At 48.8% G+C, this 69,567-nt stretch overlaps 4 protein-coding genes and 1 long non-coding RNA gene across 19 annotated transcripts; 1 reads left to right on the top strand and 4 right to left on the bottom strand.

Annotated features, from left to right (window-relative positions):
- The first annotated feature begins 7,666 nt into the window (after positions 1-7,666).
- LOC123069530 (uncharacterized) lies at positions 7,667-12,901 on the top strand. 4 transcript variants are annotated; one of them, XR_006432617.1, is made up of 11 exons: positions 7,667-7,912; positions 8,015-8,818; positions 8,921-9,076; positions 9,164-9,355; positions 9,442-9,739; positions 11,434-11,581; positions 11,681-11,876; positions 11,965-12,063; positions 12,148-12,404; positions 12,474-12,549; positions 12,649-12,901. XR_006432617.1 is itself a non-coding variant. In XM_044492404.1 (11 exons), exons 2-11 carry the CDS (start codon positions 8,030-8,032, stop codon positions 12,684-12,686), a joined length of 2,109 nt encoding a protein of 702 aa, XP_044348339.1. In that variant the 5' UTR covers positions 7,667-7,912; positions 8,015-8,029; the 3' UTR covers positions 12,687-12,901. The 4 variants fall into 4 exon arrangements, 3 of the variants coding, with proteins under 3 accessions (XP_044348339.1, XP_044348341.1, XP_044348340.1); XM_044492404.1 differs by having other exon boundaries at positions 12,148-12,264; XM_044492406.1 differs by lacking the exons at positions 12,474-12,549; positions 12,649-12,901 and having other exon boundaries at positions 12,012-12,063; positions 12,148-12,338.
- LOC123069532 (uncharacterized) lies at positions 12,781-13,617 on the bottom strand. 2 transcript variants are annotated; one of them, XM_044492408.1, is made up of 2 exons: positions 13,341-13,617; positions 12,781-13,183 (listed from the first exon to the last, which is right to left on the bottom strand). In XM_044492408.1, the coding sequence occupies exons 1-2, from the start codon at positions 13,560-13,562 to the stop codon at positions 12,968-12,970; spliced, it is 438 nt and encodes a 145-aa protein (XP_044348343.1). In that variant the 5' UTR covers positions 13,563-13,617; the 3' UTR covers positions 12,781-12,967. The 2 variants fall into 2 exon arrangements, with proteins under 2 accessions (XP_044348343.1, XP_044348342.1); XM_044492407.1 differs by having other exon boundaries at positions 12,781-13,246.
- A 22,672-nt stretch (positions 13,618-36,289) lies between these two features.
- LOC123069533 (uncharacterized) lies at positions 36,290-44,995 on the bottom strand. 8 transcript variants are annotated; one of them, XM_044492412.1, is made up of 12 exons: positions 44,929-44,995; positions 44,050-44,821; positions 43,658-43,950; positions 42,826-42,917; positions 38,311-38,454; positions 37,971-38,214; positions 37,595-37,687; positions 37,421-37,510; positions 37,251-37,334; positions 37,019-37,162; positions 36,803-36,928; positions 36,290-36,723 (listed from the first exon to the last, which is right to left on the bottom strand). In XM_044492412.1, exons 5-10 carry the CDS (start codon positions 38,380-38,382, stop codon positions 37,140-37,142), a joined length of 606 nt encoding a protein of 201 aa, XP_044348347.1. In that variant the 5' UTR covers positions 38,383-38,454; positions 42,826-42,917; positions 43,658-43,950; positions 44,050-44,821; positions 44,929-44,995; the 3' UTR covers positions 36,290-36,723; positions 36,803-36,928; positions 37,019-37,139. The 8 variants fall into 8 exon arrangements, with proteins under 8 accessions (XP_044348347.1, XP_044348350.1, XP_044348352.1 ...); XM_044492415.1 differs by lacking the exon at positions 43,658-43,950 and having other exon boundaries at positions 44,652-44,821; XM_044492417.1 differs by lacking the exon at positions 42,826-42,917 and having other exon boundaries at positions 37,019-37,159.
- Positions 44,996-45,474: 479 nt separating this feature from the next.
- Positions 45,475-46,258, bottom strand: LOC123065291 (uncharacterized). The gene is made up of 2 exons (XR_006430948.1): positions 45,749-46,258; positions 45,475-45,664 (listed from the first exon to the last, which is right to left on the bottom strand). It is a non-coding gene; the product is annotated as an uncharacterized lncRNA (long non-coding RNA).
- Positions 46,259-47,103: 845 nt separating this feature from the next.
- On the bottom strand, positions 47,104-51,837 carry LOC123069534 (protein FAR1-RELATED SEQUENCE 5). 4 transcript variants are annotated; one of them, XM_044492422.1, is made up of 7 exons: positions 51,534-51,837; positions 51,276-51,443; positions 49,827-50,091; positions 49,025-49,714; positions 48,469-48,926; positions 48,084-48,371; positions 47,104-47,994 (listed from the first exon to the last, which is right to left on the bottom strand). In XM_044492422.1, the coding sequence occupies exons 1-4, from the start codon at positions 51,560-51,562 to the stop codon at positions 49,133-49,135; spliced, it is 1,044 nt and encodes a 347-aa protein (XP_044348357.1). In that variant the 5' UTR covers positions 51,563-51,837; the 3' UTR covers positions 47,104-47,994; positions 48,084-48,371; positions 48,469-48,926; positions 49,025-49,132. The 4 variants fall into 4 exon arrangements, with proteins under 4 accessions (XP_044348357.1, XP_044348353.1, XP_044348356.1 ...); XM_044492418.1 differs by having other exon boundaries at positions 51,311-51,443; positions 51,534-51,836; XM_044492421.1 differs by having other exon boundaries at positions 49,827-50,103; positions 51,311-51,443; positions 51,534-51,836.
- Positions 51,838-69,567: the final 17,730 nt, after the last annotated feature.

Genomic DNA, 69,567 nt, shown 5'->3' on the forward strand with positions numbered 1-69,567 from the left:
CAATAAGCTTCTTGATCCCAAGGTCTGCCGCGATCCTGAGTCCAGCAAGCAAACCTTCATATTCTGCAGTATTGTTTGTCGCTTGCTCCTTGGGAAAGTGCATCTGGACCACGTACTTGAGGTGCTCTCCGGTGGGTGCGACAAGTAACACGCCCGCACCGGCGCCTTGCAGCGAGAAGGCACCATCAAAGTACATGATCCATTCTTTGCTTGCTTCCTTGACGGGGATGCTCGTCTCTGGAGTTTCTTCATCAGGTGTTGGCGTCCATTCTGCTATGAATTCTGCCAATGCTCGGCTCTGGATAGTTGAGGTACTTTCGAACTTGAGGCCAAAGCTTGACAGTTCCAGTGCCCACTCGACAATCCTGCCTGTTGCTTCTGGATTCTGCAGTATCCTCTTCAACGGAAAGCGAGTGACAACTGTGAGCTCATGTGCTTGAAAGTAATGGCGCAGCTTTCTCGAGGCCATGAGAAGGCCGAAAAGCAATTTCTGCACACCAGAGTACCTTGATCTAGCCCCCTGCAGAAGGGAACTGAAAAAGTAAACTGGGCGCTACACCATTCTCTTCTGCTTCTCTTCTTGTGGCTGCACAGATCCGTCCTTGTCGGGACCAGAGCTTGTCGGGGAAGCCCCCTGCTTGTCGCTGGATGTGCTTGCCGCGGCCGCTGGCTCATCATCTGCCTCCCTCTCCGCTACTAACGCAGCGCTAACCACTTGATTGGTTGCCGCTAGATATAGCAGCAACTTCTCTTGCGGCTTAGGTGCGACAAGTATTGGAGTGGAGGATAGATATCTCTTCAAGTTCTGCAGCGCAGCCTCCGCTTCTGGAGTCCATTTCATTGGACCTGCCTTTTTCAATATTTTGAAAAATGGCAGGGCGCGCTCAGCAGACTTAGAGATGAACCTGCTGAGAGCAGCTACGCAGCCGGCAAGCCTTCGTACATCCTTGACGCGCTTCGGTGCTTCGATCTGCTCAATGGCCTTGATCTTGTCGGGGTTGGCTTCGATCCCCCGCTGAGACACAAAGAACCCGAGAAGCTTGCCGGAGGGGACTCCGAACACGCACTTCTCGGGGTTGAGCTTGAGGTTGATCTTGCGCAGATTTGCAAAGGTCTCGTCCAAATCTTGGATCAGAGTTGCTCTGTCTTTGCTCTTGACCACTATGTCATCCATGTAAGCTTCTACATTTCTGTGCAACTGTGGCTCAAAAGCTTCGTGAACTACCCTTGCAAATGTTGAACCAGCATTCTTTAGTCCGAAAGGCATCCGTACAAAGCAGTATGTGCCACATGGAGTAATGAATGCGGTTTTCTCCTCATCCTCTTCTGCCATGAAGATTTGATGATATCTTGAGTATGCATCAAGAAATGAAAGCAAATCACATCCTGCCGTGGAGTCGACAATCTGGTCAATGCGCGGCAAGGGAAATGGATCTTTGGGACAAGCTTTATTAACATCAGTGAAGTCAATACAAAGCCTCCATTTTCCGTTCGCCTTGCGCACGACTACAGGATTGGCCAACCACGTAGGATGGATCACCCCTCTGACAAGGCCTGCTGCTTCCAACTTCTTGATCTCTTTTGCAATGAATTCTTGGTGCTCCACTGCTTGTTTTCTGACTTTCTGCTTGACGGGCCGCACGTGAGGACAGACGGCAAGGTGGTGCTCAATTACTTTCCTGGGAACACCGGGGATGTCAGATGGTTGCCATGCAAACACATCGACATTCGCCCGCAGGAAAGCAACGAGCGCGCTTTCCTATTTAGGATCAAGCGTGGCACTGATGGTGAACGTACCACCAGTGCCGTCCTCCTTGGCGGCCACTTTCTTGGTCTCTGGCGGAGCTGCCTTCGCCTTCTTACACTTGCCGGTGGAGCTCGATGGTGCGTCCTCGACGGTAGCGCAGCACTCCGAAGAGGTGCGCTTGCCGGAGTGGGCATCAGAGCTCTTGCCGGACTTGGTCTTCTTCTTCCCCCCGGGAGCTTCAGCGGCAAGTGGCTTGTGATTTGCTGCGGCTGCTGCTTCCCGGTAGATCTTGTCGGTATAGATAAGAGCATCTTTTTTCTCACCAGGGACAGAGATGACACTTATCAGACCTGGCATCTTGAGCATGTTGTAGGCATAGTGAGAGGCTGCCATGAATTTGGCGAGCGCTGGACGGCCGAGTATCCCATTGTAGGGTAATGGGAAATCAGCAACGTCAAAAGTGACCTTCTCTGTTCTGAAGTTCAGCTCGCTGCCAAATGTTACTGGCAACGTGATCTTCCCCTTCGGCTTGCTCCTTCCCGGATTGATTCCTTGGAAGGTACCAGTCTCTTCGAGCTCGCTGTCGGGGATCTGGAGCTTCTTGAGTACTGCTGAGGAGATCAGGTTCAAGCCGGCCCCGCTGTCAACTAGCATCTTTGTGACCTTGAGGTTGCGGATAGTTGGTGAAACCAACATCGGCAAGCACCCGACCGCAGTTACGCGATCAGGGTGATCCTCAATGTCAAAGATGATAGGCGTGCTGGACCACTTCAGAGGTTTGCGCGACTCAACTGGTGGTTCTGCTGCATTAACTTCCCGCACCCACTGTTTCAGTTGGCGGTGCGAAGTATGCAGAGAAGCACCACCGTCGACGCACAGAACCTCTGTTGCTTTCTGAAACTCCTGCTCGTCGGCCTCATCATCCTCCATGTCTTCGTCGTCGTCTTCATCTTCATCCTTGTCGCGGCCGCGGGGAGGCCTGTCTCCTTGCCGCTGCTTGGCCTTGCCGCGGTGTCCCCCCCTGCCGGGACGCTTCTTGCCGGACCCGCCAGCACCTTCCTGGGCCTTCTCCTTGTCGTGGTGCTCATACTCAGCTTTCTGCTGCTCGACAAGCTGCTCAACCTTCATGCAACTTTGGAGATCGTGGCCCTTGGTGCGGTGGATCTTGCAATATTGCTTGTCGGAGCTGCCCTGCTTGTCGGCGGCCGTCACAGGTTCTGCTTCCTTGGCGCCACCTCCGTTGCCGGATTGCTCAACAGCTACTACATCTTTACCTTTCCTTCTTCTGTTGTTCCGCCGCCGGTTTTTCTTTGCCGGGGCAGCATCCTCACTGTCAGACCCCCCTGTTCCTGTGTTTTCTCCGGGGAGTTTCCTCCCTTCCTCAGCACGTGCACATCTATCGGCCAGGGCGTAGAGCTCACTGACGTCTCTTATTTTGCACATCGCCATCTCCTCCCGCATCCTGCGGTTACACATGTTCTGATGGAACGCGCTGATGACCGCGGCGGGATGGACATCTGGGATGTTGCACTGCACTTGGCTGAACCTTTGAATGTACTTGCGCAGGGGCTCTCCTTCCTTCTGGGCGAGCAGATGAAGATCGCTCTCCTGGCCATGGGGCTTGTAGCCGCCTGTGAAGGCGCCGACAAACTGATGACACAGGTCCGCCCATGAGGAGATGGAGTCGTCCGGCAAGTGCATGAGCCAGGATCTGACATTGGGCTTGAGTACCAGCGGGAAGTAGTTGGCAAGGATCTTCTCATCGCGCCCCCCGGCAGCTTGCACCGCGATGGTGTAGATGCTGAGGAACTCTAACGGATGCAACCTGCCATCATACTTCTCTGGTACGTCTGGCTTGAAGTTCTTGGTACTGGGCCACTTGACTTGCCGCAGCTCACGAGTAAACGCAGGGCAACCTACCGCGTACGGCAAGTCGCCTGGTTCCCCTGGCGCATGCATGTCGACAACGGGCCCAGCGCGCTGGTCTGACTGACACCACGCTTCTCTTCGGCGCTCGATGCGAGTACGAGTGTCTTCTTGTTGCCGTTCCTGAAGAACTTGGCGTTGATCGCGACGAGCTCGTGGATCTGATGACGCCGTGGAGTCGGTGTCGAGGTTGACCCTGCGAGTCGGCGATCTCGGCCTTCGGGGCGGGGAGTGCACGGTGGTTGCACCCCCACCAGTCTTGTCGCCATCGGCTTGCACCTGGGCGTCTTGCCGCGGCTTTGATGTGCTCGGTTGCCGGGGAGTGTCGCCGTTGGCGAAGCCGATGAGGCTCTGAATGGTGGCCCTCCAACCGTCGATCTTGTCTGCCGTCGGAGGGTAATCCAGGAGCAGTTGGGCTCGAGCCAACGCTTCTTCTAGAGTCTTTGGTGGCGGTGGCGAACGGTGCGAGGAGCGGGATATGCTCGGACTTCTAACTATGTTAGAAGGAGCAGGATCCCGTCCGGGCGACCGTGTTTTGCTCGTGCCAGCAGGTTGGCGTGCATGCTGGTCTTGAGCATCTCGAGATCCGCCAGCTCGATTTTGATCCAACGAGCATATGGTACCGCGAGTACCATGACGCTGTTGGCCCCGCAGCTCCTGAGACGGGCACGGTGCGTGTACGGACGCCGAGGTTTGCGCGGCCTTGTCCTTGGACCTGGCGGCAGCATGAGCTCCCTCGTCGGCGCCCGTTCCTCCGCCGGCGTCTACCCCACACACCCGTTTGCTCCGGTGGCGGTGGGATCGACGTGGACGGAGCAGCCACCTCCGAAGCCTTCTTCTTCGGTGGCATGTTGAAGATGATGATGAAGAAAACGAAGATCTGGCTCGCGTGAACGCCGGATCGGGTTCACACAACCTCGACGCCCCCTACCTGGCGCGCCAAAGATGTCGTGGGAAATGAGCACCTATGGGGCAGGGCCCCTTCTCGGTCCGGCAAGGGAGCAGAGGGCACATGAAGAGCGGATCGAGGCGGAGCACGCGAGCGATTTTTACCCAGCTTCGGAGCTCTCCGGAGAGATAATACTCCTACTGCTGCTTTGTGGTTTTATTCTGTTCTTGCTCGAGAGCGTGAGGGTGTTGTGGTTTCGAATGAGTCGAACCCCTTCTACGTTGCGCATGGGCCTCCTTTTATAGGCTAAAGGGGTCACCGACAGGTGGCAACGCAGACAGGGGTACAAATGTAAAAAGAGGGGTTGGTACAACTGCCGCTACAGTGCACCCTACCTAACTCTGATGGCAGGGGACAAGAGCATTTAATGCCCGTCCGCGTCGCCTAAATAGTGCAGAAAAGCGACCGTTAGAGGCGCCACCGCTTGCCATGATGGCCTTCTCATCATCTCCACTCGCCACCTCGCACCGCTTGGCTGCACAGCTTCCCGCCACGTGCGCCTGGAACGGTCCTGTGGCGACACGTCGACGGATGCGCTGGAGCGTGGGCACAGAGTGGTGGCTTCGCCGCGGCAAACGCCTTGCCGCGGTCGTTGTCTTGTCGCGCCTGGAAGCTTGTTGCTCGCCGGGACGCGCGGCGCGTCGCGGCAAGTTCCTTGAAATGCCTTGGTTGGCCTTCCCGACAAGCTCCTCTTGCCGGGGCCTCATCCTTCCCGGCAAGCTCCTCTTGCCGGGGCCTCATCTTCTCAGTTAAAACACTTTGTTCTTGAATGGCTCCAATAGGAAATACGGAGGATCTTGGTGGGCACCCGGCAAGCCTTGCCGCGGGGCGCTGCGACTGCCCGTGCACAAGTTCGGGATACTAAGGTACCCCTTACTTTAGTACACTGACACCCAAATTTTCAATTTGGAATGTTATACATTAGATCATCATTGCATATCATATTTTATTGCATTTTGGCTTGATCCTAAAAATTCTACGCAACTCAAGGACACAAATTAAAATAATACAAGCTTTATATTACAAGCCAGGGGCCTCGAGGGCTCGAATACATAAGCTCGAATACAAACGAGTCAGTGGAAGCAACAATATTTGAGTACAGACATGAGTTAAACAAGTCTGTCTTGAGAAGGCCTTAACACAAAAGTAACAACGATCGAAAAGGCAAGGCCTCCTGCCTGGGAGCCTCCTAACTACTACTGGTCGTCGGTGTCCGTCACGTAGTAGTAGGCAACCTCGGGATAGTAGTAGTCGCCGGCGGTGGCAGCGGTCTCAGGGGCTCCGTCATCTGGTTGCATCAAACGGATAAGGGGAAGAAAAAGAAAGCAAAGCAAACGTGAGTACTCATCTGAAGTACTCAGCAAGCAAGGATCTACACTACATATGCAACATTATCAAAGGAAGGTTGTATATGTGGACTGGGCTGCAGAAATGCCAGAATAAAGGGGAGAGCCTAGTCCTATTGAAGACTAGCATCTTCAGCATCTTTAGTGGTCTTGCAGCATTAGAAGAGTGCAGACTAGCATAAAGTAAAATAGTAGTAGTGTCATCAACCTCGCCAAGAGATCCTTCCTCGACTCCCTGCGAGAAGGCAATCCCAGAGCCATACTATCCATTTCTCATCTCAAGTATCCAGTTCTAGTTGTATCGATCAGGATACAACTCCGAGTGTCTGTTACCGTAGGACGGGCTATCGATAAATGTTTGCTTCCCTGCAGGGGTGCACCAACTTACCCACCACGCTCGATTAACTCCGGCGGGACACACTTTTCTAGGTCATGCCCGACCTCAGCCAAACGATACGCCGCAACCCGACCTAGGCCTAATAGAGAGGTTAGCACGCCGGACTAAACCTATGCCCCCAGGGGTCTTGGGCCATCGCCCCGGGAACTCCTGCATGTTGCGTGGGCGGCCGGTGAGCAGACCTAGCCACCTCCTAAAAAAGGCAGGTGCTTACGCAGCCCAACCCGGTGCACGCCGCTTAGTCGCTGACGTCTATTAAGCTTCGGCTGATGCATATGACGCAGAACGCCCATACTATGCCCACGTGATGGTTAGTGCTATCAGGCCAGAGGCCCCTCAGATCAAATATCCAAATCGTAGCTGATTTAGGAGCGCACGATAACGAGCAGAGACTCACGATCGATGTGACCCCGTCGCCCCGTCTTGTGGACTTGCAGCAAGGGCTAAGAATGCCCGGCTACGCCACGTAATTATCTCGCGGGCACCTTCCAGGTCAACCCGACTCCACATCACTCGCATCACATGCTCGCACGGGTACCCCTCAGGGCCAACCCGTTTTCATCCACTTTAATCAGTAACAATAGTAATGTAAAGGCAATCCGTGCGAAAAATGCCAATGGCGGCCGAGCACCAGGCCGGCCGGTATCTCATCCGTCCTGGCGCCATGTGGATCCCCGCTGCCTCTATATTATGTGTGTATCCGCTTTTTTTTGGGCCGTATTCATCGACACCGGACCCACGCACATGGAAAGGAAGCTAGGCCTATCGCACGCCTCTGACATGGGCCGCACAGCATCTCCGCACTTGTACACTGGTGGGCTGTATTTTATCTGCATGTACCAGCGCGAAGACTGTCACGTACTAGCACAATCATGTGCTGTAGTGTGCGGAGAGCCACGTCCACCAGTGCATCTAGCAGCCGACGTGGCCCAGCATTGACCATGGAAGAACTAATTGCACATATCTATTCAGTTTACCGTTTAATTGAGGTTTATTTTTTCTTGGAACAATCAAGAGGTTAACTGCAATACTATCATGCACAATCTGTTCCAAATCCTGTCCGCTCATGACCACATTTGTGGAACACAAAATCAGCCTCAAATCATGCAACGAAACACGCCATTCAATTGGTAGTGTGATTACGCAGATCCATAATTTTTTATTAATAAACACATTTATGTTGGGAGACCAGTGAACACTTTGGCATAATCTCGTTTTGCCGTTGGGTATCAACTAACAGCTAATTCAGTGTCAATGGTTCACGCGGTAGGCCAGGTTCTGTGCCGCGTGGAACAGTTTTGCGCTGCACAGGTCTGTTCACTCGTCCGTGATACATCACGTCACGCAATTTACTACGCATTCACATCATTCCTCCTCACCCCTCATCTACCTCCACCCACCTCGCTCTGCTTCTTCGCTGCGGAAGGGAAATCCACCAGAGGGACCAAGGTGAGCAACAGCGCCCTCGTCGTCGAACTACTGGGCGGCGGCAAGGATCACTCTCCTCTGCCGGGCCGGCAAGTGCCGGGGGCAGGCAAAGCGGATAGGTACCCCATTCCATCCCACTCACGATCTGCTGCAAACGCTAGGTCGCCATTGATCTTACTTTTTTTGCTTCAATTGATTAGAGTTCTCAAAACATTTTTTAGGGGTAGAGAGGGAAGATGACTGATTTTTTTAGCGGGATCCAAGCTGGTATGGTTGTCAATCGATTAGAGAACAATGAACAGTCGCCCGAAGATTGGAACAGTGATGGGGATGGTTCAGGGGGCACAACTGGTTTGCTTGAATCACCATGTTTCACGTCCAGGCTTTCTGTGCTCAAAGTGGGTTCAGTCATAAGCAAGTTTTCTGAATTCAAGTGCCAATTAGTCAGGGAAACTGGATTCGATGGAATGCTTGAGATAAAATCATGGCAGAAGATCAACCTGAAATACAACGCTTATATAATGGATAGAGTCGATGTAGATTCACGTATAATAAATCTTGAGCGCCAAGGTGTTATTGAACTATGTGACAAGGACATGAATTATGTGTTTGGCATCCCATGTGGCGATTCAACCATAGAAGGCGAGGGAGTTGAGCCGTCAGTAGCTTGCATTGAGTATACCCGTGCGGCAGCATCATTTAGTGATAGAGGCACCCACAGCCTGAAAGCAGCAGAGGCATACTTAAGCAGATGCATAGCAGAATCATCTACTCAATTAGAGCAGGACTGCTTCAAAATTGCTTTTGTTATTTTTGTTGTTGGTCATGTGTTGGCACCTACTGCGAAGCACGATTATATATTAATTGATTTCTGGGCTGCACTGAATGATATCAGCAAGATAAAGGATTGGAATTGGGGAGGATACGCGTTGAAAAATCTTTTTCAAGCTGTCAAAAAGTTCAAGGCAGATGTTTTGAGGAGAAACCCAACCGTGCATATAGTTGGATGTCATCTGTTTCTGCAGGTGTGTGTTCGTTTTTGTCTTGATGAAAATCATTAGAAGTTTTCTAATCAGTCAGTCGCACATGCTCACATATGATTCTAATGCTGTTGTTTTCATTTGCAGCTTTTTGTGCTTGATAGCCTCGAGCTGGGTGTTCTAAACAGGGCAAGAGGTGTAACCCCGCGTATAGGCTTGTACGACTATGAGTCGATCAAGAATATGGTTGAGAAAATTACAGTGAATTCTGCCCCGGGCGAAGTTTCCTTTCACGGCGCACCGGTAAGCAAAACATGCCAAATCGAAGACATTTTTTTATCTCAGTCAGTACTACATCAAAACACGCTTCTTACTTTTGGAAAACAACAGGTGCGGAGCGAGCTCTCCGTGAGAAACCTAAGTGTGTGTCGTCCGAAGGAAGTTTGTGCAACAAATACACCAAAGCCCACGACAGCGCCCAAAAAGGCAAATGCAACGTGCACACCAATTCCACGGAATAGCTATGCCAAAACCGATGCGCAAGAGTTTTCAAATTATATACGAACACGCTACCCAAGCATAGTATGTCTCCTAAAGCCATTGTCCATGTTCATTAGATACATACAATTTGACTACCACCTAACCTTTTTTTATATGTATTTATCTAGTCAACGGAGAAACTCGGCGTACTTCTCCGTGAGCAGAATGCCCGTGGGCTAGCAAATATTTCAGAAATGCGTCAAGCCTTCCAGTCCAATATGTTCACTTTCACTGACAAGCTAATGATATGCATAGCAGATAGCTGCACTTGTTGCAAGGCGCATGGAAGCAAAAGGTGCATCTTGAAGAGGGAAGACACCAACACCGACAATGTACCTCCCATGGCATCAGTAGATCAAACCCAATTCAGCACGCCTTTAGTAAGCAAGATTGGACCCCGATTACCAGCACCAGGGAACCATGAAGGTACATGATCAATCTTTTAAAATCATACAAGCGACCTTATAGGACCTAGGCACCCCCTTGACCCTACTTGATCTGCCTTGCCAGGCACCGTGTCGGCGAACAGCCCTGTGTCTTGGAAAAGAGATGGCAGTTTATCTTCAAGCGTACAGTCAGGCACATCAAAGAAAACCTACTCACGTGATCAGCAAGCTATTGTTGCACTAACCCCAACATACAGTCAGAGCCCACACAATCAGAACCCCATATCACAGGATAGAACCATAATGGAAATCGCTAGCAATATTGTCGCATTTACCGAAAAAGGGTTTCCCCCCGCTTTGTATACAAAGCAACCAACCGAACCATCCAACGATAGGTGCTGGGGCGGAAACAGCACAGTCACGCCCAAAAGAAAAGAAAGAGAAAATACAAGAGAAACAAATGCCGACAACGGCGGATCGACAAAGAAACGAAGAAGCCTCGTGGCCGCTGCACCCACCGGAGATCTCCCACCAGACTCCGAGCCTCCGAAGCACCGGTACCAATCAACACCTCCAAGAAGGAACGCGACGAAGACGACGCTGCTGCCAAGGGTTTCCCCCGGTACGGTGAGGGGAGAGGAAGGGTAGCTCCGACGCCCTCCAGGAAGGTCTGGCGGCACCCACAAGCACCACCGCGTCGATGTCGGCCAGGCCAACAGAGATTTCTCCCGATCCCAACCTCCACCTCAGGCACTCCGAAGCTCGCCGCCAAACAGACCCTCACCCTGCGCCAGCCCGGACACGAAGCGTTCAACGCTGTCTCACCACGGCACCGTGAAGCATGGTCGGCACGATGAAGAAGAGGAGCCGGGACCAGGCAACAGCACCATCGGCACGCGGGAGGGCCCCACCTCCACCGCTGAAGACGGTAGCTGACCGGACGCAATGGCAGGAACACACCAGGCCCGTGGCCGCACAGGCCCAGCCGGGAACGCAGAGGCCCGTAAAGTTCCCGCCTTCGCGCTGCAGCCGGCACGCCGTCGGCTCCGCCGCCCCTGTCCAAGCTGCTCCCCTTCCTCCCCACACCGAAAGCCGCCAAGGGAGGCACCACCAACACGCGCACCGCCGGCCACCATCACCAGGTCGCCGGACCGCCACCGGCCGAGCCGCACCACCGCCGCACGCCCACGACGGAGAGGAACCACCACAGCCGCCGGCAGCCCGAAGCCGGACCCCAGCCGCCGCCAACGCCGCCCGCGGCCCTCGCCGCCTGCCGGGCGGAACCGGCCGCCGCGGCGAGGCGCGTTCCACCGCGCAGCCGGCCACGCCGCACCACGCCCCGCCGGAGGGCCGCGCGCCGCCGCGCCGCGGCGCCCCGCGCCCGCGCCGCGCCCGCACGCGAAGGAGGGACCCGCGTCGCCCCCAACGCGCGGAGGAGGAAGAGCAGGGCCCCGCCGCCGCCGGCGCCGGTCAGGCGAGCCCGGCCGTGCCCCCTGGCGGCGGCGAGGGAGGAAGGAGGAGGGGAGACCGGAGGCGGCGGGATCTGGGCGCCCGCCCCGGCCGCCTCGCGGGTGGCGGCGCGGGCGGGAGGGGGGAGGGGAGTCTGTCTTGGAAAGGTGTCACTGTCGTGTGATCATATTGTCGCATTTTACGATGATCTTACAGCAATACTGGTTACTTATTATGCTGAGATCCGTCCAACCCCCGCCTTCGTTTTGTTTGGGTCAACTACAGATGGAGTACCTTTGAAGATTGATCTACCTCAATGCAACTTTGGAAGAGACCCGTGGGTTGCTGGATCAGTCCCAGCACCACCCATTCCAACTGTTCTTAGGGCTATAAGAGACTGGATGACTGGAGCTTCCATGCTAAACCTTGAGAGGCAAGTTTCCATTACCGAGCCAGCAAATTACATATGTGTCATCAAAACCACTTTATAGTTTGCCACACTCTAAAATGCATTACCACACCATAATTGCAGGAAATGGATCGTGCATCCCAAACCAAGACTTATATCTCTAGATGGTGTTGAAATCCATCGACAGCTTGTGCTAAATGATCCAATGACCCATGAGATGGCCACAGCTATTTTTCATAGACTTGGTCAAATTGATATGTTATTCTCGAAGGACACTCCCAGACACATATGGAGGAAATTTGTTGAACCAGACTTTGCGGTTAGTTTTGTTTCACAAAGTTTTCATTTTGGTTGTGTCCCATTCTGCACGCGTTTCACCACTCCGCGCTCCCTTGTGTTATGTGTAGACAACTATTTTGGCGAATGCTGACCCACTGACGGTTCAATCTATTAGGACTAGTTTCCAAGAAGGAACTTCATCTTGCAACCCAGCTTCATGCCGGATGGTAGGCGACGCTGCAGAAGCTGATGTTATATTATATCAGAACTATTGTTGGGTACAGACCATTAACATGTGCGTTTGTATGCAGTGGTACATCTCGGCGATCCTACCTGATAGTTGGACAGTATATGCATTTGATATGCTCAGAAAAAGGATCATCGTGCTAGACCCAGCCGTAGGGCCGTTTGGTTATAGCAATCGCCGAGTAAGCATGCATGAATTTGTTAGCAACAAACTCCATGCTGCTTTGTTCAACTGTCTGGAGAAATTCTTTAGCTCATGGCACTGTTAATCAAGCCATTGGGGGCGCACTTTTCCTATCGTAATGAGGGAAAAGATTGATAAGTATGTTTGGTGCAGCTCAAGTACATTTTTGGTTAACTTGAACTTGTCCTCACTTGTATACAAATGCAGGGATCAGACTGGGCTGTGTGCCACATTCTTTGCCTGGAACTACGACGGCGACAAACTACAGATACCACTAAACAAGGTATGTTGTTTGTGTGCCTGACACACCCCACCCAACCCCGCAAACACTGCATAGTTACTGCCTGCCCAAATGATCTACTAAACACCTGCATTTGTGTAGGACACGCTATCATCGCACAGCAGCTTGATGATATATGAACTAATGAGGATGCAAGGGAACCAAACTTCAGTGGCAAACGACGCCCTCGAAGCTGTCAAAGCGTCGTTCACAGCCCTATAAAATAGCACATCGTTGATCGGTCTGCTCATGTAATTTCGATTACTTATAAGCAGAACAAACTTGTAGACTAATTTTCCCCAGTACTACGACGATCACCGAGTGATCCTATCTAATGCATGCAAATTCTTAGCCATTAACTAGTACATCAGAGCTTATCCAGTTACACCCTTGAGATCTAGCTCACATGCCAGCTACAAGTTTATTTCCCTACGTAGATTGACACTGCTGCAAGCAGCACGATCAGTGCAAGCGCCTTCGCATACCTGATCCCTGGGTTGACTGCTACATTATCTTCTGGAGCTGGTTGAACAGCTTTTTGCGCAGCTTGCCGTTGCTGCACCGAAGTTGCTTCAGCTCGTAACTCTGAGTTGATCCTCTCTAGCTGACGCACCTTGTCGCGTAGATCAATGACCAGCTGCTTGAGGAACAGATTCTCAATGGGATCGTCGAACCACTCGTACATTTCACATCCTCCCATCTCATGTAAATCGAGCACAGAAAAATCTCAACAGGCATGAACACTAAACAATTGTAACCAAACCAAGAAAAACTTTCGCATCTAGAACACATACCTGTGACCGGGCACATGTCTTGTATCTTCTCCCTGGGTTCTCATAGCTCCACGAGATCCACATGGCCGCCTTGGGCCTGTTCTTGCACCAACATGGTGTCGCAGGCTCGTAGTCCAGCGGACCCACCCTGTAACGCACCGGCGACCTGGTTTGGCCAGCTGGAGCGAAGCGCCTCTGGGATGAAGATGCCGCCCTTGAGCTTGAAGAGAAGGAGGAAGACATTTGCTTGGGAGTGGGGGGCTGGTGGGTGGTGGAGTGTGTCTTCGCTGCTAGTGGAGTGCTTGTGATGCAGTGTAGCCGTGTGGTCTTTATATAGGCTGGTCAGTGCTGAGGCCAACGGTCACTTTTCAAACGTGTGGTGGCCAAGCAAACGGTTTCTATCCGTTTTTTCCAAGAGGGCTCACACAATCCACTCCATGCACAAGTTTTCACAGCATGGAAGGCTGATCTCATCCAAGCTAAGATTAACCGATAAATACAGTAATAAGTTCGCGAATGCTAACAACTTGAACATATCATCCTTAGGCAAATTCTCCTTACACATAGGTCCAACTGCTGACAAATACTCCCTCCGTTCCAAAATAGATGACTCAACTTTATACTAACTTTAATACAAAGTTGGGTCATCTATTTTGGAACGGAGGGAGTACTACTTAACCATAGTTCCAACGCATGGTGCACCCATCATACAAGTCATGGGCATGCAGAACTGTCTACCAGACAGCTACAAAATGGTACAGCAGGGCAGAATCTAACATGTCCTTAGATGCAGCAAATCCAAAAGCAGGACACGTACACGTCATCATCCTAATCTTCCTCCTCAAACTCCTCCATGAATCCAGGGTGAGGAGCTGTGTTGCCTGAGCAGGCAATTGTATCGTACAACATCCTTTTGCGACGCGCCGAAAGACCAACCTGTGCACCACACCGGAAAAAACAAGTAGCTAGTCAATATCTGTTTCAACACTAACATAGCTAATAAGCATGATTAATTTATAGGGGCAAAATTAACTCAGGAACTTCTTGCTCCAGCTCGTAAGCGTTAAAGTTGTCTGCATAGTGAGCAATGTAGCCAAGTGATTCTCCGCTGCAAAATGCTATTTGTCAGCAAGTGCTCCTACCAGGGAACACTACGAATTCTACGCTTGCACTCACCTTCGGCAAGGTATGTGCATGTCAATGTTGTACACAACAGTCCATTTTGATATATCCATTTGCCATCCATCCAACATCATAGTACCAAGGATCTTGAGCCCTCTCAAGAGCATGCGCACGGTCGCCCCATGCTTGGCCTCATAGACAGGGGAACCCACATGTGTGTACAATGGATCCATCACCATGACCCTAGTCATCTCCATGTCGAACACGTACAAGGACCACTCCCCAATAAGCCACACTGGGAACAGGATCTGCAAAGCAGAATACTGGTTTTAGTGAACAAGTCATATGAAAGTCGAAATTGTGTGTGTACAAGGACCAAAAGAAGTAGTCATACCAGGCGGCACATGCATAACGGGAAACCAAGCTTGGGTGTGGAAAGCAACGCCATCAGTACAGAACGGGCGCCATCAGAATCAATGTTTTCCATGTGGAGCTGCAAAAACACATGCACGCCAATTTGTCAGTTCAAACCACTAGCAAGTGACATTCAAAAACATTCCAATCATCTATTCAACGTACCACGACATCAGGTGGTAGTAATCATCTCCAGTTTGGAAGATCAACTCTCTCCATCATCCTCCGTTCCCTATCGTTCCAGCCAAGCACCCACGCTTCAAGACCAGTGTACATCAACTCGCAATGCAAACTAAATTGGTACTTCATCTTGTGTCCATCTATCCTGAAAACCGAAGGAGAGCGATGTTCAAACCAGGTCCTGCTTAGAAACAAACAACACTCATACCATTAGAGGCAGACATATAATCACATTCATTATGTAACATTGCACACATGGAAAATAAACGCACCTGCTAAGCGCAGAATTCTCAGTCAGAAGCATCACAGACTCATAGAGATCAGCACACATGTGGTCCGGATAATGAACATGGCGGATATCAAGCTCAAATGGTGAATACCCATTGTCGGTGTCAAAACCGGCGGATCTCGGGTAGGGGGTCCCGAACTGTGCGTCTAGGCGGATGGTAACAGGAGACAAGGGACACGATGTTTTTACCCAGGTTCGGGCCCTCTCGATGGAGGTAAAACCCTACTCCTGCTTGATTGATATTGATGATATGGGTAGTACAAGAGTGGATCTACCACGAGATCAAGGAGGCTAAACCCTAGAAGCTAGCCTATGGTATGATTGTTGTAATGGTTGTCGTCCTACGGACTAAAACCCTCCGGTTTATATAGACACAGGAGAGGGCTAGGGTTACGCAGAGTCAGTTATAATGGTAGGAGATCTACATATCCGTATCGCCAAGCTTGCCTTCCACGCCAAGGAAAGTCCTATCCGGACACGGGACGAAGTCTTCAATCTTGTATCTTCATAGTCTTGGAGTCCGGCTGACAATGATAGTCCGGCTGTCCGGACACCCCCTAGTCCAGGACTCCCTCAGTAGCCCCTGAACCAGGCTTCAATGACGTCGAGTCCAGCGCATATATAGTCTTCGGCGTTGCAAGGCGGGTTCTCCTTCAAATTCCATGTGTTTGCCGGATAGTGTCCGGCTCTTTTATAAACATTGCGCTCCTTGGCTTCCACGCCCAATAATGGCCTTCTTCCACGCGTCGCACGAATGTGAAAAGCCAGGGTATCTTTTATGTTTTACCCCCTAGCCGCGCAAATAATCTGCCTATAAGAGAGGCAAGAATCCAGATCCAAATCACACCATCTTCCTTCCGCGAGTACTCATCTGTCACGCCCAATATGCGACCCTATCCAAAAGGAACTCGAAGGTCCCACCAAGGATAGACCCGCATATTGAACGCTTTTGCAAGGTGGATATCATTACATCAACATTACATAATAGATGGGGATACATACAATAGGCATACAATGCCACATGAATACAACAATACAACATACAAGAACAACATCCGACTACGGATGAATCATAAACAGAAACTCAAACAATATCCACCCTGCTAGCCCAGGCTGCCGACCTGGAACCTATCCCCTGATCGAAGAAGAAGCAGAAGAAGAACTCAACGCAAGCAAGCATCGCTCTCGCGTCATGATCATCGCATAACCTGTACCTGCAACTGTTGTTGTAGTAATCTGTGAGCCACGAGGACTCAGCAATCCCATTACCATGGGTATCAAGACTAACAAAGCTGAATGGGAAAGGAAGGGGTAAAGTGGTGAGGTTGCAGCAGCGACTAAGCATGATATGGTGGCTAACATACGCAAATGAGAGCGAGAAGAGAAACAAGCGGAACGGTCGTGAAGCTAGCAATGATCAAGAGGTGATCCTGAACTCCTACTTACGTCAAACATAACACAGAAACCGTGTTCACTTCCCGGACTCCGCCGAGAAGAGACCATCACGGCTACACACGCGGTTGATGCGTTTTAATTCGGATCTGGTGTCAAGTTATCTACAACCGGACATTAACAAATTCCCATCTGCCACATAACCGCGGGCACGGCTCTCGAAAGTTTATACCCTGCAGGGGTGTCCCAACTTAGCCCATGACAAGCTCTCGCGATCAACGAAGGAATAGACCTTCTCCCAGGAAGACCCGATCAGTCTCGAAATCCCGGTTTACAAGACATTTCGACAATGGTAAAACAAGACCAGCAAAGCCGCCCGATGCGCCGACAATCACGATAGGAGCTGCACATATCTCGTTCTCAGGGCAACACCGGATAAGTCAAGCTACGAGTAAAACCAGACCTCGAGTTTCCCCGAGGTGGCCCCGCAGGCTGCTCGGTTCGGACCAACACTTAGACAAGCACTGGCCCGGGGGGGCTAAAATAAAGATGACCCTTGGGTTAATTACTCCCAAGGGAAAGGTAGGTGGTGGTGAGGCAAATGGTAAAACCAAGGTTGGGCCTTGCTGGACAAGTTTTATTCAAAGCGAACTGTCAGGGGGGTCCCATAAATCACCCGACCGCATTAGGAACGCAAAATCCGGGAACATAACACCGGTATGACGGAAACTAGGGCGGCAAGAGTGGAACAAAATACCAGGCATAAGGCCGAGCCTTCCACCCTTTACCAAATATATAGATGCATTAATAATATAAGAGATATTGTGATATCCCCACATAAACCCTGTCCACCATGGAGAAATCTTCAACTTCACCTGCAACTAGCAACGCTATAAGAGGGCTGAGCAAAGCGGTAACATAGCCAAACAACGATTTGCTAGGGTGTCAAAGGTTAGAGGTTCATGGCAATTTGGGAGGCTTGAAGAGCAAATGATAGGTAACGCAGCATAGCGATGGAACGAAGCAACTAGCATAGCAATGATAGTAGTGAGATCCAGGGTAGCGGTCTTCTTGCCTGAAATCCCGCAAGGAAGAAGAACGAGTCCATGAAGAAGACGAACGGATGAAGCCACGAAGACGAACCAAGCGTAGACGAACGAATCCTCACGATCGCAACGAAACAGGAAGTATCGAGAAGAAACACACCACACATGAACAAGGCATGATGCACAACAAGCATGATGCATGACCAAGATACATGAAGCTACTCATGGCAACAGATGATGCAAACAAGAACAACACATCAAGGCAAGTTTAAATGATGCCGGAAACAACATATAACAATTCCGGTAAGTCCTCATATGCATATTTCGAAATTGGTCCAGAACTGAATAAACATTATGTTCAAGTTGTTAAACAGCAAGTTAAGATGCACCAAGATGATCTACACGAAATTCTAGTCAAGTTACATATAAAGTTCATTAGATTCGGAGCTACGGCCTAGAAGATATGAGCAAAACAAGTTAAACATGACATTGATGCAAAATGCACCCAAACATCAAGTAAACACACCAAAACAAGGATGCAACATGATAATATGAAGCTACATGCAAAATCAAGCAAGTTTCATATAGAGCACACTCAAAACGGAGCAACGGTGCAACACATACACTCTATACAAGTCATAGCAACAATCTGTCCATAACAGCAACTAGGCATCTTACAAGCATCAAAACAATAGCTACAGCACCCCAACATAATAACAAAAGGCATGGGCATGAAGTACAGGTAAAGCATAACAAAACATGAACACTGAGCTATCTCCAGAAAAGACTAGAACATGCTCGAAAAGACATGGAGATATTGCAAATAATAACAGTTTCAGACTTTAGCAGAAATAACATCAGGTTGCAATGTTTAGAGCTATCAAACAACATGTTACAGGAACATATCATGGCAAACAAAGGCATGGCATGAATCTACTAATTGCATAGATCAAAAGTCCCTTACTGACCATGAGCCAAAAAGGATCAGAAAATATGATGGCACCCATGTAAACATGGCAAGTTATATTACAGATTCATACATGGCAGGAACAACAATAAGTAGGCATGTTGGTGAGCTTGAACCACTCACCACAGAGCAATACATGGCATGGCAAGGCAACCAACAGTAAGAAGGCATGTTTATGAAGCTAAGCATGGCAAGAGCAAGTTCATAGGGTGCATGGATCACTAGGAAACAATCATGGAAACATTGAACTTAATGTTAACAGGCTGACAGCAACATTATCAAGCAACTTTGGAGCAAGATAACAACATGTTCCAGCAGGCTATAATTGCAACCAAGGGTATGAATGGATAGAGCAAGACATGTAGATCAAAACATGTTTATAGACATCTCCAGATTATGCACGAAATGACTAGTAGAAGCATGTTAACATAGCAACAAAATATAACAGAATCTGTCAGGAAAACAGCAACAGCAACTACCCTACTTAGCAAGCTTGATGCACTCAGCACACAACTCACAAAAATACATGGTTAACACCCTGGAAAGATGGCATGGCATAGATCAACATACATGTAGACATCAACCTCATAGGATGCACACATCAATCATGGCAAAAATGATAAATGAGCAAGTTATAACAGTTTCAGCAGATTAACATCAACATGCACTCTTCCAACAGCATTTCGGGCATCAAGATGAGCTCAAATGAAAATAATGCAATGGAATGAAATGAAGTGCTCGTCGAGGCGAACAATTTGACATATTACACGCACGAAACGGAGCTACGGATGCAGAGATACAGCAGGTCAAACATGGCATGATTATGTGAGAAACCGGGGACTTAGAGGAAAACGGGGTCAACCTTTGGATCTGCACGGTCCTCGAGGTTCGCCGGAGTTCGTCGCCGGAGACGAGGAGGAAGAGGCCGGGGAGGTCGGCGGACAGCGGATCCGGTCGGCTCCGGCCTGGATCCGGCCGGAGGCGAGGCCGGCGGAGGAGGAGGCCATGGCGGGGTGGCGCGGAAGGCGCGGGGACCCGAGGCGCGGGGCGGCGCGGCGGCCGGCCGGCGGCGGCGACCGGAGCCGAGGGGCGGCGGCGGTGCCCGGGGCCGATGGGGAGGCGGTGGCCACGGGGAAGGGCGGCGGAGCCCCGCGACAGGAGGCGCTTCGGCAGCGGCGGCGTACCGCGGCGGAGGGCGGAGCCGGCAGCGGAGCGGAGGCTCGCCGGCGGCGGGGCGAGCGGCGGCGGGGCACGGGGCGCTCAGGCGGCCGCGCGGGCCTGGGCGGGCCGCGCCTGGGCCCGGCGGGCCGCGGCGGCGGGGGCGGCGCGGGAGGCCACGCGGCGGCCTCTGATTCGCCGGCGGGCGGCGGCTGGACATGTCCGCTGCCCGGATGGACATGTCCGGCGGCGCGGTGGAGAAGGGGCTAGGGTTTAGACCGAGATTTCAGGGAGGAAGACATATTTATAGGTAGAGGGAGCTAGGAGAGTCCAAATGAGGAGCGGTTTTCGGCCACGCGATCGTGATCGAACGACCGAGAGCATGGAGGGGAGTTAGATGGGTTTTGGGACACTTTGGAAGGGGTGTTGGGCTGCAACTCAAAGAGGCTTTTACGGTTACCCGGTTAACCATTGGAGTATCAAACGGACTCCAAATGGCACGAAACTTGACAGGCGGTCTACTGGTGCTATACCAAGGCCGCTTGGCAAACCTCGGGCCATTCCGAGAAAGTTTAACACCCGCACACAACGAGAGACAAAAGGGGACGTCGGGGAACATAGGAGTGCCGGATTGCAAAACGGACAACGGGGAAAGAGCTCGGATGCATGAGACGAACACGTATGCAAAAGCGATGCACATGATGACATGATATGAAATGTAGATGATGACATGGCAAAGTGCAACACGCAAGCAAATGACATGGCAACGACGGCGAATGACTGGCAGCCACCTGGCGCATCGAATCCGGGGCGTTACAACACTCCTCCACTAACAAGAGATCTCGTCCCGAGATCTTAGGACCGAGACGGAAGGGGAAAAAGTACGAGGCGAAAGAAGAATTCAAGAGAAGAAGCAAAGAATCGAGAGCACTCGAGAATAAGAGAGGAACGACGAGGATGACGAATCGAAAGCTCACGAATTCAGATAGACTATGAAACAACTCGTTCTAACCGGAGTGGTTAGAATGAGAAAAGAAACGAATAAGACTGAAAGGATTTAGGCAGCACTCCGGTTTAAACATGGAGGAATAGAACACGAACTTGAGAGGATGGAATGGTACTTGATGAACTCTTGCAGAAAGAATTGTCTCATGAAGAACCACCATGAAGAACTCCGTAGACAAAAGGATGATGAGATAAAATGAAGGATGAAAGAATAAGATGAGCCTTGCGATGATTTAGATGGAAGGTTCCGACGAAAAGACCGAGGAAATATGAACTCCGGAAAAGAAAAGATGAAAACATTTGGAACTAGAATTTATTCATCAAGAACAAACTCTGAAGGAAGGGATTACTCACTTGGATGAAATAAGAATAAGATTTATTGTATGCTTATCCTTCATCAAATTAATTTGATGACAAGCAATGGATTTTGCATACTACTTATTCTTCTTGAAAAGGATTGAGAAGTGACATATCGCAAACTTGAGAAGGTCTTCATGAACCACCGGTAGGATAGAAAAGAACGAATGGATTAATATGATAAACAAGGAAAAGAATCTTAAAGAACCACCGTTAGAATTCAGAAATGACTAACGAAAGAGAATGAATCACCGGGAAGAATTAGAAGAACCAATATGCCCGAGGGGATTTAGATGCAAAAGAATGAAGAGATCATGAGTTGATTAAAGAACACTTGAATGAAGCACCGGAAGAATATTGAGATGACCGCTGAAAACTTAGAATGAAGAAATCTTCCGAAAAGATGACCTCCGGATGATCGAGAGGGAAAGCAACTCCTGAAATACTCCGGATGGTTAAGAAAATAATATCTTACAAATGGAATAATTTGAGAGGATAATATGAAGCTAGAACCACGAAACTTCGAGAGAACGGGCAAGATTGAGAGGAAAAGCTCTTCTTCGCTCTTCAAAGCTGAGAATGACGACGAGAAACACTACCGAAATTACTGAGATACTCCGGGAGAATGACAAAAAACAAAGAGGTTGAGCCAAAAATGAAAATGACTTGAAAGAGATCTTGGAAAAGCATCTGACTGATGAAATCCATTCTTACATCAACCTTGAAAAGAATTGAAAATAACTCCGGGGGAATTAGAAGAGTCAGGTAAGACACTAGGAAAAGACCTGTGGGTTAGGGCCCACTGAAGAGATAACACCATTGGAAAAGGAATGCGGAATAGATGATGCACCGAAACAATTGAAATATTTGAATGAGGTGACAACCTCGAATTAATTCGAACACAGACGAATCTCTTGAGATTTCTTGAACACTCCGGAAGGATAAACTGGCGAGAGGCGAACGAGCAAGGAAAAACACTTGAGCCAAGGAAAAAGAATATGATCAACCCAAAAAACTTGAATTGAGTGCACCGGAAAAAGAAAGGATGAAGAATGTCGAACAAAACGAGAATTCACCGGTTGAAATAATTGACGGAAGACTGAAGAGGCTCTGCACGAATGAAATTGATGGTCGAAAGAGATTCAGACTTCAGGAAGAAAAAAAGGGGGGAGGGCGGGAAAACAACGGCAACTTGGAAGGGGGAAGCTACGAATATCTTGAAGAGAAAACACCGGTTGAAAACATTGAGGAAAGAAAGCAAAGACTTCGCATGAGTAGGATGGATACTCGATTACGGACTCCGGATTTGAGAAGAAGAAGGAAGGGCGGGTGGGAAAAAACAAGGGCAACTTCGGACAGGGAAACAACATCGATGTCGGAGGAAGAACTGAGGATTGATCTCGCGAAAGACAAAGAGGTTCGAGTCAACTTGACGAGAAATGCACCGGATGAAAAGAGCTGAGAACCAACGATCGGAAAGCCAACTGCGTGAACCTAAAGAAAATTTGAAGGGGAAGAGGAGTAATTCAAAACACCTATGTCAAGATTCCTCACCAGAGCGACGAAGGGGCAGAGGAGTAAAAAGAATTCCTACTCTCCGATATAACTAGACTGCGAAAACAGTTTTCTTCTAGACTCAACAACGGCCAAACTACACGATCAATCAAGGGGGGCTCCTAGGGTCGGTCGAGGCTCTGATACCAACTTGTCACGCCCAATATGCGACCCTATCCAAAAGGAACTCGAAGGTCCCACCAAGGATAGACCCGCATATTGAGACGCTTTTGCAAGGTGGATATCATTACATCAACATTACATAATAGATGGGGATACATCCAATACATACAATGCCACATGAATACAACAATACAACATACAAGAACAACATCCGACTACGGATGAATCATAAACAGAAACTCAAACAATATCCACCCTGCTAGCCCAGGCTGCCGACCTGGAACCTATCCCCTGATCGAAGAAGAAGCAGAAGAAGAACTCAACGCAAGCAAGCATCGCTCTCGCGTCATGATCATCGCATAGACCTGTACCTGCAACTGTTGTTGTAGTAATCTGTGAGCCACGAGGACTCAGCAATCCCATTACCATGGGTATCAAGACTAGCAAAGCTTAATGGGAAAGGAAGGGGTAAAGTGGTGAGGTTGCAGCAGCGACTAAGCATGATATGGTGGCTGACATACGAAAATGAGAGCGAGAAGAGAAACAAGCGGAACGGTCGTGAAGCTAGCAATGATCAAGAGGTGATCCTGAACTCCTACTTACGTCAAACATAACACAGAAACCGTGTTCACTTCCCGGACTCCGCCGAGAAGAGACCATCACGGCTACACACGCGGTTGATGCGTTTTAATTCGGATCTGGTGTCAAGTTATTTACAACCGGACATTAACAAATTCCCATCTGCCACATAACCGCGGGCACGGCTCTCGAAAGTTTATACCCTGCAGGGGTGTCCCAACTTAGCCCATGACAAGCTCTCACGATCAACGAAGGAATAGACCTTCTCCTAGGAAGACCCGATCAGTCTCAGAATCCCGGTTTACAAGACATTTCGACAATGGTAAAACAAGACCAGCAAAGCCGCCCGATGCGCCGACAATCCCGATAGGAGCTGCACATATCTCGTTCTCAGGGCAACACCGGATAAGTCAAGCTACGAGTAAAACCAGACCTCGAGTTTCCCCGAGGTGGCCCCGCAGGCTGCTCGGTTCGGACCAACACTTAGACAAGCACTGGCCCGGGGGGGGCTAAAATAAAGATGACCCTTGGGTTAATTACTCCCAAGGGAAAGGTAGGTGGTGGTGAGGCAAATGGTAAAACCAAGGTTGGGCCTTGCTGGACAAGTTTTATTCAAAGCGAACTGTCAGGGGGGTCCCATAAATCACCCGACCGCGTTAGGAACGCAAAATCCGGGAACATAACACCGGTATGACGGAAACTAGGGCGGCAAGAGTGGAACAAAACACCAGGCATAAGGCCGAGCCTTCCACCCTTTACCAAATATATAGATGCATTAATAATATAAGAGATATTGTGATATCCCAACATAAACCCTGTCCACCATGGAGAAATCTTCAACTTCACCTGCAACTAGCAACGCTATAAGAGGGGCTGAGCAAAGCGGTAACGTTTGCTAGGAAGGGTGTCAAAGGTTAGAGGTTCATGGCAATTTGGGAGGCTTGAAGAGCAAATGATAGGTAACGCAGCATAGCGATAGAACGAAGCAACTAGCATAGCAATGATAGTAGTGAGATCCAGGGTAGCGGTCATCTTGCCTGAAATCCCGCAAGGAAGAAGAACGAGTCCATGAAGAAGACGAACGGATGAAGCCACGAAGACGAACCAAGCGTAGACGAACGAATCCTCACGATCGCAACGAAACAGGAACTATCGAGAAGAAGCACACAACATAGGTAAACACACCACACATGAACAAGGCATGATGCACAACAAGCATGATGCATGACCAAGATACATGAAGCTACTCATGGAAAGAGATGATGCAAACAAGAACAACACATCAAGGCAAGTTTAAATGAGGCCGGAAACAACATATAACAATTCCGGTAAGTCCTCATATGCATATTTCGAAATTGGTCCAGAACTGAATAAATATTATGTTCAAGTTGTTAAACAGCAAGTTAAGATGCACCAAGATGATCTACACGAAATTCTAGTCAAGTTACATATAAAGTTCATTAGATTCGGAGCTACGGCCTAGAAGATATGAGCAAAACAAGTTAAACATGGCATTGATGCAAAATGCACCCAAACATCAAGCAAACACATCAACACAAGGATGCAACATGATAATATGAAGCTACATGCAAAATCAAGCAAGTTTCATATAATGCACACTCAAAACGGAGCAACGGTGCAACACATACACTCTATACAAGTCATAGCAACAAACTGTCCATAACAGCAACTAGGCATCTTACAAGCATCAAAACAACATGCTACAGCACCCCAACATAATAACAAAAGGCATGGGCATGAAGTACAGGTAAAGCATAACAAAACATGAACACTGAGCTATCTCCAGAAACAACTAGAACATGCTCAAAAAGACATGGAGATATTGCAAATAATAACAGTTTCAGACTTTAGCAGAAATAACATCAGGTTGCAATGTTTAGAGCAAGCAAACAACATGTTACAGGAACATATCATGGCAAACAAAGGCATGGCATGAATCTACTAAAAGCATAGATCAAAAGTCCCTTGCCGACCATGAGCCAAAAGGGATCAGAAGAAATGATGGCATCCATGTAAACATGGCAAGTTATATTACAGATTCATACATGGCAGGAACAACAATAAGTAGGCATGTTCGTGAGCTTGAACCACTCACCACAGAGCAATACATGGCATGACAAGGCAACCAACAGTAAGAAGGCATGGTTATGAAGCTAAGCATGGCAAGATCAAGTTCATAGGGTGCATGGATCACTAGGAAACAATCACGGAAACATTGAACTTGATGTTGACAGGCTGACAGCAACATTACCAAGCAACTTTGGAGCAAGATAACAACATGTTCCAGCAGGCTATAATTGCAACCAAGGGCATGAATGGATAGATCAAGATATGTAGATCAAAACATGTTTATAGAGCATCTCCAGATTATGCACGAAATGACTAGTAGACGCATGTTAACATAGCAACAAAATATAACAGAATCTGTCAGGAAAACAGCAACAGCAACTACCCTACTTAGCAAGCTTGATGCACTCAGCACACAACTCACAAAAATACATGGTTAACACCACTGGAAAGATGGCATGGCATAGATCAACATACATGTAGAGATCAACCTCAAAGGATGCACACATCAAACATGGCAAAAATGATAAATGAGCAAGTTATAACAGTTTCAGCAGATTAACATCAATATGCACTCTTCCAACAGTATTTCGGGCATCAAGATGAGATCAAATGAAAATGATGCAATGGAATGAAATGAAGTACTCGTCGAGGTGAACAATTTGACATATTACACGCACGAAACGGAGCTACGGATGCAGAGATACAACAGGTCAAACATGGCATGATTATGTGAGAAACCGGGGACTTAGAGGAAAAACGGGGTCAACCTTTGGATCTGCACGGTCCTCGAGGTTCGCCGGAGTTCGTTGCCGGAGACGAGGAAGAGGCCGGGGAGGTCGGCGGACAGCGGATCCGGTCGGCTCCGGCCTGGATCCGGCCGGAGGCGAGGCCGGCGGCGGAGGAGGCCACGGCGGGGTGGCGCGGAAGGCGCGGGGACACGAGGCGCGGGGCGGCGCGGCGGCCGGCCGGCGGCGGCGACCGGAGCCGAGGGGGCGGTGGCGGCGCCCGGGGCCGATGGGGAGGCGGTGGCCACGGGGAAGGGCGGCGGAGCCCCGCGGCAGGAGGCGCTTCGGTGGCGGCGGCGTACCGCGGCGGAGGATGGAGCCGGCAGTGGAGCGGAGGCTCGCCAGCGGCGGGGCGAGCGGCGGCGGGGCACGGGGCGCTCGGGCGGCCGCGCGGGCCTGGGCGGGCCGCGCCTGGGCCCGGCGGGCCGCGGCGGCGGGGGCGGCGCGGGAGGCCACGAGGCGGCCTCTGATTCGCCGGCGGGCGGCGGCTGGACATGTCCGCTGCCCGGATGGACATGTCCGGCGGCGCGGTGGAGAAGGGGCTAGGGTTTAGACCGGGATTTCGGGGAGGAAGACATATTTATAGGTAGAGGGAGCTAGGAGAGTCCAAATGAGGAGCGGTTTTCGGCCACGCGATCGTGATCGAACGACCGAGAGCATGGAGGGGAGTTAGATGGGTTTTGGGCCACTTTGGAAGGGGTGTTGGGCTGCAACTCAAAGAGGCTTTTACGGTTACCCGGTTAACCGTTGGAGTATCAAACGGACTCCAAATGGCACGAAACTTGACAGGCGGTCTACCGGTGCTATACCAAGGCCGGTTGACAAACCTCGGGCCATTCCGAGAAAGTTTAACACCCGCACATAACAAGAGACAAAAGGGGACGCCGGGGAACATAGGAGTGCCGGATTGCAAAACGGACAACGGGGAAAGAGCTCGGATGCTTGAGACGAACACGTATGCAAAAGTGATGCACATGATGACATGATATGAAATGCAGATGATGACATGGCAAAGTGCAACACGCAAGCAAATGACATGGCAACGACAGCGAATGACTGGCGGACACCTGGCGCATCGAATCCGGGGCGTTACATCATCGGAGCGCTTCTGACCAAGAATCCATTCCATCATGGACCGTCGACGCAGCTCCTCTTCTCGCGCTCCCAGCCCTCTGCCAGGAGGTTGGAGGAGATGTTCTGTCCCGCACAACGAGTTGGTGACGCTCCAAGCGGAGGGATACCTTCCTCCGGCCTTTATGGTCCCGGTTCGAGCCGGGCTGGCTACCTACAAGGGTGGGAAGCAAGCGGAGGCCGACCCTAGTCCCAACAAAGGGGAGCGGGTATGCTTCATCCCCTATCTGATAAGGGGGCTTGGATTTCCTGTACATCCGTTCCTCCGCGGGCTTCTGGAGTTCTACGGACTCCAGCTCCATCACCTCACGCCCGCCTCTATTCTGCATATCACGGGTTTCGTAGCTCTTTGTGAGCTATTCCTGGGCATCGAGCCTCACTTTGCGCTGTGGAAGAGGCTATTCTGCTTCGTACCCCGCTCTCACGAGGGGTCAATATATCAAGTGGGCGGTGCCGAAATATGGCGCATCGCCGGGACCGGATATCCCTCCGGAACCCCTAAGAAGGTGTCCGAAGACTGGCCTTCAGAATGGTTTTATGTAGAAGACGCTCCACTGCCGGACCCTGTTCGGATCGGCCTCCCGGAGTTCAGCAATGCTCCTCTAAAGAAATGCCTGAGTTGGCTCCCGCGGAGCCCTCAGCTGGAGGAAGACAAGAGCGTCCATTATTTGATGGGCCGGATAAGGTTACTGGCCTATTCCGGACTGACCATGATTGAAGTCATGGCCACGTGCATTATGCGGGGGGTGCAGCCGCTACAATACAGGGGCCACCCCATGTGGGATTTCAACGGGGAGAATGATGCCACTCGTCATGGCCACCAAGGGCCGGGATCGGCCGAAGATCTGGTGAAGATTCTGTCCGGCCTATACAAGGGGGAGAAGGAGGACTTCCTCCAGACGAGCCCATTGAATGGGTTCTCCATGAACAACCCTCGGAGCTGGGTAAGCGGATGTTCATTTATCCGACCCACGCTTTCAAAGTTAAGTACCTTACTTTATGGTTTTGACGCATGATCTGCGCCGGACTGTGGAGAGCATACATAGCCCGGCCCCACAGCCCGAGGATCCAGAAAGATCCCTTGATCCGTCCTCCAAAGAGGATCCGGACATAAAGGTGGAGCTAATTGACGGGGTGTTTCACCAGCTCAGCATGGATAATGCTCTAGTCGCCATTACGGCTGACTACCCCGGCCTATCTCCGGCTCCCCAGGTGATTGTGACCGAAGTCCTGACACCATTATTTCGTCCTTGCGCATTTCTGACCACCGTATACAATGGTGTCTCGCAGGAGGTACCTTCAAGGCAGGAAGCCGAACCTGTGGCGGCTGACCCACAGGGGTCAGTCCGGCCCCGCAGGCGGAAGAGGGGTGCGGTGCAAATCGAAACGTCACCGCAACGGTATAGCTCGCGGCCATTGTTTAGGACAAAGTTCCTAGGAGGTGTTTGAATTCTCATAACTTTTGCAGGAGAAAGAGTGCTCGCCGAACTGCGGGCGGAGAGGTTGCCAACCAATCCTCTGCCAGCCAGGCTCCAACACATGGTCTGGAGGGGGGAGGCGAGCGCAAGGCGCGAGCCGGATACTCCTCCAATGGAGGACGCCAACAGACTGTCCGCCACCAAGTCTAAGGTGGAGAGCGCCATGAACCATAGGCGTCGCCGGACAGTGTTTACGTGACGCGTGCTTCTCCCCTGAGGCGTTGAATGCCTTTAACACGGGGGACGCGCACCTTCGTGCTGCTCAAGATGGTTTGACCAGAGCCACGGAGCAGTATGTAAAAGACATACGGGTAAGAGATTTTAATAGCTGTATATGCCAGTAGCCCCCGAGACTTAAAGTAGTTAGAGTAACTGATTTAAGGATCATTTGATATGCAGGATCTTACAGAGAATAATACCCAACTGTCCCAGGAGCTACAAGAGTGCAAGGCCCAACTTGAGGCTGCACTCGCTGCCGCAGGAGGAAACACAGAGACCCCTCCTGGTAACACATTATTTCAAAAAGATAAGCGGTGTGCGGCATGCGTGTAAGTCTGACAATGATATTGCAGATGTTGCCGGACTGGATCCGGACAAGCAACAACTGCTGCGCCAGCTGAAGGCCGGCGAGAGGGTGCTGATGAAGGTGCAGCAGGAACGGAACAAACTCCAGGATGCCCACACCCAGCTTGGAGAGGAGCTAAAAGGTGTTCGGGCCGAGCTGTCTGGCTCCGTGAAGGAGAATCAGCGGCTTCGTCGTGGCATCTATAGTAAGTGCTTGAGCGAACTCCTTTGAAAAGAAGAGTTCAGCGAGGAAGTCAATTGACAGAAATATGTCTATAGGTGTGCTCACAGGTCGCCCTGCGGAGGAGATGCCCGTATCAATGGGTGATCAACTTCCCGAGCTGGTGCAACTGCTCGAACGAGTTACCCGAGGCTTTATGGCCGTCCCTCTCCCTACCCGAGGGCCTTGGAGATCCTGCGGAGAAGCTTCAGGGAGCGCGGCAGCGCTTCCATTTATGCAAGATATCGGCCTGCCGCCAAGGTGCCAGGGAGGCCTGGGCCATGGTGAAGACGCGGTACAAGAAGGCGGATCCCAACCACATGGCCGAGGTCGGACCTGTGGGGCCCGATGGGAAGGAGATCCCTGTGAGTTTAGTGTACGGCCAAGTAGAGTTGGCCGCTAAACATTCCCAACGGGACTGTAAATTAGACAGCCTATTAGACGGGATTGAGGATGAATACAGTCAGTCGATTTGACAATGTATTTTAAAATGACATGTAAAATATCTTCTAGCCGGATTGTAGATCGTTTGTCTTTGCCGACCTTTTCGCTTCAACCTCGGGACCCTAGAGTCCGGAGTGTGTCTGAATACCTTCTCGGTTAAGAAACAACCGGGGCATGCATGGAGACCAGGCGTAGTGGTCATTAGTGCTTTATCAGACAAGTGCCCAACTAGTTATGTTATATTACATGGTTAGTAAGAAACATCTTCCAGGGAGAATAGTTCCGTTAAGGGTTCCTTTCCCTGGGAGGCATGCCCTAAAGTGCATGTCTGGACTGCGAAAAGAGCAGGAAAACATCTGGGGGCAGATAAATAAATAGGTAAAAAATCATCTTTCAAGTCATCGACCGAATATTCCCTTAAGAACACTAGCTTTCGGCTTCACCCAGTCTGAGGTACACATCCGACTGACCCGGCAGTAACAATCGCAGAGGTGCTCCCTTTACCTCCTAGCCGAACAATCAGCAACGTAGGGGTAAGCACAGGAGCCAGGCAACCCAGCTTGGCCAAAACTTAAGTCATATCAATGCATATAATGGTGAATAAAAGGTACATGTGGAAGTTTGACACATGTGCTGGGCATGAAGCCCTTATAAGTAAGCTTCTGGTAAAGAAGCCCCTAGGTATAATAAGTGCGGATAGCACATCAAGTGTGTGCGAACAATGCGCAAGTAGGCCTTTAAGGGTTTTTATGAAAAGGGTGAGAGAAAAAAGAGAAACGAAAGACAGCTGAAGTGTAAAAATTTGGACGAAGGAAGGAGACGAACTCTTAGTCCGGCGCTAGGCGTAGAATCTTCGGAGGCGGGCTGCGTTCCATGGGTTCGGCTCGAGTCGGTTGTCCGACGCATTTCGCAGACGGTACGCTCCGCCGGTCAGGACTTGATCGATAATGAAGGGGCCCTCCCATTTGGGCTTGAGCTTATCCTTTTTCTTGTCCGGTAGGCATAGAACTAGTTCGCCAACATTGTAAGTCTTAGCCCTACTTCTCTGCTTTGATATCTTCGAGCCTGCTGCTGATAGAATGCGGAACGAGCCTTGGCGATGTCGCGTTCTTCCTCCAATGCGTCCAAGCTGTCCTGCCGATCCAGCTCGGCTTCTCTTTCTTCGTACATGCGCACTCGAGGTGAGTCATGAATGATGTCGCAGGGCAAAACTGCCTCTGCGCCGTATCCATAAAAAATGGTGTGAATCCGGTAGTACGGTTGGGCGTTGTCCGCGGCCCCTAGAGTACGGAGTCAAGCTCCTCTACCCAGTGCGTGTCAGATTCCGTAAGGGACCGCACTAGTCTGGGTTTGATGCCGCTCATTATTAGACCATTTGCTCGTTCCACTTGACCGTTGGTTTGAGGATGATAGACTGAAGCGTAATCGAGCTTAATGCCCATGTTTTTGCACCATAATTTAACCTCGTCGGCCATGAAGTTCGTGCCGTTATCGGTAATGATGCTATGGGGGACACCATAACGGTGTACTACCCCGGATATGAAGTCTATCACTGGTCCGGACTCTGCCGTTTTAACTGGCTTGGCCTCTATCCATTTGGTGAATTTGTCCACCATGACCAATAGGTACCTTTGCTTGTGGGTTCCCCCTTTAAGGGGTCCAACCATGTCAAGCCCCCAGACCACGAACGGCCAGGTAATGGGTATAGTTTTGAGGGCGGTGGGTGGCATATGGCTCTGATTAGCAAAGAGCTGACAACTGACGCATCTTTGGACTATGTCCTGAGCATCTGCCCGGGCCGTCGGCCAATAAAATCCTGTACGGAATGCCTTGCCTACCAGGGCCCGGGCGGCGGCGTGGTGTCCGCCTAGTCCGGCATGAATTTCAGCCAAAAGGTTTCGCCCTTCCTCTTCGGAGATACACCTTTGAAGGACTCCGGTTGTGCTTTTCTTGTAAAGTTCCCCCTCATGGACCTTGTAGGCTTTAGACCGCCGAACTATGCAGCGAGCCTCGTTTTGGTCTTCGGGGAGCTCCTGCCTAATCAGGTAGGCTAGGAATGGTTCTGTCCACAGGGCAATTACTGCCATTATTTCGTGGGCTGAAGGCGTTATTTCATCGGCTGAGTCGCCGATTATGTCAGATTGTTCTGTGTTGGGTGGTGTGGCTGCTTCCGGTTGTTATTTCCGGACTCCTCTTCCCATAGTACGGATGGCCTAAAGAGCCGTTCCAGGAATATGTTTGGAGGGATAGCGTCGCGTTTCGCGCCGATGCGTGCCAATACGTCGGCTGCTTGGTTATTATCCCGGGCTATGTGGTGGAATTCAAGTCCTTCGAACCGAGCTGACATTTTTAGGACAACGTTACGATAGGCTGCCATTTTCGGATCCTTGGCGTCAAAGTCTCCGTTTACTTGGGATATTGCAAGGTTTGAATCCCCGTGCACCTCTAGGCGTTGAATGCCCATGGAGATTGCCATCCGGAGGCCATGTAGGAGGGCCTCGTATTCGGCTGCATTGTTGGAGTCCATGTACATTATCTGAAGTACGTATTGGACTGTGTCCCCGATTGGGGACGTCAATACGACGCCAGGCCCCAAGCCGGCCAACATTTTGGAGCCGTCGAAGTGCATAATCCAATTGGAGTATGCGCCGTATTCTTTAGGGAGTTCGGCTTCAGTCCATTCAGCGACAAAGTCAGCCAGGACTTGCGACTTTATAGCTCGCCTAGGTTTGTAAGTTATATCAAATGGTAGGAGCTCGATGGCCCATTTTGCAATCCTGCCCGTCGCGTCGCGGTTGTTTATAATGTCGTTGAGGGGTACTTCGGAGGCCACTGTTATCGAACACTCTTGAAAGTAGTGTCGGAGCTTCCGGGATGCCATGAACACTGCATACGCTATCTTTTGATAGTGCGGGTAACGGGACTTGCAGGGAGTTAAGACAGTGGATACATAGTACACTGGTTTTTGAAGAGGGAATTTATGCCCTTCTGTTTCTCGTTCGACGACGAGTACCGCGCTCACAACTTGATGTGTTGCCGCAATGTATAACAACATTGGTTCGCCCAGGTTAGGCGTAGCCAGGACCGGATTTGTTGCCAATATGGATTTTATTTCTTCGAGTCCGGCAGTGGCCGCATCCGTCCACTCGAAGTGTTCGGTGCGCCTGAGGAGGCGATAGAGGGGCAATGCCTTTTCTCCCAAACGGGAGATAAAGCGGCTTAGAGCCGCCACGCATCCGGTCAATTTTTGTATTTGTTTGAGGTCTTTTCGAATATCTAGCTGTGACAGAGCTCGGATCTTGGCTGGGTTTGCTTCCATTCCACTACCGGATACAATGAAGCCCAGGAGCTTTCCGGCTGGTACGCCGAAAACGCATTTTTCCGGATTCAGCTTGATGTCATATGCTCGGAGGTTGTCGAATGTGAGCCTCAAATCGTCTACTAGAGTCTCGACGTGTTTGGTTTTGACGACTACGTCGTCTACGTATGCTTCTACTGTTTTGCCGATCTGGGTGGTCAGACATGTCTGAATCATGCGCTGATATGTTGCGCCGGCGTTTTTGAGTCCGAAGGGCATCGTGTTGAAGCAGAATGGTCCATATGGAGTAATGAATGTCGTTGCGGCTTGGTCCGCTTCTGCCATCTTGATTTGATGGTAGCCGGAGTATGCGTCAAGGAAGCACAATGAATCGTGTCCTACAGTTGCATCGATTATTTGGTCGATGCGGGGAAGGGGGAAGGGATCCTTTGGGTAGGCCTTGTTGAGGTCTTTAAAATCGACGCATAGGCGCCAGGATTTGTCCTTCTTTGGTACCATTACCAGGTTTGCTAGCCAGTCCGGATGTTTGATGTCTCTGATGAATCTGGCTTCCAGTAGTTTGGCTAGCTCTTCTCCCATTGCCTGTCTTTTGGGTTCGAAAAATCGCCGAAGAGCCTGTTTGACTGGCTTGAATCCTTTTAGAATGTTTAGGCTGTGTTCTGCCAATCTGCGTGGGATTCCTGGCATATCTGAAGGGTGCCAGGCAAAGATGTCCCAATTTTCCCGAAGGAATTCTCGCAGTGCGACATCTACATCAGGGTTCAACTGTGCCCCGATGGAGGCCGTCTTTGCTGGGTCCGTTGGATGGACCTGGAATTTGACTATTTCCTCCGCTGGTTTAAAGGAGGTGGACTTGGATCTCTTATCGAGTATCACATCGTCCCTATTCACCATAGAGCGCAGCGTAGTGAGTTCTTCTGCCGCTAGGGCTTCGGATAGTGCCTCCAGGGCTAATGCGGCTGTCTTGTTTTCGGCGCAGAGTGCTATGTCCGGATCACTAGCGAGAGTGATTATTCCGCCGGGCCCAGGCATCTTAAGCTTCATGTACCCGTGATGGGGTATGGCTTGAAAAATTGTGAATGCCTCTCGTCCTAATATAGCGTGATATCCGCTGCTGAACGGGGCCACTTGGAACGTGACCTCTTCGGACCTGTAATTGTCCGGCGAGCCGAACACCACATCAAGTGTGATTCTTCCTGTGCAGCGTGCTTCCCGGCTAGGGATTATTCCTCTAAAGGTTGTGCTGCTTCGCTCAATGCGGCGCCGGTCTATTTCCATTTTTTGAAGAGTTTCCTCGTAGATGAGGTTTAGTCCGCTGCCGCCATCCATGAGTACCTTGGTAAGACGAAAGCCGTCCACTATTGGACTGAGGACCAATGCGGCTGGTGCTCGGGCTGTTCGGAGTTTAGGTTCGTCGTTGGCGTTGAAGGTAATGGTCGTGTCGCTCTATGGATTTGTTGTTGCTACTTGGTAGACTTCGGCGAGGTTGCGGATTGTTCGTTTTCGCATATTATTTGATGCGAAAGTCTCGAAGACTGTTGACACCATACTGGTACTGTTGGAGTGGTTTTCCGGGGCTAGAAGCTCCTCGCCACTTTTGGCCACCTGCCGCAATATCCAACATGCTCGAAGGCTATGTGTTGGGGTGGCGCCTTCTGTACTGTGAATTTTACAGGGTCCGCTGAGCCATCCCTCCAGTACGGTTCCTTGCCCTTTATGGGGTTTTTGCTTTTTGGTTTGGTGCCTGAGTGTGATGCACCCTTTTGTTACGGACTAGGGTTGTATTCGGGGCCGGATTGTCCCAAAACTTAGTTTCGGTTTTCCGGAAACTCTCCATCGCACAGTACTTTCGTACTATGGACGCCAGGTCGGCGAAGCGTGTAATTTCACGGCGACTGACGGCGTTCAAGATTCCCTCGTCCGTGCAATTATTGCAGAAAATTGAAATTGCGTTTTCCTCTCGGTAGTCCTTTATCCTGTCCATAACCAGGAGGAATCTGGCCCAGTAATGATGTACTGTTTCAGTGGGCTCTTGCCGGATTTGAGATAGATCGCATATGTCTGGGTGGGTGGATGGAATTGGGTCCGGAACCCTACCCATCTCGAGGCTCAAAGGCCGAGAAGTTTCCGAATTTGGAAGCTTGGATTGTTGGACGTTGTCCAACGAGTCCGGTCCGATGCCTGACTTTAGGTTCAGTGTTTGATCGAAGTCCGTCCCTCCACGAGAATCCGGCATGGAGGGTTCGGGAGCCCGGACATGACTAGTTTTCAATACAGGAGAAGAGTCGCCGCGTTGTTCCTCTACCACCGCAACGTGGTGGGTAACCTGGGAAGAGTTAATCTCTCTTAGATCGGTTTTAAGCCCAATCTGATTGTAGTCTGTAGCGACTCCCAGGGCGGCGATGCGATCCAAGAGTTCATTTACGGACGAGAGCTCTGTTGGATCCAGCTGCTCGGCGAATTCTGAGTTGACGTGAAGATTGCTTTTGATGACCCGAGAGGTCATTGTCGAAGCGGTGGCCGAACAGGCGGTCATGAGAAAACCACCCAACCGGATAGTTTGGCCGGCGGCCAAGGCTCCTTTGGCGAAGATACCGTCTTTGAAGACGGGAAGAGGCATCCTTCCTATCGGTGACGGCACAGAGGAACTCTCAATGAAAGCACCAATGTCGGTGTCAAAACCGGCGAATCTCGGGTAGGGGGTCCCGAACTGTGCGTCTAGGCGGATGGTAACAGGAGACAAGGGACACAATGTTTTTACCCAGGTTCGGGCCCTCTCGATGGAGGTAAAACCCTACTCCTGCTTGATTGATATTGATGATATGGGTAGTACAAGAGTGGATCTACCACGAGATCAAGGAGGCTAAACCCTAGAAGCTAGCCTATGGTATGATTGTTGTAATGGTTGTCGTCCTACGGACTAAAACCCTTCAGTTTATATAGACATCGGAGAGGGCTAGGGTTACACAGAGTCGGTTACAATGGTAGGAGATCTACATATCCGTATCGCCAAGCTTGCCTTCCACGCCAAGAAAAGTCCTATCCGGACACGGGACGAAGTCTTCAATCTTGTATCTTCATAGTCTTGGAGTCCGGCTAACGATGATAGTCCGGCTGTCCGGACACCCCCTAGTCCAGGACTCCCTCACCCATAATCACGGGCAGGTGGCAAAGCAGGAACAACCGCTGCAAATACACAAACACAACGTTAGATTCTATTTTTGCATTTTTTGTTGGAACAACTCAAACAGATTTGTACACTAACCAAGTGGGCCCGGCCGGCTCTGTTCACCATAATCAGGCAGTGCAAGCCTCCTGTTGCATATGGGAATGGTCGTGGCAATGCCCCTAGCAAGATCATGTTGCTGTTGCAAAGCATCCGGCTCAACGACTGTACATGCAACAGATGGACCATTTTGTAAAGAATTTTTAGATGCAAATGGCCGTCGACCAAATTAGATGGTCTTTTGAATATGTTTACCTTCACTCATATCAGCGTATAACGGTGCCATCACCGCTGCCATCACCTGGTGATGGACAGGCACAGCCTGATCCCTAGAAGAAGCTCCTCCCACTCCCAGGACCTCATGCATGGTAGTTTGTCAAGTGCGCCTACGGTAGACTACTGTTGCAAGATATGGCAGGGTGAACAAGTTAGTGCATGCAACTTGCAGATGCATTATCCAAAGCATGAAAATGATGGCGTCACTCACAGTCAACAGCCGGCCCCTTTCCTTTGTTGTCCACGATCATAGTCTTCTCCACTGGTTCATCAAGACCAGCTTGCACAGCAACATCTGCAAAAGAAAACAGCGGAAACTCCATTTTAGTGTACCAAACTCACACCGGCCAATCAAAATCGCACTTGAGTCAAGGCTGTTACCTTTACCACGTGCATTTGCATGCACTGCTGCTTGTGAGTTGATGTCAGTTCCTTGCATAGGCGTTGATGCACCCCCCATCGCACTCGTCTCTAATAAACATATACAAAAAACACATATCAACGCTATACTAATTTAGTCAATTGCTTTTTGCAATGCAAAGACCTACAACGTACCTGGTCTGCCACGCGTCTCTTCATTAACTAAAACTACTGACATCAAAGCCCTAGCAGCTTCCCTTGAGGTTTCAGCCAGATCTTGCGTAATATCTAACAAGGAAAACAAAAAAAATAAGACACTAATTAACATCATCACATTAATTAATGATAAATCAACGCGCCTACGGCCGCTGTTAGTTTTCTCAAGCACGGCATGGGCGCATGGCCCACCATGCATGCATGGCCCGTTTTCATGCAAGCGGACGTAAACACAGGAAGTGGCCTAACACCAGAAGCGACAGCAACTCACTACCATACCAACCTAAACTAATCTTTCCAACAAAAAAAACACAAACTAATCTTTTTTCATCATTGCCACCGTGACAAAGATTACCTGTACTTGCCCTGGGCCGATGCAAGGTTTGGCTCACATTAGGAAATGTGGCAGCCATCGGAGCTTGCCTCTTCACTCGGTTGATAAAATCGCCAAGTGTGTCCTCCAGGTCTCTCTGCCGTTTAGCATCAGCCTTGGTCTTGATTTCTTCAAGCACTTTGACTAGTGTCTCCACCATTTTGATGAATTCCTGCTGACGCTGCTTCAGTCCATGCTCCACTGCCTCCCTAAACGCATCAAGAATCTGGTACAGGAAACAACAAGAAGACAACTAAATTAGTTAATGCATCAGGACAAATTTGCACCTGGTCTCACAAGCCAACAAATTTCAACATCTAACCTCTCCTGGTATCTCTGTCGCATGGTCCACACAAAATCCAGTAGGAGGAGCATGCACACTAGAACCTGGCATGGCCCAGCCTTGCGCTTGAGTTGCGCTCCCACAAACGACATTGATTGCCGGAGACCTGGGGACATCCACTGCCTACAGGGAACAATCAGACTGAATCTTAGAAACCACACCCTATTTATTGAGACATCATGTAAGGTGAGAAATTGTCGATGTACTAAAGTAGGGGTACCTTAGTACCCCGAATTTGTGCACGGGCAGTCGCAGCACCCCGCGGCGAGGCTTGCCGGGCGCCCGCCAAGATCCTCCGCCATTCCTATCTTACTGCCATTCAAGAGCAAAGTATTTACTAAGAAGACAAGGCCACGGCAAGAGGAGCTTGCCGGGAAGTACAAGGCCCCGGCAAGAGGAGCTTGCCGGGAAGGACAAGACCCCGGCAAGAGGAGCTTGCCGGGAAAGCCAATCAAGACACTTCAGAAAACTTGCCGCAACGCCCCGCGCGTCCCGGCAAGGCCCGGCGAGCGGCAAGCTTGCTGGTGCGACAAGACAACGGCCGCGGCAAGGCACTTGCCGCGGCAAGGCTGCCACTCTGCACCCAAGCTCCAGCGCATCCAACGACGTGTCACCCCAGGGCCATCCAAGGAGCACGTGGCGAGGCGCTGTGCAGCCATGCGGTGCGAGGTGGCAAGCAAAGCTGACAAGGAGGCCGTTGTGGCGATCGGTGGCGCCCCTAACGGTCGTTTCCTTGCACTGTTGGGGCGACCGGACGGGCATTAAATGCCCTTGTCCCCTGCCATCAGAGTTAGGTAGGGGACACTGTTGGACACTGTTGTACCAACCTGCGTTTTTACCTTTCTACCCCTCTTTCTACGCTGCCACCTGTCGGCGACCCCCTTAGGCTATAAAAGGGAGGCCCATGCGCACATAGAAGAGGTTCAGAATTTTTTGGTTCCGCAGCAGGCTCGGTTCATCCAAGACATCCAACACCACAACACGCTCACACTCTTGAGCAAGAACATAATACGAACACAAAGCAGCAGTAGGAGTTTTATCTCTCCGGAGAGCTCCGAAGCTGGGTAAAATCCCCCGCGCGCTCCCGCCTCGATATGATCTGCGTGCGCCCTCCGCTCCCTTGCCGGACTAGAAGGGGCCCCCCTGCCCCATAGGTGCTCGTGCCCCCACAGAAGCGGCCACGACATCTTTGGCGCGCCAGGTGGGGGGCGTCGAGGTCGTGAGCATCTGATCCGGCGTCTGCGCGCGCTACATCAGCATCTTCATCAACATGCCACCGAAGAAGAAAACTTCGGAGGTAGCCGCTCCGTCTGCGACTGTCCTACCGCCACCGGAGCAAACAGGCGGTGGGGTGGACGCCGGCAGAGGAGCGGGCGCCAGCGGGGGGACTCACATCGTCACCCGCTCCAAGGACAAGGCCCCGCAAGGTTCAGCGTCTGCACATCCACCGCACCCCTCCCAGGAGGTGCAAGATCGACAATGCCACGGCGCTCCTGGCGCCGTGCTCGCGTTGGAACAAGGCCAAGCTGGTGGGTCGCGGGACGCTCAAGGCCAACGTACGCGTCAACACGCTGGCACGAGCGCAGTGCGGTCTCCAGCGACAAGCAGGGGGCTCCCTCGACAAGTTCTGATTCCGGCAAGGATGAACCTATGTAACCAAAATAAAGAAAAGGGTTGGTTACTGGCGACTACTTTCCGGCAGAGCTCCCCGGAGCCGCCGCCAAGAAGGCCCCCAGGATCAACACAGAAAGCGCTGAGGAGCCGTCTGCTCCGACAAGCCCTAGGGTTTGTTTCATTGAAGCAGACGCTCCCGACAAGCTATGTCCTGACACGCTTGCCGGGGAGCATCACGCTCCGGCAGGATCCCAGATTCTTGCTGTAGAAGCGAATGTTCCCACAGTAGCATTTACGCCTTTAGTCCTCGTTGTCGGGGCTTGATAACGATATGGACTATGTGTCGTTCAAAGAAGCATAGCCTTGCCGGAATGCAGAAGACAGAAAAGCTAAGTTGCCAAAGTTTGAGCATAGTCAGTTTTAAGTTTTTAAAGTTATACTCCTTGAAACGTCCGTGCCTTGTATGGAAAACCTGTGCGCGGAGGAATCGACTCGTGGCTAAGTTGCGCCCTTGATTTGTTTTCGAGTCCGCTCAACAATACAAACGAGCTGCAACTAGTCCCGACAAGATTTCTTGCCGGAGGCGGCACCGCCAGCGGGCTGCTGATGTTCCGCACTCAGCAAGTTCCCTCAAAGCGTAGGGTAAAAACATACAAGGGATGTAACAGAGTAAAGGATATAACATAGCAAGCTTTGCTCAGAATAAAGTTATATATTACAGTAAATGACTTGCCGCGCTCTAAAAGATTGTTCCTAGGACACGTCTAGCATCGGCAAGAACAAGGAAAAAGAAGAAAGGTGCGCCGGCACCTGGGTCCCGGCAAGCCAGCGTTGCTGGGGGCTGCGAGTACTGAGATTCATCCCCGGCAAGCCAGAGTTGCCGGGGGCTGCAATATCAGATAAGTTTTTTTTCATCCCTCATCATGCATCCTCTTATGGACTGGGAAACGCGAAGTTATATTCCTTGAACGACCATCCCTTGTATGGAAAACCTGTGCGCGGAGGAATCGACTCGTGGCTAAGTTGCGCCCTTGATTTGTTTTCGAGTCCGCTCAACAATACAAGTGAGCTGCAACTAGCCCCGACAAGGTTTCTTGCCGGAGGCAGCACCGCCAGCGGGCTGCTGATGTTCCGCACTCAGCAAGTGTGCTTGCGCCGGCAAGGTCCCTCAGAGCGTAGGGTAAAAACATACAAGGCATAGAGTCAAGTAAAGGATATAGCATAGCGAGCTTCCCCTTTTTTTCATTAAAAAACATCCCATTCGGGTACAGTCCATAAAGGATGAAAAACATGAAAGAGAGGATTACAAGTTTTAAATGCAGCTAAGGCCCGAAGGCTTACAAATCGAAAAGATAAGATGCCCGTAATCCCTTTCCTGCCCCCCTTTTCAGGAGGTAGGTCAAGGAGCCGAAGAGGGCAAAAGAGGCGCCTAGGTGAGCTACGGGTGCCAGAAGACACCAAGAGAACATCCCGGGGGCCACCCGGAGGCTTGGCGGAGACGGCGGCGCCGGAAGCAGAGCTCGAAGACGGGGCGGCAGGACGTCAGCACGCTGTCGAGGGCACCACGCCCTCGTACTCCGACTTGACGGCCTTGCCGCCACCCCTCTTCCTCTTCCGCAGCCTCCCTACGCCAGCCGCCCAAGGAGACGACCCCGGGGAGTTCAAGGGGCCGGCGACCCGGATGATGGGGTCGCCGGTGACGCACGAGGCGACGCCCGACGCCTAGTCGGGCCCGCCGCCCTCGTCGTCGTTGTCGCTCTCCTCCTCGTCACTCTCGCTCGAGGGGGGGTCTTCGCTATCGGAGGAGCTGTCCACGCAGCATCTCGCCCGGGTGCCGGAGTCCCCGAAGACCTTGACGGAGAGGAGGTCGCCCTCCATTAACTTAAAATGGAGGGTAAACCCCGCCGTCAAGCTGTGGATGCGGGCGAACGTCTTCCACCCTCGATCAAGATACATCACGCTAGGGGCTGGGGATACAACGCTGACTCGCGTGCCGCTGATCCCACAGCCCCTCATGCGCAACCTCAGCGTCTCGGGCGGGTCCGGCTCCATCGCGCTCGCAAACGGAGCCGGAAGCCAGAGGCGACGGCGAGGTGCCCGGCGCAGCTTGACGAAGAACTCCCAAGGGTCGTCCCCTGTATGGACCGCCGCGAGGGGAGGAGCTGCCGGCGGAGGCGGAGATGCTGCGCCGCCCCGTCCGCCTCTTCCTCGAGCGCCTCGACCTCGCCCTCGGCCTCGCCCACGACCACGCCCCCTCCCTCTTCCCCTTGTGGCTGGCTCTGCCACCACTGGCGCGGGATAGGGAGGGATGCGCTGTCTCGCGGCGACCCTCGCCGCCACCGATGAAGGACCAGGGTTCCCTTCCTCCATGGAGAATGAGAGAAAGGGGAGCAGAAGTTGAAGAAAGGAGAAGATGAGAGAGTGCGGGCTTCTGCGCTCCCCTCCCGCTCTTCTTAAAGGGGCGGGGTGGGGGCTCGGCCGCCCCGCTCAGCGAATCAGAGCACGGGAAGAGCAAGGGGTCGGGGCCGACCCGCTGCCTCCGCCCGTGACGGCTCGGTCTCCCACCTCCACCGTCCGCGACCTCGAGTGCATGGAAGACGCGTGGCGAGGATGCAGAACTGAGGCGACGGTTGAGGTGACCTCACCCCGCCCCGTGACCACGGGGATGGGCGCCTCGAAAATCGCGCACGCCACCCACGTCTCCCACGACGCCGCAATCGACGCGTGCCATTACAAGGGAGCGCGGCGGGTACGGAGCGGATTTTTTGTGGACCCAGGCCGCGCATGCCCGTGCACTGTTTTGGGCCTGGCCCAACAGCGCTCGGCACCGTGTATGGCCCAGGCCCGGGGGCTCCTGTCGGTGTACTAAAGTAGGGGTACCTTAGTACCCCGAACTTGTGCACGGGCAGTCGCAGCACCCCGCGGCGAGGCTTGCCGGGCGCCCGCCAAGATCCTCCGCCATTCCTATCTTACTGCCATTCAAGAGCAAAGTATTAACAAAGAAGACAAGGCCCCGGCAAGCTGCAAGAGGAGCTTGCCGGGAAGTACAAGGCCCCGGCAAGAGGAGCTTGCCGGGAAGGACAAGACCCCGGCAAGAGGAGCTTGCCGGGAAAGCCAACCAAGACACTTCAGAAAACTTGCCGCAACGCCCCGCGCGTCCCGGCAAGGCCCGGCGAGCGGCAAGCTTGCTGGTGCGACAAGACAACGGTCGCGGCAAGGCACTTGCCGCGGCAAGGCTGCCACTCTGCACCCAAGCTCCAGCGCATCCAACGACGTGTCACCCCAGGGCCATCCCAGGAGCACGTGGCGAGGCGCTGTGCAGCCATGCGGTGCGAGGTGGCAAGCGAAGCTGACAAGGAGGCCGTCGTGGCGATCGGTGGCGCCCCTAACGGTCGTTTCCTTGCACTGTTGGGGCGGCCGGACGGGCATTAAATGCCCTTGTCCCCTTCCGTCAGAGTTAGGTAGGGGACACTGTTGGACACTGTTGTACCAACCTGCGTTTTTACCTTTCTACCCCTCTTTCTACGCTGCCACCTGTCGGCGACCCCCTTAGGCTATAAAAGGGAGGCTCATGCGCACGTAGAAGAGGTTCGGAATTTTTTGGTTCCGCAGCAGGCTCGGTTCATCCGAGACATCCAACACCACAACACGCTCACACTCTTGAGCAAGAACATAATACGAACACAAAGCAGCAGTAGGAGTTTTATCTCACCGGAGAGCTCCGAAGCTGGGTAAAATCCCCCGCGCGCTCCCGCCTCGATCTGCTCTGCGTGCGCCCTCCGCTCCCTTGCCGGACTAGAAGGGGCCCCCTGCCCCATAGGTGCTCGTGCCCCCACAGAAGCGGCCACGACAGAAATGTACCTCAAATCCAGCTTCCACACCAAGCCTAGCTGCATGCTTGCGAATCTGCAGTTTCATGAACAGATCCGAGTACGAGGCCAAGCGAGGGAACGGCAGGTTCTCTCGTCGTTCCATCCCGTGTTCATGGTAATAACAGAAAATGATCTACATTTTATAGGCAAAAACAGAGAGCGCATGCGTGAGAAAACTCCCCCAAAAACAAAAAAATGTGCAAATATTGAACCGGGTAGCATTTTTGCTAACCTGAGGGATGACAAGGCACCCTTGGAGACTCAGCTGAGATGGGTCATGTAGGAGATCCTCCCTAAGCTTTGCAGCACCCTCTCTCAACCCCTCCACAACATAATCACAGAAATCGTAATCGGAGATCTGGGTCGGCTCAGCTAGGACCGGAAGTAGTTCATTTGCAATTTTAGGGTGTGCTCCCCTAGGCAGGAGAAATGTTGAAGCGGCTATGATTGTACACGCCACCATCATCTTCTCCTTTTCTGCTCCTACAATCGCTACCTTGCTTGCGTTTTGTATGATTTTCTTCACTTTGACGATAGGGATCCTACTTGCCCTAGACATAGTGGTGTCTAAGATGGCATGCAAGTTCTCTAGCAAGGATTCCCTGTTCGCTAAGCAAGCCCCGCCCGGGATATCTATCTTCCTACCACACGGCGACAACCCTATACATTTCGCCACCTCCCTAGAATTGACAACAACATGATTCCCATCGCCCATATCCATCTTCATATCTTTAGGATCTATCCTAGCTAACAGGGACATGCTAAAGATACGGTTATTGTTGCCCATGTCCTTGATCTTGCACAACTCCTCCATGCCTATCCCGGAAAACACACCTTTTATGTTTGGATTCCATTCTCCGGCGATGGAATGCAGCATCCCCGAATTGTATGCCGTGTTGAGTGTGGGCACCTTCTTCACGGGCACCATAGTTGAGGAAGAAGCTCCATCTGGCGCAGCTGCCGGCGAGGAGAGCTTGGACCTCCGGCCCATCTGGAACAGCGATCTGCACAATGGCACACCAGAGAAGAAGAGGAGCAAGTGAGAAGTCGAGGAAATGGAACATCGGAAGGAAGAAGAAAACCGAGAGGCCATGGAAGCACTAGCACATACCTTTTGCTTCTCTCCTTCTCCCCAAGCCTGCTTTCCTCTTTCTCACTTGTGCTTGTTCTCTGTGCTGGGAGGCTTCGGCCCAGGGAGCTTATTTTATACACATGCGCCGGTACTAGTGCCCCTGTGCTCATGTCCACAACCTGACCAAGTGGCTAGAAAATGGGCCACGTATGCCGTCTGGAGGCACCACACCTCTCCATTCCATCCCATCCATAGCATCTAGTTTGATTCAACTAAGCTCCCAGCCCCGCTTAAATCAACTAATCAAACAAAAAAATCTTATTAGCATACACAACGCGGAAATATTTGTTTTCTTGCATGACGCAATTTTTTGCTTCCAAAAAAATAATAATTAAAAAAAGGGTCAATCAACGTCATCTTTCTGTCGAACGGCCAGCAAATTCAATCGAAATACCAAAAATGCACATGGCAAATACTTCCATTATTTAGTGAGACTCCGCTTACATATCAGCAAAAGCAGTACAAGCAACTACAAGCATTTGCATGCATCAACCTAATACATGTTATCGTGGAATTTTCATATTCTAGCACGCTTGCATGGGCGGCTCTCCGCATCGTCTTCTTCGCTCCCAGCTTCACCAGCACCTGTCACCGACATTTCGTCCCCACCCAACAGCTCGCATGCATCAACCGCAACCGCAGGTACAACGCAAGGGTCAAAATCTGCTGTCTCTTCCTCCAACCACCAATCAGGGGCGTCCACGGCATGATCAACCTGTAAACAAAAAAATGATCACCCTAAATTAGATCACATGCAAGAACTTTCATAATGGCATTTCAAAAACCGGAAAAAACTCACATTAGCCACTGCCGGTGCACCCAAGGCAATCTCCGTATCGATCATCGGACCTTGTGCCATTACACTAGCCTACGCAACGATTATTCATGTTAATTTTTAGTCAAACAAGGCGATCTGATGAAAAACAAATCAAAACTAGGTAAAGATCCGAGACCTCGTCAGCAAGGCTGTCAACAACGGACGATGGATCAGGGAAAACGAGACCATCCAAACCTACATCATCACTAAACACATGTACATGGAAGACATTTTTTTAAGTGGATTGCACAAGATCAGTTGCGTACCATGGTTAGTTCCTAACTACAACTACTAACCTGCACACCGCCTAGTGCCAGCGTGGAGATGGACGCCTCGGTCAGCACTGAAGCTGGGGAAACCGTGCTGTTGGGCGCCATCTTCGACTGGTTTCGATGGATTTCCACTGCTCCGCGCCACCTGTATATATAGAGAGCGAAAGTTTTCGGTTTCCCTCCAGAGCAACGAAGTTCAAAATTCAAACCATCAGGGTCACATGGGGTGTGGAGTTCAAATTTGAATTTTGTGGACAAGGAACACACACGCGATGCCTAGATACTACGCTTTCCCCACCGCTCCGGCCATGGCTATCTGTGCGTATTAAAACGGGAACACATGGACGGCGTGTTGGACCTGTGCATACATCTTGTCAGCCAACTTCCATGCCGTGCGCTCCACAAAAGCACTGTCATCATGTCCAGTGTGAAGAAATCTTGGTAGCAGCGCTTCCATCACCCGTCACTTCAGGCAGCCAGCAGCACGCATCGATCTAGCATGGCTATGCATTGCCCATGACACAATTAGCCGAGGCACTTGCCGATCAACTATGAGGAAAATCCCCGCCAGGTCAAACTTGTGCATGTTTTTTATGCTAATTTTTTCCCTGGAAACTCGGATTTAAAACGTCGAATTGATCAACGAGAAATGCTGTAGCATCTTGATGGTTACCATCACGCTGAACAAGCACACAAGTCGATGCCTCATTCGTCAAGACGCATGCCATTCTTGTTCTTGCAGTCAGCCACATGCATGACATGCCCAAACCAGAGACGTGCGAGCAGGCATTGAATGCCTGTGCCATGCGACAGGCACACCTGTGTCCACAGTCTAGGCGTGCTCACCATGCGCCCATGCTATACTCAAACGTCCTATGCAAAACTAGGCTCGTGCCTCTGTCATTTAGGCTTTGGTCATCGGTCGTATCTTTGCTCTATCACATCACTATTTACCACACGCACACACGGAGGCCAAGGTTCTTCTCCCCAGTTTTTGCCAAGCATATGCCTTCGACCGAAAACAATGGTTCTGAAATAGACTTGCGATTACCAACTCATTTAAGCTCACCAAAATAAAAATGATATCCCATAGATTGCAGCCTTGTCTACAAATCACAACATCAGCAACAGCAAGCTGTCGCACACGCAAAGCACAGATTTGCAGGCTATAGAAAACATTAAATTACATCACCGCTAATGTTAAGTACGAAATACCCGCGTTTAGATGACAAATCCGTACGCAGATCTTGGTCCTGGCGAAGATGAAACTGAACACACAGTGTACAGCAGTGTCGCTTACAGAAAATTGGGCTCGAACGGCCTAGATTTCTTGGTGCCACAAGCATTGCGCCTGTGTCCAAGCACACCACAATTTGAACACTTTGGCAATTTCCTTGGCGCCTTGGGCAGATCGCCTCTCTCTGGGCAAGTTGTGCATTTGTGGCCCTGACCCCTGCAGATCGTGCAGAACCGCGATCTCTTCAAATGTTCTTCATACGGAGCTTTGTCACAGCTTGTTGTAGGTCTACCCCTCGGCCGTTTGTTCTGCTGTCCTGCAATCACTGAACAACTTGATTCACCATCACACTCAGACCCTGTCGCACAGCCTTGCAACTCGAGTGCCTCTTGCTCGTTCTGAACAAGCAACTGATTTTGTTGTTCCCTTTCGGCTAGTCCCATGCCATCCTTATCACTGCTTAACGGCACGAGAGCGGCTTGCACCTCCTTCATCATAGCCATGAAAACATCATAGCACTTAACATTACTATCACCAAGCAACACACATTCAAGCGCCTTCATGTACATTGTGTGATGCCTGAATGTGTCACTAGAAGGAGGGCCTCTGTCTCTTTGGTACCGTACCAAATGTGCTGGAAGAACATCTCGTGCATCTCTTGTCCATCGTTTCATTATATGTTTCTCGGGTATCTTCGATAAACGGAACAACACCATAACCTAGATTAGAAAATCAGTGATTTTTTTTCATTATGGAGCAAATGTCTCACAAATACGGCAAGAAGAGAGCAAGCAAAAACAACCCTCACCTGCAATGCATGGCAACACACCAAGCCAGAGTGTTCAAATGTGCCACATTCGCAACTAAAAAAACTCTTGTCATCATTCACTTCAATCTTGAACTCTACCTTACTCCATTTTTCTCTTGCCGCCGCATCTAAATGGGTTGATTTATAAATCTTTCTCGGCACAATCTCATCCAACACATGTGCGCCACATTTATACAGTTCTTCACCAAATTTCTCGAACATGGCTCGGGTGTACACCTTGCTAGCATGCCTCTCTATTGGCAGGTTTAGTCGAAGTGAGACACCACTCTACAAATAAACAGAACACACAAGAGCACACGAAATCAGTATTAACAAGGTTAACGTGAAACCATTCTAGGACAGTTTTTCTCAGCTGAAAACTTACTAGCAATTTACTCTTCTCTTGGAAGCTCTCTTCTGACTCCCTGTCAAACTGAAGCTTTTCGAATTGTTTCAAGAAAAGGTGCATAGGGCACCCCGGTGGAACATAACCCTTCAGCAGATGGTTAGCACTTTCGCTTCGTTGTGTGCTAGTCATCTTTGCACAAAACACGCCTCTGAAATATGGCTTTGCCCACTTATGCCGCACCTCGTATATCTGCGTCAGGAATGGATGCTTCCTCAAGTTGTAATTTTCCAACATGTCCTGCCAACCAGCTTCAAATTCTTCCTTTGTGATCATGTGATGTAGAAGCTTGTGGAACTCCATCTTAAATTTACTGTCCTTGCTCCAGAGCACACCCATCGACTCCTTCGCCTTCTTCAAAATGTGCCACTTACACCAACGGTGTACTGTGTTTGGTAGTTCTGCCGCAATAGCCAGCTCCATAGCACGCGCGTGGTCTGCATTACATTTTAAGCGGGCATTAGACTCAGCACATCTATATTTTTTTCAACAATATGCAACCAGTCAAGAGCAGCAAAGTTCATTTGTAACTAACCAGTAAGAATCGTCTACGGGTGTTTCCTGCCAACCATGCGGATGAACTCCCTAAATATCCACTTGAATGTGTCCTCTTTCTCATCCCTCATCATTGCACCACCAAAAATTATGCTTTGAAAGTGATTGTTAACTCCAACAAAAGACCGAAAGGCATATCATATAGATTGGTGCGGTACGTTGTATCAAAAGTAATTGCATCTCCAAAGCACCTGTACTGATCAAGACCTTTGCTTGTTACCCACATCAGTGTTTTTACACGGCTCTCCTTATCCACTTGCACTGTGTAATTGAAATCAGGATCATTAGCCTTCATCTCAGACAGAATCTCCATCATCTTCATTGCATCCATGTCAGACTGCTCTTTGTTTAGTTTCCGACAGAGCGTCTTCAACGACCTCTTCGTAAATGGCACATTATCTACTGAACCGAAAAAACTACCAACGATACTGAACACCTTTCCAAGCCCCACATTATTGTCTCTCAACTGTTTCACTAGATCCTTGGTGTATCTATCTATATGTCTATGAAACTTCCAGTGCAGCTTCTGCCCACACGTCAAAGACAGCGGGTGATTATGGGCATCTTTGTGTTCTGCAATATACCACCCTTTGTCATTTGACCGCAACAGTCTTATCATGGCGTTGCAGCCACACCTGGACGAGCGGCTGTTTTCCCTGATTGGTTTGCCCTGCAAAGGGCAAAAAAAAGCAGAGCCAACTTGTCAAATGCCAGAAATCATACTCATTGCACCTTAACCTAACGCTCTAGCATAATAAATGTGCGGGTTCCGAATTACATACTGCACAAGCACACACGATCTCTTGCATGCATCTCTTCCTCTCGACATTCAGTCTACTTTTCGCGAGCCTAACTCCAAAACCACATTCCCATGAATAAAGATTGTAGAACTCATAAGCCTCGTCAATAGAGTCAAAGCTTGTTCCAATACTTGGACAGAGAACAGGGCCATCCTTCTTATCAGCATAAGCGCGCAGAGACAATTCAAGAGTTGATTTCCTATTTGGGTTCATCTCCCTTTCCTCCGGGGCTTTCCCGATCCTCACCCTGGATAATCATCTCAAAAAAAGAGACACAAAAAAATGGATGAAAACCGTTAGATCATCCACACACGGAAAGCAAGACAGGAATTTTTCATGTTCACAGCAGCCACACACGCACCATACAGTTTAAACGCCAAGATTTGCAATTACATAATTAACCGGATAAGTAACAACCAATTACATCATCTCCCCGCCTTACATAAAAATATGGCGTCTTACTCGCAGGAAGGTGTTGTAAAAACGATCGACCTGCCAATGACTCTACTCAACATACATGACAAACAATCCAACGCAGCTGCTGATCAGCGATATATTAAAAAATGTTTTTGCAGCAAAAAATATTAGTCTAACCCACCCAATCGATCGAGCGTAATCAATAACACTATCAATCTATACCAATAACAACAACAGGCGACAAATTTTCCTCATAAATTCAATCATGGCACAGACTCCACAATGCCCATACACCAATCCAAATTGCGCAGCCACAAAACTTCAGTTTCTAATCAGCAAACTAGAATTCCAACCCCATCAACCTAAAACTCCCATAAGATCCGTATTAAACTCCGTAATCCAACTTTTCATCTAAAGAACACAATATAAGTCACTGCAAATGGAGAACCCCAACAAGCTACAGTCCTCCGCGGTCAAGCCTTGCTAATGCAGCAAGCCATCCTAAACTCAATGATGGCACATGCTCTCTGATCCCCACACACCGATCTAAATTGCACACCCACAAAACTCCAATGTCCTGTCAGCAAACTAGAAATCTACCCTTCTGCCATCATAAAATGCCTCATTATCCATATTAAACTTTGTAATCCAACCTTTCATCCAAACAACACAACATAAGTCACTGCAACTGAAGATACCCAACAAGCTCCAGCCATCTGTGTTTGACTACCTAATGCTAGCACCAAATCATCAATAAAATCCAACAAACTCCAACCAGTTGCAGTTTACTACCTAGTGCTACCATCAAATCATCAATAAAATTGAACAAACTCCATTCATTATGCAGTACACTACCTAATGCTACCATCAGATATTCGAACCAAATCCAACCAAAACAACACACTGCTTAATCTCTTATGTACCTAAGAACCATACTGTAAATTAGATCAAACATGTGAGGGGCACCCAAACTAAAATTGCAGCAGAGCAAAAACAGATCATTTTTTCATCGACCTGCATGCCCAGCCACTGGTTGCTTCAGAACACACCTCGGCCCTAGCTGCATCCCCGACTAGCTGTGCATCGCCGCCGGTGCCAAATGCCATGGTTGGGACGCTCATCGAATCCTGCGACTCGACTGGATAGGCGCAGTTGTTCCATGGCGCGGGCGGAGCACACACCCTGTATGAATCGATGAGGAGGAAGCTAGTAAGAAATACAACGAACACGCGGCAGAAAAGAAACCTGATGCAGGGACCGTGGTAATCATACCCATCGAGCTCGACGCCATTGGTGGACATCTTGCTATGCTATGAAAGACGCCGCCGGCCGCACTGCCGCCGGCCGCACTGCCGCCGCCGTACCCCAAATAGATGCAGCTGGGGATGGAGCTGGTCTCGGCGGAGCAGCACAGTCGCCGTGGTGCAGCCAGATTGATGGGGATGGGGATGGGGATGGATGGGTCTCGGCGGTGCAGCAGATATTTTTCCTGGAGCAGTAGACGGGTTGGGTGGTTCTGGTTTACTCCACGCAACTCTGGTAGGGCTGGAGAGATTCCCTGTTTTTTTCCTCGATGATTCTGTGCTATTTCGAACAATGGTCATGGGCCTAATCGCTGTGCAAGCAGCAGCGTGCGTGGGACAGTTCCAGAGCAATGGGCCGCACAGAATACACCAACCTTTTTACTAGGCATATCCCTGGCCGTATTCCTTTCGCTAGGCCTGCCACCCACTCACCGAGTGCACATCCCAAAGCCCAAAAGAACGACGACGATAGCGTCCTGCCTGGTGCGCGGCCGCTGAAAATTCGCACTCCAATCCGTGTGGCTACCACATCAAGAAGGGACCTGAGGCATCACCCTCGTTGGGTTCCCACCTGATGTAAACATCAAGGTGAACGTAAGAGGAAATCATCCTCAAGGTTCACACTTGAGGTGTTGCACGACAGCGTCGTTATCTGATGTGTAAAAGGAGAAATCACCCTCGATGGCCATGGCCGGGTAACTACTCCACAGAGTTAGCATCAGAAGTGCTAACGAGATATCACCCTCGGCATTCGATAGTAATGTTGTGGTGTCGTACAACTAAGGGGAGTGTTGTGCGGTGTCGGGCCTGGTCTTCATTCCCGTTGATCGGGTCTTCTATTAATCCAGCGGGGCAGTTCGGTCAACATGTGGTCTCTGATGGGTCTCTAACCAGCCTATACTAAGCAGTTTAGGATAAACAGGTATGTAACAATAGCAGGGTACAAGATGAGGCTATGCATCAGAATAGGTAAAGCAGTAGCAGCAACAATTTCTAATGCAAGCATAAGGGAGAAGAGAATAGGCGATATCGGAATGTTCAAAAGGGGGGTGCTTGCCTTGCTCTGCGGCAAAGGCAGGGTCGTCAGTGGTGTCGTCGGTCTTCGGAGCTGCGTCGGTCTCGAGATCTACATCGGTACCGGGATCTACCGAGGGAGAAGAGGGGGAGGAAACAAATAAATATACAGCAATCATATGCAACACAGAGTATACTATGCTAACGCGTAGTGCAGGGTTGCCTAAAGATATGAAGTCATATTAGTTATTTTAGGATTTAAGTAGGATTTATTAACCGGTGTATATGCGCTAATCATCTACCGGAATCGGTCTAAAAGTTACGGGTTCACCTACGTAGAGGGTTCCGGCATGGGAACAGATGACACGATCAGATTCGTCTTGTCGTTCTGAGCAACTTTCATGTACAAGTTAATTTCATCGAAGTTACGGATTATTTTCTATGATTTTCTAAAGATTTTAAACATTTCTAGAATTTATTTATTTATTTTAAATTGAGTTGACCAAGTCAACTAGACTGGTCAAGTGGGGAGGGTGTGGCCCACATGTCATAGGCAACAACTAAAGTATTCTAGTTAATTAGATTAATTAGTCTAGGGGTCCACTTGTCATAGGCTAGCAGTTAAATTAAGGGTCGCACTAACTGTCACACGTGTGGCAGGAAGGGAGACGCACCACACGTCTCTAATGTAAACAGATTGCCACGTCATCGCATGCATGCATGCAGGAATCTTTTTGGATTTTCAGTTTTTAAAATGTTTTATCTCTTAAACGAAAAATCCGATTGAAAATTTGTTTTCACCATTAAATCCCTCGCGATGAGATCTTCGAAACTAGATCCCATGTTGATATGTTTTGATGAAAAAAAATTGGATTAAAAGTTGCCATGTCTATTGCATATGAATTGCCATGATGTTTACACTGAAGTTGCCATGATATGTTTCAGCTATTTTCTTCTACATTTAAAAGTAAATTTTGACATTTATAAAACGGGAAATTAAAAAACTAGACTTGCCATGAACCATGCACGTAAAATTGCCATGATACATGCACGTAAAATTGCCATGGTTCATACAAAAAATAATTTTCATGCTCAAAGTACTGGAGTTGCCATCATCAAAATACTAAAATTGCCATGATCTACAAACTAAAATTGACACATGGCAACTTTAGTTTAAGCCCTATGGCAACTGCAGTGTAAACATCGTGGGAACTTCTGGCAAAAAAAATTCGTCGAAACATATCAACATGAGGTCTAGTTTTGAAGATCTCGTCGAGACGGATTTAATGGTGAAAACGGATTTTTAGTTCGCTTTTTTATTTAGGAGATACAACATTTTTAAGCCGAAAACCAAAAAAAAATCTGCTGATGTCATCTATTCATACGCGGCAAAATAAGTGATGATGGAGGCGTGTGGGCGATGTGCAAACGCCCACACGTGTGGGCGTTAACATTTCTGTAAATTAACTAGTAGTTAGTCCCTAAGCTAATTCCACACGCACGCACACACAACACACACCCACGACCTTGGCCATGGTCGTGCCCATCAGCAGCAGCAGTAGCTATAGCAAGGCAGCGGTAGCAAGGTAGCAGCAGCAGCTAGCACGAGGAGCAGGAGCGTAGCTAGCAAGAGGAGCAGCAGTAAGCAGCAGCGAGCAGCAGAGCTTCAGCGGCAGGCAGCGGCTGCGAGCAACAGCAGTTGCAGGCGCGCACGGGCAAGGGCGGCTGCGGGCGCAACGCACGACGTTGCGAGCGGCAGGGTGCGGCCAGCGGACGGCCAGCGCTCAACCGGACGCGGCCGGGCGCGTACGGTGCGCCATGGCGCAAGGCGCGGGCGCGGACCATGGCCAACGGCCGGAGCTTGGACGGCGTGGGCCGGCGACATACGGCGTCGGGGAGAGGGGAAGAAAGGGGGAACGAGCGGAGGCTCACCCCGAGGAGGCCGTGGACGAGCTCGGCGAGGCCGGGAGGCACCGGTGGTGGAGATCGATGGTGAGATGCCGCGGCCGTGGCAGAAAAACCAGCTAGATCCCGAGCATATGGTGCGGCTTGGCTCGAGTTCTTCGTTGGGGATGAAGGAGATGACCGTGAGGAGGCTTCTGGACACCTTGGTGCGGCAATGGGCAGTCGATGGCCGCGGGATGGACGGCGGCGCGTCGACGACCGCGCTCGGGCGAACGAGACAGAGAGGAAGAGGGGCAAATGAGGGGAGTAGGAGCGCTAGGGTTCGTCAACAAAATCGGGGGAACATTTATACACCTCTAGGAGCGCTCGATGAACGACACGAGGCAATCCGGGCGTGGACGGCATGTGTGCGCCATGGCGCCTTTGCCTCTGCCTTCCTACTATAGGTGAAGAAGGAGAAGGCCCCTTGAGCTGCATGTGAGCAGTGTTGTCTCTGCCTTTTTCTTTTCCTTTTCTGTTAAAACTTTTATCTCTTGTTTTAGATTTATTTGAGGTACCAAATGAGTTTGTTTACTTGTGAAACATTGCACATAAATCAAGCATGGAAATATTAAATGGCACAAAAAATTTGGGGCCAAAAAGGAATTGTCTAAACATTTTTAGAAATTGAGAAGGACAATTTAATTGATGCTGGACCATTAAATTAATTCCCAGGGATTAATTGGTGGGTCAAATAATGTTGGAATCAATATGACAATGATCAGGAGAATTTATAGAACATTTTGAACATTTTATTCTTTCTGTTAGAAGAAATAAATTATTTGACCTTCAATTAAATTAGAAAATGGCTTTGATTTTTGTCAAGTGGAAATTTGGTTTAGCTAATTGTGATGACATGGCACCATTAGCATGGGTTTACTGTAGAATGAATTCCGCGGTGTTACAAATCTCCTCTACTATAAGAAATCTCGTCTCGAGATTTAAGTGGGGAAGTAAAGAGTAAATTCGATAGAACTGACCCTTATAGGGTTGATTATCTGATGAACTATTTAGGGAATGAGGTAGAAATATCTCTCGAGTTGAAATTTAGGAAAACACCGAGAGCAAGGTATGAAGGTATTATAAGAAGTTTCAAGCAAATGGACATTTGATCGATGCCTGAACAGAGTGTGAAAAGGGATTCCGAGCATCAGGAATATATCATCTCTCAGAGGGTGGCTCCTGATAAAACACAAAGTCAAATGCAAAGAATATTTCGGAATCAGGATATACAGGAGAGTCAGGTTCTGATCCTATGGAACTGTGGGTTATGGGGCCACCATGTGGGCTAAAGGTAGAAAAGGGCGCTGACATCTTGCATGGTCATGATAGCAAGGCATGTTAGAGGTAAACCTGTCAGTTATGGTGGCAACAACCTTGGTACCAAGGGCGAGGGACGAAGAGAAACATTTTTCCTACTCGCAAGGCGAGGCAGACCAATAGGCAAAGTTCTCGTCCATCGGCGGTTACCGGAATGTCAGCAACAATAGTAACAAGGCCTTACTGACAGAGTTGTACACCGAGGTGTTTACATAAGCAGGGAAATATTACTGCTTATATCATATAGATCTTAAGAAAGGTTAAACAAAACAATGGAAAGGAAAATGTGATTATTAATTTAATCAGGACAATGGAAAGGAAAATGTGTTTAAACACAAATATCAAGAGTGTATCCTTCCCAAGGACAAACAAAGCATGACATCCATGACAAGATAGTAAGTAGATTTCCATTTAGGTAAAGGGGAGAGGAAATTCATGATGTTACCTATACAATAGTGTTTGGATAAGTGATCAAGAAACATTAAGTATTGCACTTCCAATGTTCCTAAGGATGTTTGGAGTACCACAGTCATGCTTTGGGATAGCATTGACATGGTTATCACGTAAAGGTCAGACTTTGGATACACAAAGGATCCATCGGAAGCCACTTATAAAATAAGTCATAAAATTTCAGCAAGGAAAAGATGAGGATGCGGCCGACGGGCTCAGCAACAATCCATCGACATGTCAAAAAGGATGTATTTCCAAAATTATATGAACAAGTTTGTGTTAGGGGGAAGGCAAGAATTTTGTCAATGATAACACAAATCATCAAGGGGCAAGGACGGTATTTCTCATCATGAATTCGATTGATATCCTGGAAGAGTTCAGAATGTTGATGATGATCACGGCACATTTGTCGAGAGATTCCATGAAGAGGTAATCGATCGGCGATGACATCAAGTCAGAGGAATCATGAAGCGAAAGGTTAATGGAAACACATGTACGACACAAACTCGAAACCAAACTTGTTGTTCAAGGCGAAATGATATGATGAGGAAGATCGACGTAAGCTTAGCTTGTCGTCAAAAATTGTGCTCCAGGAAGAAGGACCAGGTAGCACAGTTAAAATTTAGCACGATAATGATATAGCCGGTCAGGCTAGAAATGACTTGAAGGATTATTAAACTCGTAAGCAACGAAAATTACTTAGAGTTATTGAATCAGAGTGCAGAATTGATTCACTTATCGGTGTCCTGGCGTGAATAACAGCTCAGAACCCAAGGGAAATTGGAATCAACGAGAAGCAATACTAGATGAAGACTCATAGGAAGCAACACAGTTCTTTGATATCCTCGAGATACCGGAGGGTAATACTCGAAGGAACATCAAAATAGAGGTTGCGGAGATGTGTTTATCGGTAGAAGACAAGTGTTTTAACTTGTCTGAGAAATGGAATCAAGGAGAAAATATGGTCGGAACCACGATTGCCAAGGATCAATTCACAGATACCAGATGATATTATATCAAGGAAAAAGTTGTTATTATAAGAAGCTTCCATGATAGGATCTACATCATGTCCATGGGCATGAACACAAAGTTCAAGGCCGACTCCCACTTTTCCAATGCATAACCTTTCATTCACTTCTTGTTTTGAAGAAGGCATTAGTGTTGAAAGTTTTACCTGGTGAAATACCAGATGAGTAAGACCCATGAAATCTTTCGGGTTCACACAGATTTATGGAAGGGATAGGTTCAACCCATAGGGGCATCTTAGGAACATATACCACAATCGTCAAGAGTAAATAACACCAACTCGAAAGCAGAGCATGGTTGACAAAAGCAAAGGATACAATTTACCAAAGGCATTATGTATCCGAGGAAAGACTCGCAAGATTGTTGAATTTGAAGGACACTGTCGGGTAATAATCCAACAAAGGGTCTCGTGGTCCACAAGGGATCTGATGTGAGGATCGATACTCAACCAGACGAAGAAAGAATGCAAGGAGATCAGATTATAGAAACAACTGACTAATTCAAAGCTCAAATGCAAGGGAATTATGATTTCCAAATCAAGGGATCAGAAGCAAACACTCTGAATAAGGATGGAAAAGTTGAATAGACTTAGGGGTACAATCGACGGCAATTTGATTGGTCGAGAATCAGCTCCTATTCAAAATGATGTCTGAGCCGGAAGAATGAATCCTAGGGTTGGACTAAGGTTGCGATCATCCGCATCATATTGAATCAACAGACTCAAAATGATAGTGACAAAGGATGCCAAAAGATTACTATACTTATGGGATTTAACCATAAGGCAAGCACAGAAGAATTTCAAGAGCAATAAGCTGCTGAGGATTTTTGGAAGATCGAATAGTATTTCAAAGACTTTTGTGAAACACTCAAACAACCGGGGATGAAGAATCCTCGGTAATTGTGAGGAATTATTTGTAGGGGTGTTCATGCGACAAAGAACTTCAAGGCAGTTGCAGAAGGGGTTCTCGGGACAAAGGAGAGTATTTCGGGGCATCTTATAAAAACAAGAGCAACTTGGGACGAAGGTATGAACAACAACTATATGTAGTTATCCATAAGGATATATCAGTGGTAGGGAATTGTAAAGGCGATGGGCACAAGGGTCTCGGGAAAACATCGAAGAGTATCTTCAAAATCTTCTGATGAAGCAGGCGATCATCTGGAACTAGCGGCTCTCCAGGAGGAAGTACTTATGAGAACCTAATTTTAGAGTTTGCGAAATCATTTAACCCGAATAGAAGAGAGATCAGAGTCCTAGAGTATAGACAAGGAGTAAAAGATCCTAATACCACCCAATGGTGATGTGGGCCCATAAACCGCACATCCATGTTAGTAAATGTTTTGTAGTGACTAGACTCGACTTCGGCCAAGGAGTTGGAAAGGGGGCTACCTACAGGCAGTCGACTCTGATACCAACTTGTGACGCCCCCGATCCAATCGTACACTAATCATACTAGAAAATGTGTATGATCAAGATCAGGGACTCACGGGAAGATATCACAACACAACTCTAGACACAAATTAAAATAATACAAGCTTTATATTACAAGCCAGGGGCCTCGAGGGCTCGAATACATAAGCTCGAATACAAACGAGTCAGCGGAAGCAACAATATCTGAGTACAGACATGAGTTAAACAAGTCTGCCTTAAGAAGGCTAGCACAAAAGTAACAACGATTGAAAAGGCAAGGCCTCCTGCCTGGGAGCCTCCTAACTACTCCTGGTCGTTGGCATCCGTCACGTGGTAGTAGGCAACCTCGGGATAGTAGTAGTCGTCGGCGGTGGCAGCGGTCTCATCAAATGGATAAGGGGGGGAAAGAAAGCAAAGCAAACATGAGTACTTATCCTAAGTACTCAACAAGCAAGGATCTACACTACATATGCAACATTATCAAAGGAAGGCTGTATATGTGGACTGGGCTGCAGAAATACCAGAATAGAGGGGAGAGCCTAGTCCTATCGAAGACTAGCATCTTCAGCGGTCTTGCAGCATTAGAAGAGTGCAGACTAGCATAAAGTAAAGTAGTGGTAGTGTCCTCAACCTCGCCCAGAGATCCTTCCTCGACTCCCTGCGAGAAGGCAATCCCGGAGCCATACTATCCATTTCTCATCTCAAGTATCCAGTTCTAGTTGTATCGATCGGGATACAACTCTGAGTGTCCGTTACCGTAGGATAGGCTATCGATAAATGTTTTCTTTCCTGCACGGGTGCACCAACTTACCCACCATGCTCAATTAACTCCGGCCGGACACACTTTTTTAGGTCATGCCCGGCCTCGGCCAAACGATACGCCGCAACACGACCGGCCTAATAGAGTGGTCAGCACGCCGGACTAAACCTATGCCCCGAGGGGTCTTGGGCCATCGCCCCAGGAACTCCTGCATGTTGTGTGGACGGCCGGTGAGCAGACCTAGCCACCTCCTAAAAAAGGCAGGTGCTTACGCAGTCCAACCTGGCGCGCGCCGCTCAGTCGTTGACGTCTATTAAGCTTCGACTGATGCATACGAAGCAGAACGCCCATACTATGCCCACGTGATGGTTAGTGCTATCAGGCCAGAGACCCCTCGGATCAAATATCCAAATCGTAGCTGATTTAGGAGCGCGGGGTAATGAGCAGAGACTCACGATCGATGTGACACCGTCGCCCCGTCTCGTGGACTTGCGGCAAGGGCTAAGAATGCCCAGCTACGCCACGTAATTATCTCGCGGGCACCTTCCAGGTCACTCGCCCCGTCTCAATAACGGTTGGATTTTTTCCCAACTATAAAAGGGGTCTTCTTCCCCAATGAACCTTATCCTTTGAGCTCGTGTTCTTCCCCCATTGTTGACCTTCTTCGAGCTTGCTAACTCTCAATCCCTCCAATGATTCTTGCTAGTTCTTGAGGGAAAAGAGAGAGGAGATCTAGATCCACGTTTTCACCAATCACTTTCTCCTCTAAGTGAGGGGAACCCATTGGATCTAGATCTTGGAGTTCTTCGTGTTCTTCTTTCGCTCTTCCTCTCATTTTCCCCCCTAGCATTAGTTGCTTTGGTGGGATTTGGGAGAGAAGGACTTGAGCACTCCGTGTGCCCTTGCCATTGCATTTGGTGCATCGGTTTGAGTTCTCCACGTGATACGTGGAAGTTACAAGTTGAGAAGCTTATTACTCTTGGGTGCTTGGTGCCCTTGAGCTTGTTCCTCTTGGGTGCTTGGGCGCCCTAGACGGTTGGTGGTGTTCGGAGCTCAATCATTGTGGTGTAAAGCTCCGGGCAAGCGTCAGGGTCTCCAATTAGGTTGTGGAGATCGCCCCGAGCAATTTGACGGGTACCGGTGATCGCCCCCAAGGGTTGCCAAAGTGTACGGGTTCGGTGACCGCCCCCAAGGGTTGCCATGTGTACGGGTTCGGTGACCGCCCTCAAGGGTCCCTAAGTGGAATCACGGCATCTTGCATTGTGCGAGGGCGTGAGGAGATTACGGTGGCCCTAGTGGCTTCTTGGGGAGCATTGTGCCTCCACACCGCTCCAAACGGAGATTAGCATCCGCAAGGGTGTAAACTTCGGGATACATCATCGTCTCCGCGTGCCTCGGTTATCTCTTACCCGAGCCCTTTACTTATGCACTTTACTTTGTGATAGCCATATTGTTCTTTGTCATATATCTTGATATCACATAGTTGCTTATATTGCTTAGCATAAGTTGTTGGTGCACATAGGTGAGCCTAATTGTTGTAGGTTTTGTGCTTGACAAATTAACCGTTATGTTTATTCCGCTTTTTTTCAAGCCTAAACTGTAATTATTTTAAAGCGCCTATTCACCCCCCCCCCTCTAGGCGACATCCATGATCTTTCAATTGGTATCAGAGCCTCGTATCTCTTTGTTGGGCTTAACCGCCTAGAGAGTAAAGATGTCGACTAGGGGATTAGGATTCTCCGACACTCTTAGTTTCGATGGCACAAATTTTGATGTTTGGTTAATTCGCATGCTTAATCTCTTTAGGGTCATAGACCCAAATTTAGAGCGAATTGTAGATATGGGTTTTTCTCCTCCAAAGGATCCCCAAAGATTATGTTTAGAGGATGAGAAAAACTCTTATCTCAATGCTCAAGCTTCTAATGTGCTTTTCGATGCTTTGAGCAATGTAGTTATATTTCAACTGATGTCGTTCCGGGATGCTCATGAGTTGTGGACAAAGCTTCAAGATAAATATGGTGTGTCCAAGTTTTGTAAGGATGATTGTTCTCCCTCCACCTCTGGCCGCGTTGTATTCTCAACTTCTTCTACTTCACCTACATGTGGTTTGCCACAAGGTAATGACATGGTGAGTAGTGGTGTTCATTGCAATGATGATAATGGGCTTATTGTTGATAATCCTTCATCACTTTCTTATTGCAATGCTTCATCTTTGGACTTTAACACTTCTAGCACTCCAAATGCTTCACATGCTTGTGTTGATAGTCCTTGCATATCATGTAGAAATTGCTTGACTAAATCTCATGATGATATGCTTGCTATGTCTTGTTGCCATGATAAAAATGCATCTATTTCCTCGAATTGTTGTGCTAACAATGTAGAGGAAACCGAACACTCCATGGAACAAGATGTGGTGTTTAATGGTACCTCAAGGGATCCTACATCATCATCTATTGCTTTTTGCCTTATGGCTAAGGCGTCAAAGGTATCTCCTACTTTGTACCCCAATATGTCTCTTGATGATGATGTTGATGCTAATGATGATGAGGATAATGATGAAGAGAATGATAATGTTGCCTCTTAAAAACTAAGGGGGGAATGATTTTTAAAGCTCTTCATAAAAATAAAATTGCTCGTTCCATCTTCATGGAAATAATGTCCATTGCCATTGATGGCAAGAAATACATTGAGGAGTTGGAATCTCGTCTTGAGGAGCATGAGGTCACCATTGATAAAATGGAAGGTCATGGGCGTGATTACGCTAATGAGATTGCGGACCTCTCTCTAGCTCTTGAACTTGAACAACCCACCAAGGAATCTCTTGAGGAGACCTTTGCTCTAGAATTATCTAGAGTGAAGGAATCTAATGATAGAGCTCTTGAGGTGGCCAATGTTTTCGAAACTAAAAATGCTAAGCTTGAAGTTGCTCATGCTAGACTCCTTGAAGATTTTGAGCACCTCGAAAATGGCTCAAGGGTCATCAAGGGTGAGCTCATCAAACTCATCGAGTCTCATGCTCAACTTGAAGCTTCTTATTTAAAAGAGCTTGCCAAGTTGCCTTCTCCTCTTGTTGTTAATGATGATGCTTGTGCTACTATTCTATTACTTGTGAAGCATCCATTTTGAAGGAAAATGTTGAGCTACGGGCTCAACTTGAGGTGCTATGTAGCAATTATGGGAAATTGGAAGAAAGCCATGAAAAGCTCACAAGCTCTCATGATGATCTTCTAGTATCCCATAATGTGCTAAAGATAGCTCATGAGGCCATGATTGCTAAGGTAACATCTAGTGAGCCTCATGCGGATACTAGCACTAATTTTAGTCAAAATGCTATATTGCCTTGTGCTAGTCCTCATTATTCATCCATGCATAACATTGGTACATCTTGTGATGAATTGCTTTCCTTTCCTTGTTGCTCTAACGATGAAGCTTATACTTCCTCTAGTGCTTTCGTTGTGACTAACCATGTAGAGGAAATCAAAGAGATCAAGGCCCAAGTCACTTCTTTGAAGAAAAGACTTGGAAAAGTGTCATGAAGGGAAGGCCACACTCAACAATATCTTGAGTGTGCAAAAATCCCCCAATGAAAAAGGTGGACTTCGATTCAACTCCAATAAGAAGAAGTCCAAGATGAACAAAAAGAAGGGCCAAGAACAAGTCAAGAATACGGCCAAGATTGTTTGCTTCAAGTGCAAAGTAGAAGGGCATCATGTTAGATCTTTCCCATTGAAGAAGAAGCCCATTAGTGACAAGCAACAAGGGAAGAGGGCACAAGTTCAATCTCATGCTCAACCTCAAGTTGAAGAAAGGCCTCTTCCCAAGAAGACTCAAGTTAATGCTTCTCTGGCTGAGAAATCAAGTGAGAAGAAAGTGCAGAGTAGACGTTGCTACTTATGTCGTGAGAAAGGCCATGTCGCTTCTTCATGCACTAGTGGTAACTTATCCAACCCAATTACTGTTGATGATATCTATTCTCTTGGGAAGGATAAGGTTGGCAATGTGTTTGCCAAGTTTGTTGGTACTCAAAGTGGTGTCAAGAAAAGAACCATTTGGGTTGCCAAGCCTATTGTGACTAACCTCTTAGGACCCAACTTGGTTGGGGACCAACAAGCTCAAACTTGATCAATGGGTGTTGTTGGAGGGCATTGGAGACTTGGCTACATTATGAAGAATTAAGGGGACTTCATCACTCTTATTGACTCAAGCCAAGTCAATTGAATCATCAAGTCTATATCTTATATCCAATGTGCCTCCTTGCGGTAACTTGTACTTAAATTGCTTACATTGAAAGTTACTTTCCCCCTTGCATGTTTTGGGTTTTGTTCCCTGCATGTGTGTGTATATGATGCGTCTCCAAATTGCCTTTGTGTATGTTGGTTTGCACATCATGTACTTGTGTGTCGTTTGTTGAGCCTTAGTGCATCTTGTTTATTTCTTAGTTGGCTCTTGTGAGAGATTAATGGAATATCCATTTTGGGGGAGTGATGTGCTTTGTGCACCTCACAATCCTATAAATGTGTGTACATGAGGAATACCATCTAGTATTGATATTACAAGATTATCTAGTCGCTAGGTGGTATATCTCTCATGAGAAATTCAAATTCTAAAAATTCCATTGATTATCTCGTGTTGGATCCTCTTATTGCATCTTGTTAAGTTCTTATTGGTATCACATTATGGGAGAGTAATATGCTATGTGCATATTACAAGCCTAGAAAATGTGTACATTTGAGATATTGTCTCCTAGAATTGATATTGTAAATTATCTTGTTCCTAGGTGACATGGTAGCTCTACAAGTGGCAATTTGCTTGTGTTTTTTGTGAAGATGATGTTGGATATCCTTGTTATCTACCACCGGGAATTATTTCCACATACTTCTTGTCTTTTGACAATTGGTAGTCACTTATGTGTGGTAGAATTTATTGATCATCTTTACATTGGCTTTTGTTTTTATTTGCCTTATCTCTTGCCAAGTTTGTGTCAACTCCCATTGCCTTCCATGCCACTCGAGGATCTTGTTGTTTTCTTGATCTTGTCTAGTGTTTTCTAGATATAGTGAAAGTGATGATCCCACCTAGTGCATTTTGTATTCAAATGCAAATCCTATATAATGCACAACTCGTGGGGGAGCTATCCTATTTTCTTTAGAACAATCTTCTTGTGATCCTTATCAAGTGTGTTTTGGTGGAAGGCAAGCCATTTCTTTTTGGTACTTTGTGCCATCATGAAACTTTGTTGAGGGCTTGGTTTGTTTGGAACCATCCTCTTTTTGGGAGTTTGACATCTTTAATTTAGTGTGTATCAATGGATATCTCATCCCTTGATGTATCTTTAATGATATCTTCCAAGTGATGATTTCTCCATTTGGTATCCTTTTCACTTGGCATTTGTTTGTCTTTTGGTTTCGATTCTTGAAAGTCTTGAGCATGCATTTTAACTTCATGTAGTTCCTTTGGCATGTTTTCTTTCTTTGACCCAATATATAGGGGAAACTCCACCAAGTCTCAAATTGGATGAGATGTACATGAGATTCGTTTTCATATCTATATGCACATATCTATGTGGAGTTTGTCCTATGTATTGTTGGTTCTCTAACTCTTTGGTCCCAATGAGTTTGGGTGCCATTTTGTTTGTGTTGTTGTTCTAGGAACAATTGGAGATGCATTGGATACTCGGCTCATTCAAAAGGAAGGTGTTGTCACCATGTGCTTATTGGAGTCAAGCTAGGATGATCAATGAACTACTTTCTACCTTCAATTGGTATCTACTACATCCTTCCAGTGCTATCTCGGTAACAAGTATCATCATCTACTACATGCACACATTATTACATCAATCGTGTGTGGGTTGTATCATGGCATGTTATTCTTTCTTTCTTGTGATACTTGTTTCCTTTCTCAAAGCATCCCAACCATGATCTCTTGTTGCTAGTTGTGATGTCTTTGATGGTTGTGTGGTAGGAATTCATTTATATACAATAAGACCATATCTAGCCTTGGGCTATGCTTCCAAGCACATATCTTATTGGTATATGTATGACTTCCTTTTGGATATCTTGTTCCTTCGTGTTGTAACTATTTTGGGTGTACATCCTTCTTTGTAGATATATATCGTCATGATTTCGTCTACCTAGACCCTTATACACTTGAGAGAAATTACATCTCTAGGTGATATCCTTTCTTTCACGTCCACCTTGTCTTTCTTATGTTATTTCTTTGGTGGCTCCGTGAAAGCTTTTCCCTTGAGTGTGTGTCTTATATCGTTGCATCTTGATGCACTCTTGTGTGGTGAAGATTATTTCCTCATGCTTATCTTTACGAGGCTGCCATCTTGGTATCCCTCGTCTTGATGAGGCCTTCATCTTCTATCTTCACCATGGGTTGTCACAAGCATAGGTTCTTTATATGCTTATTAGTGATCTTGTGAACCCGTTTGCTAGTTGTGTGTGGGAATGACATGCCTTGCACCGTGTATCTCATTCTTTCAAGACTATATTGATGCTTAATGTTCATCCGTACATTAGTCTTCTCAAGTGCATTGCCTTGACTCACACACATCGGTGTTGGTTGAGCCTATTCTTAGTCGCCTCTATTACATGTTGCTCAACCATGTGCTTGTTGCAAGTGCTAGGCTTTGTCTCCTATTTGCCCACTTGCACTGGTTGTGAGTTTCTATTGATTTTGGGGGAGCTATGATCCTATTTTGTGCACTTTGTATCCAAATACAAAAATTCTTGATGTGCACAAATCATGGGGAGCTTCTCTAGTTTCTTTAGAACAATCCTCTGCTCATATCATAATATCTTTATTCATGTGGCACATAGGATCATTGGTCTAGTTGGTTCAATTGATATCCGTTGATTGCTTGCTTCAATTGGTATCTTCTGATTGCTTGTGTCTATCTTTGTTATGTCTTTGTGGCATATCTCTCTGTTGCAATCTTTGGGTCTCAATATAGTTTGTCTTCCTCCAAGTATTTACCGTTGGACATGTGTATTGTATTCCACTCTCTTGTTGAGAAATACACAATTTATGGAGGAACACGTTTTATATTGGCCTTCTAAGCTTTTCGCCCATTTTGGCAATCGATGCCAATGGGGGAGAAGTTTCAGAGAGTTTTGTGGAGAAGGTTTCAAAGTTTTCTCCTTGCTTTGGTTTTGTTCCTAAGCATTTGCATCTCATTCTCCCGCATTGGTTGTTGCATTGCATTGTGATGCATAATTCCTTATATAAACTCTCTTGAAAGTGATTGTCATCAATTACCAAAATGGGGGAGATTGAAAGAACATGCGGTTCCCCCATGTTTGGTTTTGGTAATTGATGACAATCTCTATGGACTAATGGTTGTCTTGAGTTATACTTTAAGGATTTGTCCATAGGCTTTTCTTGAAGTCCATGTGTTGGTTTCAAGGAGTTTATGAGTTGACCAAGGTGCTATTAAGGAATTATCCAAAGATTGGTCATGTGAGTGTTGAGCTTACTGCAAGCATGTCTTGAAGAAGAAGATTGTGTGATCATTCATGTTTACCTTCAAGACATCATCCAAATGAAGAGAGTTGGAAAGATTCAAGGTTGATCAAGACTAAGTCAAGAGTGAATCAAGTTGATCAACTCACAAAGCGTAGAAGATGTACCGAGAGGGATCAAGTGATCCCATGGTATGGTAAGCATTGTCCATTGCACTTTGTGTACTAACCCATGGTCTATGTGAGAGTTCTATGTGGTGTTAGGTACGTGTCCATGGGCTTGCGTCAAGAGGAAGATATCATACAACCCATGGAAAGGATGGCTTCAAGTGATGATCGTCATCAAGATTGCCATGTGCAAGTTCAAGTGGAGCATCACGAAGAGATCAAGTGCTTGAATCTTGCCATCCTTTGTGGTGTCAATGGACTTGTGAAGATGTGACGAAGAGTGGCTCACCCATAGTGGACTATGGGGGAGCAATCATCTAGTCTTCATCGAGCCAACGCAATCAAGAAAGGTGGTCCAACTTGAGGGAGTCAAGATCGTCATCATCTAGCTCAAGTGTACCATGTGCAAGGCAAAGGTTTTCCCTTGATAGATTTTCTATTTTACCAGTCTCATGGTGGTAGTTGGGAGACCGGGTTATAGGATCGTTTGCCGTACTATCAAGGGGGGCTCTCAAGTTGGTAGCTTGATCGTATCGTTAGTAGAGAGCTCAAACCATTGCATCCAAGCATCATGTTTCTTGGTTCTTGTTTGGTTCTCTTTGTGAGTCTTAGATCTTATGGTCATCTTGATGACAAGCTTGAGTTCATCGAAAACGGAGTTTGCATGCGTCTTCTATGATGTTTTCGGTGTTGGAGGTTTTACCGGTCTTATCCGAGGAAGGGTTCTCACCATTTTCTTATGGGACTTTTCTAATTTGCTTATTATTGATATTTCTTTTAAGATTGTGTTAGCCCTTGTCGCTAGCTTTCCAACAAACTTGGTTTCATCGAATTCGGAGTCCGTTTGCAAAAGTTGTGGCAGTTTTGGTGTTCTGAAAAGGCTCCAGCGGTACTACCGCGAATTGAAGCGGATGTAATTTTTTACTACCGCTCCAGAGCGGTACTACCACGGCTCCTACAGCGGTAGTACCGCTCCGGACCAAAATCTCGTCCCAAGTCCTGCGGTGGTAGGCCCGGATGTAATTTTTTAGTACCGCTCGCAAGCAGTAGTACCACTACCCTTAGCAGTAGTACCGCTACCCTTAGCGGTAGTACCGTGAGGTCAAGCGGTACTACCGCTCCGACGGTTCTTCTGGCCTTTTTGCCTCCTCGCTGTTGTGTTTCAAAGGGGTACTACCGCTCCTTGGAGTGGTAGTACCGCTCTATGCGGGCTGTGAGCATAACAGTTGGATTTTTTCCCACCTATAAAAGGGGTCTTCTTCCCCAATGAACCTTATCCTTTGAGCTCGTGTTCTTCCCCCATTGTTGACCTTCTTCGAGCTTGCTAACTCTCAATCCCTCCAATGATTCTTGCTAGCTCTTGAGGGAAAAGACAGAGGAGATCTAGATCCACGTTTCCACCAATCACTTTCTCCTCTAAGTGAGGGAAACCCCTTGGATCTAGATCTTGGAGTTCTTCGTGTTCTTCTTTCGCTCTTCCTCTCATTTTCCTCCCTAGCATTAGTTGCTTTGGTGGGATTTGGGAGAGAAGGACTTGGGCACTCCATGTGCCCTTGCCATTGCATTTGGTGCATCAGTTTGAGTTCTCCACGTGATACGTGGAAGTTACAAGTTGAGAAGCTTATTACTCTTGGGTGCTTGGTGCCCTTGAGCTTGTTCCTCTTGGGTGCTTGGGCGCCCTAGACAGTTGGTGGTGTTCGGAGCTCAATCATTGTGGTGTAAAGCTTCGGGCAAGCGTCGGGGTCTCCAATTAGGTTGTGGAGATCGCCTTGAGCAATTTGACGGGTACTGGTGACCGCCCCCAAGGGTTGCCAAAGTGTACGGGTTCAGTGACCGCCCCCAAGGGTGGCCATGTGTACGGGTTCGGTGACCGCCCTCAAGGGTCCCTTAGTGGAATCACGGCATCTTGCATTGTGCGAGGGCGTGAGGAGATTACGGTGGCCCTAGTGGCTTCTTGGGGAGCATTGTGCCTCCACACCGCTCCAAACGGAGATTACCATCCGCAAGGGTGTGAACTTCGAGATACATCGTCGTCTCCGCATGCCTCGGTTATCTCTTACCCGAGGCCTTTACTTATGCACTTTACTTTGTGATAGCCATATTGTTCGTTGTCATATATCTTGATATCACATAGTTGCTTATATTGCTTAGCATAAGTTGTTGGTGCACATAGGTGAGCCTAGTTGTTGTAGGTTTTGTGCTTGACAAATTAACCGTTAGGTTTATTCCGCAATTGTTCAAGCCTAAACCGTAATTATTTTAAAGCGCCTATTCACCCCCCCTCTAGGCGACATCCATGATCTTTCAGACGGCCAGTGCAACCGGACGCGGCGGGGCGCGTACGGTGCACCGTGGCGCAAGGCGCAGGCGCGGACCGTGGCCAACGGCCGGAGCTTGGGCGGCGCGGGGCAGCGACATATGGCGTCGGGGAGAGGGGAAGAAA

This window comes from Triticum aestivum, chromosome 3B (genome assembly GCF_018294505.1).
Source record: "Triticum aestivum cultivar Chinese Spring chromosome 3B, IWGSC CS RefSeq v2.1, whole genome shotgun sequence".
Taxonomy (NCBI): Eukaryota; Viridiplantae; Streptophyta; class Magnoliopsida; order Poales; family Poaceae; genus Triticum; species Triticum aestivum.

Bases quoted from the DNA above. Each gene is read 5' to 3' on its own strand.
- LOC123069530 (XM_044492404.1), top strand. From the start codon at position 8,030: ATGACTGATTTTTTTAGCGGGATCCAAGCTGGTATGGTTGTCAATCGA. The intron at 11,877-11,964 runs GTTAGTTTTGTT...TGTTATGTGTAG, and splicing joins TTGTTGAACCAGACTTTGCG to ACAACTATTTTGGCGAATGC. The intron at 12,265-12,473 runs GTAAGCATGCAT...ATACAAATGCAG, and splicing joins TTGGTTATAGCAATCGCCGA to GGATCAGACTGGGCTGTGTG.
- LOC123069532 (XM_044492407.1), bottom strand. From the start codon at position 13,562: ATGTCTTCCTCCTTCTCTTCAAGCTCAAGGGCGGCATCTTCATCCCAG. The intron at 13,247-13,340 runs GTATGTGTTCTA...GATTTACATGAG, and splicing joins AGACATGTGCCCGGTCACAG to ATGGGAGGATGTGAAATGTA.
- LOC123069533 (XM_044492416.1), bottom strand. From the start codon at position 38,382: ATGCCAGGTTCTAGTGTGCATGCTCCTCCTACTGGATTTTGTGTGGAC. The intron at 37,511-37,594 runs GTACGTTGTAGG...TATGTTTATTAG, and splicing joins AGAGACGCGTGGCAGACCAG to AGACGAGTGCGATGGGGGGT. The intron at 37,335-37,420 runs GTAACAGCCTTG...TTTCTTTTGCAG, and splicing joins TGCAAATGCACGTGGTAAAG to ATGTTGCTGTGCAAGCTGGT.
- LOC123069534 (XM_044492418.1), bottom strand. From the start codon at position 48,912: ATGGAGCTGGCTATTGCGGCAGAACTACCAAACACAGTACACCGTTGG. The intron at 48,372-48,468 runs GTAAGTTTTCAG...GTTTATTTGTAG, and splicing joins AAGAGAAGAGTAAATTGCTA to AGTGGTGTCTCACTTCGACT. The intron at 47,995-48,083 runs GTGAGGGTTGTT...TTTCTAATCTAG, and splicing joins TGTGTTGCCATGCATTGCAG to GTTATGGTGTTGTTCCGTTT.